This window comes from Camelus ferus, chromosome 21, assembly GCF_009834535.1.
Source record: "Camelus ferus isolate YT-003-E chromosome 21, BCGSAC_Cfer_1.0, whole genome shotgun sequence".
Classification (NCBI taxonomy): domain Eukaryota; kingdom Metazoa; phylum Chordata; class Mammalia; order Artiodactyla; family Camelidae; genus Camelus; species Camelus ferus.
Window position 1 is genome coordinate 14,858,262 of NC_045716.1, and position 63,708 is coordinate 14,921,969.

The 63,708-nt window shown below is 44.7% G+C and overlaps 1 long non-coding RNA gene across 1 annotated transcript; it reads left to right on the forward strand.

The window, feature by feature from the left end:
- The first annotated feature begins 40,223 nt into the window (after positions 1–40,223).
- Positions 40,224–58,243, forward strand: LOC116658807. The gene is made up of 3 exons (XR_004314115.1): positions 40,224–40,368; positions 55,092–55,095; positions 58,233–58,243. It is a non-coding gene; the product is annotated as an uncharacterized LOC116658807 (long non-coding RNA).
- Positions 58,244–63,708: the final 5,465 nt, after the last annotated feature.

Consider the following 63,708-nt stretch of genomic DNA (forward strand, 5'->3'; position numbering starts at 1 on the left):
GTGATGACTTCAGAAGATTCCATGAAGCTCATTTCTAGGTAAATAATGGCATCTTATTCTCTTTGTGATGCTAATAAGGAGGAACAAAGGCGCTGCTGTTTTGGGGTTTAACGCACAGAGAGTCCTCTCAAGGGGAACAAAATAGTTGCTGGAAAGGTTGATAAGCCACTACTCAGTGTTCCTTCTCTAGAATTCTACCAAAACCAGCTCCATGAATGCAATCAACTGAGGCATGACCCTGTCCTCTTTGCATGGACTAAGTGTGGGAGACAATAAGGACATTGATGACTATTAGACAGTGTGGTAAATATTGTGATAGCAGTATATATAGGGGACTATAGGAGCCCAGAAAAAGGGCATTAAAATGAGTCTGGGTTAGGTGGTCAGGGAAGACTTCCTGGAGGAGGCAGTGCTTGATCTGAACTTAGACACCCAAGAGAAGGAGGAAGAGATTTTGTTGACCATCACAGCCCGAGTCAGGAAAGGGTGTTTGGGGAAATTTAAAAGAGAACTTTTCTAAGATAAAGTTATTTTACAAAGAAGCATTGGGAAATCAGGGGATTTAATTACAACTGCCTCACAAGCCAGATTTGAAAAGGAGTGGGAGGCTCATGGAAACCTTAATTGCTGAGAAAAGTTAAGAGGAGAAATATGACAGAAGTAATGGGTCTATATGTATGTCATGTCTGATTTGTCATTTTTCTAGACAGGCACTCAACCTCCTCTCTTCATCTCAGTTAGAAAAAAAGAAAAAAAAGAAAAAAAAAACCAGATCCTACAGCTGGTAAGGTAGAGATATCATTTAAGATGCAGAAATGGGACCTGGGATATTCCTTATTTCTTTTAGGGAAGAAAAGGTCCATCTCAGTCAGGTTACCTGATTGTTAAGAAGAATAATCAGTATTTGTTCAGTGATAGTAATGTGTGAGGGGCCTGAAAGAGGCCTGAATCAGGCTGAATAATTCCTTCCTTTAGAAAATAAAAAAGCAGCTTGCTTGGTTTCTCTTCCAGTTTATTCTTGTGGCTTTCTGTTCCTTTGGAAACCCAGGAGGATGCTTATATTATGAGCTTTTGTAGACTAGCCCTTGTATATTCAGAGAGGGTGTCCTTGGGTGCATTGAGCTGGGTCTTTAAGATTAATGCAACGTGCAGGAAAATGTGCTAAGTGATATGCGTTAGCTGCTTCTAGTTTATAAAGTGGCCGCATGGTTGAAGCATGATCAGAGCATAAGCGACAGATGCCAAGGCAGAGAAATGGTGGATTGAGAAGGATGGAACTGTACTCAGCCTCCTGGCTCGTCCATGCAGGGATTGCTAGAGAGAGGGCCGGCTTTAGGGATGAAGTTTTTAACCCTGTTAGAGCATACAGGTGCTAGAAGGAACAAATCTGTTGATAAGAACAAAAGAGAATCAATGTCGCTGAGAAAAGAAGAAGCTTCATACACAGGTAGAGTGTAGGTTAGACTGTTTCCAAAGTTCTCTCCAACTCCAGCTTTGATCCCATGATTCTCTGAATTGGGACTCTAATGAGAGTTTTTCACAGACATCTCACACCTCATAGACCAAGGGAGTCCTTGGGGAGATATATATATATATAGCCCTCTAAGCTTTTATAATTTTCATTTGTACAGTACTTTACAGACTGTGGGAGCCTAATTTCACACTCTGTTGGTTATCTGTTGCCACAATGATGCTGTGTAACAAACAGCCATGAAATCCCAGTGACGTACAACAATGTGTCTACCGCTTACATGTCTGGCGGTTAGCTAGGTGGCTCTCCTAATCTTGGCTTGCTCACAGAGCTGGAGGTCAGCTAGCTGTCAGCTGATCTAGGATGGCCTCAGCTGAGATGACTTGAACAATTCAGCTCTGATCCATGCATATCTCTCATTTTCCTTCAAGCTAACCCAGGAGTGTTCCCATGGTGATGGAAGAGGTGATGGTCGAGGCATGAGAGCAAGCAGAAACATGCGAGGCCTCCTGTACTGGCCAAAGGAAGTCACGTGGCTGAACTCAGTGTCCAGGTGTGGGGAAATGTATGCTAGTCCCTTTGATGGAGGAATTGTAAAGTCATCTGGCAAAGGGTGTAGATACAGGGAAGGGAAAAGCATTGGTGAGATTGCAGCAGTCCATGTAGACATTGCCTTAATCCTCACAGTGTAATCCTCTACCCTTGAAGATTGATACTATCATCCCTCCCTTTACGGATAAAAACATGGACACCAAGAGGTAAAAAAAAACTTTTCTGAGGCTACATGGCCGATTGGTAGCATCTTAGAAGCTGGAACACTGGTCTTCATGTTACAAATGCAAGGACAAATGCATGTACTATCCCATGCGTGATCAAGAGCACGAATCCCAGGACTTTTGTCAGGGGCTCCCTAGATGTAGACTGGTAAAGTAACACATGTGGCCCTCAGTGTTGTATGATCTGAAGAATACACAAATTTTACTTATTTATTCTTATGGTTCCTACTTCTGAAATTCCCATTGGTTGTTATAAAATATAACATTTTAACATAATAATATTTGAAAACAAGGAATTCACTAGTTATCTAAAAATCAGTTTACTTGTAACTAGGTAGTTACTTAGTGCATTTGCCTTCAGTGGGCTCATCAATAGACTTTAAACAGCCAAGGAAAGAATAAGTGAATTTAAAGATAGGTCAGTAGAAACTACACAAACTGAAACCAGAAAGAAAAAAAGAGTGAATTAAAAAAACCCAACCAGAATAGACCACCCGAGAACTGTGGGACAATACAGTCTAATATGTACGTAATTGGAATCCCAGAAGGAGAATAGAAAGCAAAACAGAAAAATATTTGAAGAAATAATGTATTTACCTTCATTATTCCATTTTTGTGCCCTTTATTTCTTTGTGTAGTGATCCAAGACTCTGTCTGATATCATTTTTATTTGCCTAAAGAACTTCCTTTCACATTTCTTGTAGTTCCAGGTCTACTGGAAGTAAGTTCTTTCAGTTTTTATTTGTCTTATAAGATTCTTATTTCTCCTTCAGTTTTGAAAAATGCTTTTCCTGGGTATGGAATTCTGGACTGACAATTTTTTTCTTTCAACACTTTGACACTGCTACTCCATTGTCTTCGGGCTTGAATAGTTTCTGACAAGAGGTCTGCTTTAACTGATCTCTTTTTTCCCTCTAAATGCAATGTGTCTTTTCTCTTTAGCTGCCTTCAAGAATAACTCCCATTTTTGGCTTTCAGCAGTTTGAATGATAATGCCTAGATGTATGGTGCTGTATGTTTTGGTATTTATCCTGCTTGGTGTTCTCTGCGTTTCCTGGATCTGTGGTTTGGTGTCAATTTTAGACTGACCTTTGGCTATCATGAAGCTGTCATTTTTAGGCTGGGAACTGAAGAATCAGTAAGTCTCAGAAAAAGAATGAGAATTGTTTTGTAAAAGAGGGTTCTGAACATATGGAAGAAATAACATGGTTAATGGCAAGATGCGAGGAGAGATCCTCACAATTTGGGCAAATAATAAAAGATCGTTGGAGCATTACAGCTAAGCAAAAAGAGTGAGTGGGAAGGTAAGGTTGGACAGATAGGCAGGGGATACATTTTGGAAGACTGTTAATCCATATTATTTACTCTTAGGGTGGACATTGAAGGTTTTTAAGCAGAGGAGTGACATAATCAGATTTAAATTCTTAAATTCATAATCCATAATGATCATCCTGCCTATTGAGTGGACATTATGCCTAATGACTTAGACCCAAGGGTCTATAATTTCACTGGACAGAGTCTCAAGCTCTTCTTTTGCATCTTCCTTTGCCGTATACCTTCTATTACCTAATATATACCTCAGTCTCCTTGCAAAACTTACCTATGCTATGGTCCATTCCTTTGGGTTTTGTTAAATGTTTATCAATATCCTCTTTTCTCCACGGAGCTGAACTATATTTCCCAGCTTTCCTTGCTGTTGGGTGTGGCCATGTGCCTGAGTTCTGGCCAATAAGAGCAAGAAATAAACTTTTACTGTTCTACATCACTAAGATTTAGGAGTACTTAGTTACAATATTTTTGTTTTTCTTGTGCCTTTGTAAAATACCTTGTCATTTTTTGATGAAAGCCAGACATCTTGTGTAGGATAGTAGAGACTGAGTTAAATCGTTGTTGCACCTAGAAATGGGCCTGCCTTTTCTTGTTCTTAGCATTTAATGTGGGGAACTGAGTTGGCCTACTCAAAAGTTGAGTCAGTTTGGGATGTTGTTGCTATGGTTTCCTCCAACACAACAGTTTTCAAATACTTCTGGTATGTCTTGTATTTAGGATGGGTGGGGGCTGGTTTGCTGGAAGGTTTATTTCCCCAGTGTCTGCTCTACCCTCAGCTTTGGGTCTTCCCTTCGCACCGTGCCTCAGTGAGGGTCTCTCTCCATGCTTTTGTACCTCTCTCAGCAGTAGACTACTATCATTTGTTACTAAGTGGTAGGGAACAGCAGGGAGCATTCTCTGCTGTCTGATTAAGTCTCAGTTGTAGGCAGCCATTGCGTTTCTGGGTCTTGGGGGGTGGTGCTTTCTCAGTGGTCGTCCTTTACTTTGGCTGCAAGTCTGGGCCCAGCACCTATTCCTGCTCCTTCCTACGGCTAGGGAATCTGCCCCACTCCCACCCCTTCCTTTCCCCCAGCTACAGTGACTTTTTCACCAGTGCCCTAAGAGTGGCAGGGCTTGTTGTCCTTCGGCCAACATTTTAAAGCTTTGCTCTGTAGGAGAGAGAGGGGATAAGGATTCAGGTGGAGCTTCTTGTATTTCCCACATGGCTGAAGTCCCTTCCTCCCAAGCCTGTAGCACAGGGGAAACTATCTGAAGACTCTTTTTCTGCTTTCATCTTTCTTGGGTGTCCCCAGTGAGGTCTCTGGAGATGAGCCTGTGAGAGTGTGTATAATTCTCCATTGTCTGTGTCTCCAGGGGTTCTCCACTTCTTGCCAGTCTAAACCCAGCCTTTAGCAATTTGTTGAAAGTTTGAGCTAAGTTTTATAAGCCGGGTCTTATATTTGCTCCAGGTTATCAGGTGCTCATATTTGTCTCTCTTTGGAGGTGCTTGTAGTTTCCTTAAATTTTGGGTTAGTTCGTTACCCTCCAGTCCCAGCTCTCTGATGAGTTCAAGAAGAGTTGTGAATTTGCAGATTGTCCAACTTTTGGGGGGCGGGGGAGGGGGAGGGTAGGAGTGATTTTCCCCCCCTAATTTTCTACATCCTAAGTGGGAAGCTAACACTTCTTAAAAACATTATCATTTTTTTTTCCATTTTATGGAAGTGTAGAACATTATTTCTCTTAGTGTCGTTTCCAGACCATCTGTATCAGAATGGTAACTTTATTAAAAATGCTAATTCTGAAGCTGAACTCCAGACTGATAAATCTGAAAATTTAAGGGCTATTCATCTTATCCAGCGCCCCAGGTGATTCTTATGCATCTTAAAGTTTGAGAATTCTTGGATTCAAAGGCAGCAGCAGTCATTAGCACTTATGACGTTCCAGGCACTTTTGTGGACTGTCCTATTTAAATCTCACAGCAAACCTATCATCCTCTTTCCAGAACATGCTCCTGGGTCTCTAAGAGGTAAATTATGTTGTCCAGGGTAACAGCTAGGAGGTGGCAGCAGCCGGGTTCAAGCTCAGATAGCCTGATTCTAAAGCCCAAAATCTTTAAAAAAAATTGAGATAGAATTCACATCTCCATCTTATAAAATGTACATTTATGAGTGGTTTTTATGCACAAGATTGTGCAACCATCATTACTATTAAACTCCACATTTTATTCCCATTACCCCCCCCCCAAACCCCATACTTAGCAGCAGTCATTCCCATTTCCCCCTCCCTTCAGTCCCTGGCAAACACTAATTCACTTCCCGTCTCTATGGATTTGTCTATTCGGGACATTCCATGTAAATGCAATCATACAATATTTGTGCCTTTTGTGTCTGCCTTCTTTCACTTAATAAAGCCAGAGGTCTTAACCACGATGTCAGAAAATCAGAAATGGGTTTGTATCTGCTTAGACAAAAGGGACTAACACCTGTCAGCTCGCTAGTGCTGGGGGAGACAGGATAACCATGAAAACAAAGAATTCCACTGAATTTAATAAAGATTTATGGAAGACTGCTGGTGCACCGTGCCACAGTCTCTACCCTTTGAGGAGGGGTTTCGCGCGGGGAGCGGAGTTTCTGGGCTGTGGTCTACAGTAGGGAGCGGTGGTCCACTGCTGGGTTCCGCTCCGGGGTTCATCCTATTCCTGCCCCAGGTCGGCGAATTCCCGGCGGAGCTCCAGGCTTCCCGGCGGAGGGAGAGGGAGACCGAGGCGGCGTGGTCGCGGCGGCCAAGCAGAGGGAGAAGCGGGCGAGGGACTGGAAGGGATCGGAGGAGACGATGGTCCTTACGGAGCATCACACCAGCGGCCGCGTGTCTGGGCGCCGCGCTGCGCAGAGGAGCCAGAGCTCCCAGAGCTCCGCGCGCGAACGAGCCCCACCAAACCCCGGAGGACCAGCTGCCAGAGGGGGCGCTGCTGCGCCCGGACGGCGGTAGCGCGGAGCCCCGAGCTGAATTCAAGGAGGGCTCCCATGGAATCTTCGGATTCCTGGAACCTCAAGAGGTGATGGAGATGCTGAGGAAGTACTTTGCCTAGGGGAGCTTGGGCAGGAGTTCTCAGGCTAAGCCCTCTATCCCTGATGATTTTGGAGCACCGAAGGTGGAACGCGGCCAGACTTCAGGTTTCTTTCCCTCCAGAAATGACGATCACACACACACACACACCACACACACACACACACCACACACACACACACACACACACACCCACACACCCACCCACCCAAACTTACTGAGTACCTCCTATGAGCAAAGCATAGGGCTGGATGCTCTTTTAGTATCGGTGTATATAAGAATTACCCCTGGAGTGAGAGAAAAATAGATTTCTGGCTTTTATTCCCCGGAGATTCTGATTCCTGGGTATGAACAGGGCCCCCTGTCCTATGTTTCTAATCGGCAGCCTCAGATGAGGATGTTGTAACTGGTCAGGGACAAGCTGGCAAGCACAGCTGGAGGGTAATACTTCTCAACTTTTAATGTGCATGCGAATCACCTGAGGCTCTTGTTAAGATTCAGAATCTAATTCACCCAGCAGGTCTGGGATGGGGCCAGAGAGCCTGCATTTCTAATAATTTCCCAGGTGGTGCTGATTTGCTCTTCTGGGGACCACCTTTCACGTGGCAGGGCTGTAGGGGATACAAGGTCAAGGATAAAAAGCCCTGGTTCCCGCCTAAGGAGCTTACTGTGGAGTGCACAGACCTGCATACAGCTGACTCTAATCACCTCTACAGTCCTCCGCTCTGCCAGCTGAGCTATCAAAGGGCGCCAGCTGACTCTAAGGCGAAGTGGGCTGTCTCAATAAAGACCCAAATATGCTATGGACGGAGAGACCTCCCTTCTGTGCTTCAGGAACATGTTCATAACAAGACATTCAGATAAAATGGTGTATGCAGTATCCGAGAAACTGTTTGGCAAGGTAGGACCGTATATTACATCTCTGACACATCTTTCCATCCCACATGGTTAATATCTTCAGAAAAAATATTGACGCTAAAGAGGTAAGCCCTAATTTTCCCGAAAATTCGCTGATGTGGAAAAACCTCATTTCCTAATAATGCTGGGTAAATCTGTGTTTTGCAGGGGGCTCCATATGTTGTCAGTGCTCATGAATTGTTCAGTTTTATTATCCTCATTAACAGGGATAACGCTTGCTTTTTAACAATCATGATCACCATCTGGAGCCTGGCAAACCAGAGTTTGAGGCTCAGGTAGAAAGAGACTGTCCTGAATGGTTCCCAGCCCAATGATTTCCCCCACTGCCCCAGCTCTGTTTGTGTCCATTTGCTGGGCTGCCAGTCACACAAGTGCCATACAGACAGAGGTGATGTAAGTTCTGGTTCGAGAGAAAAGAGAAACCAAGCAAAACAGAGCAAAACTCAGAGGGTGCAGGGAACATCGGCTCTGACTTCGCTGTTTAATCTCATTCTAATCTTAACAAATATTCATAAAGCAGCTTTCCGCGTGTGTTCCCCTTACAGCCCTGGTGACCCCTAACTTTGCTGTTGTCATTGTGACAGGCAAACTGTTGGGACTGTCACTGCTCTCCCAGCTTTCGGGGTGAATCGGGTTTGAGTGCCTGAGTGTCTTCTCTTTGTGCTTCTTGAAGAGAAGGATTGCCTTCTTAGGAGGAGGTGGATAGACCGCCAAAGAGCCTGGTAACCATAGCAACCACGCATGCCTGCCCTTGTGGGTTCTTTAAGGTGTCTCTCCAAACCTTTTCCAGACCGATCTTTTCAAGCTCTCCCAGCCTATAAAATAACAGCATTCTTAGACCCTCTTAGCCCTAAGATGTAGGGGCACTTCAGGAGTATTGAGCTGCCTGCTTTTTCCTGGTACCTAAACAATTGGCAGCTCATGGGGTAAGAGGAGCTGAAAGAATGGAGAAAGCAATGAGGGCAACTTGAGCAAAAGCTCACTAAGGAAATAAAAGACCTACTTTAATCACTAAAGTCAGGAGACCATAAAATGCTCACGTTCAAGAATCACTCAACTCGCTGCCAGGAATTACGCCTAAAAGTTTGTGGCAGGGATGGCAGGTAGGCCGTTTAATCAGAGACAGTTTTCTAGAGAAGGCAAGTTTCCAGGAGGATTCTGAGGGTGGAAAGGGGCAAAGCTTGATGGCAGCAAAAAAGGGGATATTAGTAGTTCCTTTGGGGGGTTATGTATTTTTCAGGGGCACAGATTTGGGGAGGGTACTGTGAGGCAGAGTGAATGGAACAGGGCACTGGGGGCCATATGGCTGAGGTTTGCAGCCCTAATCCATCACCAGAAACTCAGCCAATTCCAGAATAAGCAGATAAGACAGAAATCAGGCTTCCCCAGGTTCTCTGAACCTTCCAGCCTTTCTCCCCACCCCGCATCCCCCCTTACCTCCCTGGCAGCCTCTTCCTTGCATGTAACTTCTAAACCACCAGTGCCTTCCCATCAATTAGTGCCAGATTGAAAAGAGGCTGAGACCAGATGTTGATTTTGCATCGATGTTTAAGACGCTATTGGGGGTCAGCCAAATCAACTGTTTGTGGTTTCTTGACCATTTCTCTGCTGACATGTAAACACAGTGAGTGTTTACACTAAAGAAGTGGGAGGACGTGCATTCTAGCTGACCTTCCCTTCACCTCGCCCGTCATCTGCACCCGCCGGTTTGGTGTAGGAGATGGAGCAGACTGATGTATAAGGAATATTTTACCACAGAGGGGGTAAACAGCGATGTTTCCAGTACCTGTTACTATAAGATGGAAAGAGTAGAAACACGCAGTCTGATTGGCACTATTTGTTCTTTGGCGGATGCATACATCATATTAGACGCAGCTCATGTTGCATTTGGTCCTGACTTGGGTGAGGTCCCGATCTCGTCATCCTCAGGACTGTGATACTTTCTCATGGATCCTACGTAAGTGTTCTGTAACTTACTGGGTGACCTTGAACGCTTCACTTAGCATCTCTAGGCCCTGATTTCCTCAGCTCTGAAATGAGAGGAGTAGGGCTGGAGGGAATTGGACTAGATGGTAATTATCCCTTCTAGTTCTAACCTGCGCTTTCCTGGGTGATGGGCAAGGATCACGTTCTAATCACAGAAATGCTCGCGAGCCCTTTCAGTCACAGACATTAGCTCCATCCTCTGTGACTCTGCGTAAAAGTGATGTAAATTCTTGGTAGGGGACCATGGGCACATGTCCGGTTGTCCCTGGGATGTGCAAAGCCCCAGAGTACCCAGAACATAGCATGAGAGTCAGTAAAGGAGTTCTCAGAGCAAGGATGATTTATATCAGACAGAGATTAAGGGTAGCTCTGTTATAGAAAATCAAAAATAACTGTCTGCAAGCGGTGGTTCCCCAGTGTTTCTGGACCAGCAGTCAGCATCACTTGGGAGCCTATTAGAAATGCAGACTCTTAGGTCTCACCATAACTGAAGAATCAGAAACCCGGGCCCAACAATCTATGTTCTAACAAGCTCTCCAGATGACTCTGATGCGTGCTGAAGCTTGATAACCCCTGGCCTAAACTCACAAAGCTTATTCTATCATGGAAGGCCACCCTGGGCTGAGAGAATGTCACCAGAAACCCAAACTGATCATCCACCTGCTTTACCAGACTTGACTCTGAATCACGTTGGCTTTTCTCAAAAGATAAATTCCACTCTCAAAGCGAAAAGACCCAATGGCTGTTCTGGGCATTTAATATAATTTGGTTCACCTATTGAAAAGAATTCCCCAATGTGAATTCTAAAAACATTTTGAGCAATAATGTCATCACTGGGCTAAATGCTTCCTAAGGTGAGGTACCACTCACATGGATATATAGTCTTCAGTGTGTTTATTTAAAAATTAGCCTCATTAATTCACAGTCACATGTCTTAACAATACAATAATGTTATAAGGCCATATCCTTTTGTATCCCCCTCATAGCACATTGCTGATCACTGAGTAAGCCTACAATAAACAATGATTAAATTAAACCGATGACTTCATGGAGACTGAGCCAAGACACAGTTTAGGGAAGATGAAATCAAGAATCAGACTCTTATCTGGATAACTAGGTTAGTGTAGACAACAATTCAAGATATTTAGAATCTCAAACATTTGGTTCTCAATGGTAGATTTTTTTTTTTTTTCTTCAATAATAGCTTGGGTTGTGTTGATTTGAGCAATGCACCGAGAGCTGAGACCCAAATTTTAGTCCTGGCTCTGCTTCTAGAATTGGGCAAGTCAGTTAACTCATTTTGCATCTCATTTTTCTTGCCTTATAGTCAATAAATTTTTACCAAGATTGGACAAGAGGAGCTTGTCCATGAATCTATCTCTCTGCCGCTTAGTGAATATGTATGTAGGACTTTCCCTTAGGCGAGAATGGGCATACCAGTAGCACAGTTAAGGCGTATCAGGGACCTACCCTTGACCCCACACTCCAACAGCTGAAACTGCCTTCCATCAGTCTGTGTGAATCTGTGGGTGGGAGAATCATGGGCTTGAGTCTGAGGACAGAGAATGACACAGTGAGTTTTCATCTGTAACCTGAGAAGTCTTGGTGGTTTAGAAAATTGAAATCACTTTCTTTCATTTTCACATATAGCTGTGGTTTCCAAGGGAAGATATCAATATTTTTGACCAATTGCCTAATTCACAAAGACTGGGAAAAGACCCATGTCTATTTGCTTAGCCCCTGTACTATTGACCAGACTAGAGAAAACCTGTCAATGCGAGTAGAAGGCAAAGCCCTTCTAGATCAGACCTCCTGGCTGCCGACAAGCAGATTAAATCAACAGCCTTTAATGAGCTCTTCCAAGGGACAGCGCAAGGCACTCGGGACGATACAAGGTTGGCGTGGTTGACCCAGTATTCATTCCCTCTTCTTCCCAATCAACAGAAACATATCACTGCAGGCAGCAATGTGCCCAGTTAAAAGCTTCATTTCCTACCTTCCCTTGCACCTATGTGTAGCCTTATGACCAAGTTCTAGTCGTTGAAATCCAACTGCAACCTTTGTATGGGTCTCTGCAAGGGCTATTGAAAGATCGCTGATTCAGCTGGGAAGTGTGCCCATGTTGCCCTTCTTCCCTTTCTCCTCCTGCTGGCTGGAACTTGAATCTGGTATCTAGAGCTGCAGTGGTCATCCTGGACCATAAGTGTGGAAGCTATGCACTGAGGATGATGGTGCAGGATGTTGGAAGGAATCTTAGTTCCTGTTGCTTTCATATCAGGCATAGACTGCCTTCTTCACAGACCTCCTTTTATGTGGGAGAATAACTCCTTTGTGTTTAAGCCTCAGTTATTTGGGGGCTTTCCATTATATGCTGCTGCATCTAATCCCAGGTTAATACAGGTGGTCCCTGTTCTCAGGAAATTTCATACCTCTGGGTGCCTTACAGCCTGGCATATTCAGGTACATGCATGTGGTCCCTACTGTAGAGTTTATCACTCTCCAGTCAGAGTCACAGAGGACTGGAGCTGGTGCCTGGAACTGAAAGGATCAGAAGGTATTTTGATGATTAGGATTTGAGGCTTCTCTAGCACCCATGAGAGGGTCACAGGATGTTAATGGTGACCTTGTTTCGTTCTTCCCATCCCACCTGCCCCTCTATATTTTCAGCCCAAGTTCAGTATCTGGTACGTGTGAAATGGAGAATTCAGAATAAGCCCCGAGGGTCACTAGGACATGGAAGGAAACCTTGAACCACTGAATGAACAACTCGGCTCTAAGCATGAAGTGGAAACAGGACTACGTGGGTGATAATCCCTCCGAAGTGATTTTGTACTCGTCTGGATTTCAGCTGCAGGATGCAACCCAAGGAACTTGGTTCAGACTTGGCTCTTTGGGTCTGAGTGTTCTCAGGAAGTTTTAATTAGCCGCACCAGACTCACCTGAAGTTGACCATGGATCCCAGCTTATGATTTCAACGAAGTACATAGCAGTTTGTTCCTTTAAGTTATATGCACTGACGTTTACTTTTTGGAGTATAGTTCCAAAGTTCTATGGATTGTAACACATGTGTAGAGTCTTATAATGACCACCATAAATAGGATATAGGACAACTCCAATATCTCAGTGAAATCCCTCAGGCTACATGGTAGTCTTTTAAAAAACAGCTTTATTGAGATATATCACATACTACACATTAAAAGAGTGCCATTTAATGGTTTTTCACAAATTTGTGCAACCATCACCAGTCAATTTCACAACATTTTCATCACCACAAAGATGATATCCTTTAGCTGTCATCCACTCATCCTTCCATCCTCTCCCAGCCCAAAGCAACCACAAATCTACCTTCTATCTCTATAGATTTGCTTGTTGTAGACACTTCATATAAATGGAATCATATGACATGTGGTTTTTCATGACTGGCTTCTGTCTCTTAGCATACTGTTTTCAAGGCTTGTCCATGCTGCAGCATGTACTTCACTCCTTTTTATGGCCAAATAATATTCCACTGTATGGACATACCACATTTTGTATATCCATTCATTCACTGATTAATGGACATTTGCATTGTTTCCACCTTTTGGCAATTGTGAATAGTGCTGCTATAGACATTTGTGCATGAGTTTTTGCTTGAACACAAATTTTCAAAGCTTTGGGTTAAGTGAGTAGGACTAGACTCATTATGTTTTTATATTTAATTTTTTGAGGAATCACCAAGTTGTTTCCCACAGTGGCTGAGCCATTTTACATTCCCACCAGTAACATATGAGGATACTAATTTGTCCACATCCTCGTCAGCACTTGTTATTTTCAGTTTTTCACTTACAGCCATTCTAGTGGGGATAAAGTTACATGGCAGTTTTTTGGGCTACAGTTTCCTCACAGTCTAGGTGAAAAATGTGGGGATTTTTGTTGAGAGTTCAAGATTTGCAGATGCTAACTACTATGTATAAAACAGATAAATAACAAATTTCTTCTGTATAGCACAGGGAACTATATTCAATATCTTGTAGGTATCTATAATGGAAAAGAATATGAAAATGAATATATGTATGTATATGTTTGACTGAAACATTATGCTGTGCAACAAAAGTCGATGTAACATTGTAAACGGACTATACCTCAGTAAGATTTAGAAGTTAAAAAAAAAAAAAAGAAATTCACATCCAATAATAAGGGACACTAGAAGTATTTTGGGGAAAAAAACCAACCTGGAATATTTGGTAAATATCCTCTGGATGGCCTATATTTCATAGGCCTTTAGGCTACAATCTTGATTACAGTCTGATTTATTTTATTTTCTAATCTGCAATTGGTGGGTATAATTCTTTCTTGAAAAAAAATAAATCATAGCTAAGACTTTTGTAAATACTGCTAGCTTTTGATTATTGGTACTAATTAAAGGGGAACATATAATTCAGGATGGCAACAATCTAAACAGAGTTTATATCAACCTAAGAATATGTTTTTCTTGTTGATTCCCAGATGTTTCTGCGTCGGATGTTCTCAGATCGCACACATCCAACTAAATCATGAAGCCCTAGGAAATGGGATCTGCAGTCTTGCAGGATGCTGTGTTGGCCTAAGCAGAACACTTTTCTTTTGAAAGTGCTTTTGGTTTACACCTTTCCTGTGGTGAGACAGAATTGTTTGGGTTTTAGGTTTTCTGTCTCCCGATTTTCGCTGAACAGGAAGAATAATTCTGAAATCTTTTGATCTATTTTCACAGGTGGCCAAAACTCTCAGAGTCACCTACGTTTTCCATTCTCTCTTGGTACCATAAATTTTTTTACCAAATTCTTGGGAGCAAAGTATACTCTTTTAATAAAATCAATTCTTTTTGATGAGATTCTGTGGCTTTTAAAATCAGCACAAATAACTTATTAATTCATGATCCCCAGTAGCCTAGATATCATCATGAAATATATACAAACATATCATAGACCAGATTTTAGATGACTTGTTTCTGAGGGGCCATCAATGGGGAACAGACTCTAATCCCAGATAAAATATTACCAATTGGTCAAAGTAGGAAACAGACTCATATAAATACAATAAAACTTGAAACTCTTTTGGGATGCTTATGGGGAATTAGAAACAAGTCTTTATTGAATTCTTTAAAAGTTTTGAAAAATAAAGATTCTTGAGTATCTGGTTGGAATGAATGATAAAAAGTATTTGTAATTAGCACATCAGTTATACATTTGTTGTCTACTGTGACATGGCAAATTATCCCCAAACTCAGTGGCTTAAAATAGCAATAAACATTTATTATCTTACACAGTTTCTGGAAATGGATTAGCTGAGTGGGACTCTTATGAGACTGCAGTCAAGATGTCAGCTGAGTCTGCAGGCATCTGAAGGCTTGAGTGGGGCTGGGAGAATCTATGTCCAAGATGACACACTCCCATGGCTGGAAAGTTGGTGTCTCCATCCTTTTCCCAGTGGAACTCTCCCTGGATCTGTTTGAGTGTCCTCATAGCATGACAACTAGCTTCTCCCAGAAAAAGGGATCCATGAGGCCGAGGCAGCAGCAGCACTGTCTTTTATGACCTAGTGCAAGGAGTCACATCAATTATGCCTTATTTTATTGGCCATACTGACCAACCCTGATCCAGTGTAGGAAAGGGCTACACTAGGGTGTGCACACCACGATGTGTGGATCACCGGGAGGTCATCTTGGAGGCTGGCTACCACATGTTAATAATAACATGCATCGCAAATGGATCATTTAAAAAGAAAGAATTGGATTAAATACCCGTCTATTCTAGAATCAACATCTGATTGCTACTGTTATTTAAAAAGTTAAGAATTTGAACTCTTTTAAGGAGGAAGATTTATGACCACCATCAAGATGGCTCTTTCGCCCAGGGTTAGGGAAGACCTTCTAATAATCAGCTTGATTCTACTGTTTGCCATTGTGAGCATAGAGCTCTTGGGTCTTGGTACTGTCCCCAGATTCTCTGAAATACCAGCCTTTAGCAGCTACTCCATCCTGGCTTGCATGTTATCTTCATAAGGCTACTGAGCTCACTTGGCTTGAGCAGTGGTTTCCAACCATCCCCCCAATGACTAATGGTGTTCCCTAATGTCATATGCTGCACTCTTGCGGGTCATCCTCAGACCCCTGGCTGTTAACCCATTCCCCCTTTTTAATTCAAGAAACACACTGGAATACCAGTGCGTGAGAGAGGAGCTATTGTAGGGAAAAACTCAACTTTTTTCTGATGTATATAAAAAGGTAAAGCCTGCATATAAATGTGTAAAGCCTTTTCAAACTTTAGCACATCAGCTATTACTAGTAACAAATACCTTGCAAAACGCTAGCATCTCAGCACCTGAGATGGAGGGCTTCATGAGGGAGGCTAGCTTGGTGTGTCCAAGTTTGAAACCGGGGCTGGCCAATTAGTTCTTCCCTGTTTCATGGCAAGCTTGCAAGCACATGCCACTAATTGTAAGAGAAACCAGGTGAGAGTATTTCTGTGATTGGCTCGCATCCTTCTAAACAGCCCTGGCTGTTCCTGACGAGTATGTGTGAAGTCTTGAAAGTCCAGCTGTGGGTATTGGCTTTCCATCTCCAGAATTCTTTTCCAGTTATCTCCTCTTCTCCCATTTCAAGTCCCTGTCTTTCTTCTTATGTCTCTTGTTCTCCATCCAACCCTGTTTTTTGGCACTTTGGCTCTGAGATGCAACAGGCCTCCGTGCTCCAGAGATGCTGTAGATGTGTTTGTTGAATTCACCCTCCGGACCTGAGCAGCCTTGGCTGGGCTCTGCTGAAGCACTGCTATCCACCCACCACCCCTCAGTGTGACCCTGTCCCTGCAGCCCAGGGCCACAGGTAGGGATCAGACAGCTGTTATTCTGCACAAATGCATCTCTGCCCCTGGAGGAAAACAACTCAATGACCATTAGGTAGGATCTTTATTATAATTTTAATTCATAATTATAAGAGTTAACATTTGTTCCTTAAGGTTTTTTTAATTCCTTTCTTAATAACTCAGAGTATTTATGTGATGAGTTTTCTTTTCTCTCATTTAACAAATGAGAAAACCAAGGCTGAGAGAAGGAAGGCCACACAGTCACTAAGCTCTGGGGACAGGACTAGAATGTCAGCCTTCTGACACTTGGTCTGAGTGGTTTTCCTTATGCTAAAAATGGTACTGAAAAACGTCAGAGTGGAGAGTGTAGAGACCAAGATTAATTAGTGGATTATTTGATGAGAATGCTTAATGATAAATCTTTTAAGAAAAACTGGACTTACACTTTTTTTTTTAAAGAAAATATGCAATGATTTTTACCATAATGATCTAATAACAACCTTCAAGCATTAGAAAATTAAATGCAACTTAGCGAGTTAAGTTGGATGGAGGGGCAATAGCAAAGGTAACAGAATTACAGAGTATTCAGAAAGAAGTGCAATTATATATATATACATATAATTTCAAAGTATAGATAGTGAAGAGGTAAACAACTAAGGGTGTTTTTATTCTTTATTCATTGCAAACCGACCATGGGCGAGGCATTTGCCTTGACATGTGAGACCCTGTAGTGTCCGTATTTTGTAAAATAGCAAAGCCTGAAACATCCTTTGCAGACTTCCTGAAGAAATGCCCTGGGAAACAGCTTTGCATTTAACGTGGAGAACGTGGTGGGCCACATCATGCTGCATTCCCTTTCAAGACAGAAATAACTCCTGGATCTCAGTGTGCTGAAGAGCTTCTCGGAATCTGTAAATCTCACAGCCCGTTGTGGTTCCTTCTTTGAGTTTGTCTTATAGTTTGTGTTTCTGTGTATGGTCTTTACCCCAGAAAGGAAAAGACTCTTTTATCTTACAGAATAGGATGAAAGTGCGGTAGAAGTACGATCCTGCATCTTAACAGAATGACTCAGTTTTTATTTCACTTCTGCTTTGATTCTCCCCATGTATACATGTGTATTCCATGGTTGCACATTTTCCTGAAATGCCTCTGAACTGAAGAGAATGCACTTATAAATTAACTCGGGGATATATAATAACTTTTTGAACACCTACAAAGGGAGTTACAACAAATGGATGAGATTTATTTTTTGTTTAGCAATACTCATTTGCTTAGAGATAATGTGTTATCAATAAAAGAGTGGGTAAAAACAGAACAAAAGAAGGGGGTCCAGGCCTGGCTGGTAATTCCCCACAGGCTACATCTCCAGCCAGCAGCCTGGAGAGGCTCCACTGAGGGGGCTGTGATTCTGCTCCTGGAAGCCCATCACGTGCCAAGAAATTGTCCAGGCCTCCTGAAACACTGGCTAATGGATTGACCTCATGAGATTACTCAGTGTAACCGATGCTTTTTCATTGAGCCCTGTTTCCGGATTGGAGGAAGTGTGTAGGGAAGAAGAGAAGGTCCTACCAAGAGTTTTCTCTGGAGGCTGAATAGCGTGGACCAGTTTCTCAATGTGTGGTCCGGCACCATCATCATCATCTGGGAATGTGCTAGAACTTTAAGTCCTCTGGCCCCACACAGAACTACTTAATCAGAAACTCTGGGAGTGTGGCCCGGCAGTCTGTGTTTTCACAGGACCTCCAGCTGATTCTTCATGCTCAGGTTTGAGAGTTTCTGGTTTGTGGAGGGAAAGAGCATGAACTCTGGAGTCAGACTTCTTTGGCTAGAATCCTGGCACTACCACTTATTCACTGTGTGGTTTTGGGCAAGTTGCTTGACCTCTCTGTGCTTTGGTTTCCCCAACTGTAAAATGGAGATAATTATAGTGCCACCTTCAGAAAGTTGTTGTAAGGTTTAAGTTGGTGACTATACTTAGAAGAGTACCTAGCACATAATAAAAGTTCGATAAATGTTAGCCATTATTATCAGAAGACATGTCATGGAAGAATGAGAGGGAGATCTCTCTCTGTCTAGCCCCTCTTTCCCTGAGAATGCCCTGAATCTCCCTGGTACAGTCTTCTCCGAGGAGCAGCGCCAGGCTGGAGTTGCTGGGATAGTGTAGAACAGAGGATATGTTCAAAGCCCTATTTACACATATCATATATGTTGTCCTAGAGATAGCCCCAGATTATGGAAAATATAGTTCTTCTTAGCATTGTTAAGGTCAGTCCCTGACCTATGGGGTAGAGAGTTGATCCTCAGTTGGTTTTTGGAGAAACTCTAAGTGTCTAAGGGAACACAAAGATATTCTGAAACTTACACAACAATCTCAAAATAAAATAATCTACTATTAACTTTAAATATTTGAAAAGCAATTTTAGCTTCATTGGATCCTCTAAAATTATGCATTTGTGGGAAGAGTCTAGACAGAACCAAATGGCTGTTTGATGCGAACTGTCTCTCCCTCCCCCGCCAAGTTTGGGGACAACTGCTGCAACATGTATTCTTGCCCCCGAGGTTGCTACAGACACACTCATCAACAGAGCCTCAAGACCCAGTTTCCAGTGGAGGCAGGCAACATCGAGATTCCCCTTCTTCCAAGGTCTGAAACTTTCCCAAGATGAAATGCAGCTTGACTGAATTAAACTGTTGTCAATAAGATGAAAAACACCAGATCAAATGGGGGTTTCTCTTTTGGCAGCCCCCAACAGCCAAGCTGGCTCCTCTGTATGGATGATTCACTCAATCATGCAAAAGTCGTTGCTGATATGAGCAGAAAAAAGTGATTTGTTGGGGGAAAAGGGTTGGAACTGGAGCGAGCTGGGATTAAGCTCAGGAGCCCCACGGTTCCATGCTACACCTTAGCAGCCTCAGGCTTCATGCAGCTTCTCTTCCCATTCCGAGTGGGGAGAATAGATGGAGACCAGGCTGGATCAAGGGCTTTGAGCCAATCTGTATCTTTATATGAATGTGGAGAGGTAGTCTGCCATGTGCCAACTGGTGTGGAGACCAACCTGAGATTCTAGCATTCCCCTCTCCTTCTGTTCCAAGCCTGAGAACCTTTAGAGGCCAAAGGGAAAGAGTTCTAAAGCTCAGTCCTGGGTCCAACAGCCCGAGTGAGAGCATGTGCCGTGGAGATACAGCCCAGCGTTCATCAGTGTGTTCCGGGAGGACGCAGTGCTTTTCTTACCTCGGTACATTTTTCTCCCAGCCCATCGCTCCCACCGCACCCTCTCTCCTCCTCAAACTTCCCAGTGAGTTAGCTTGTTGCTTTGACAACAAGTGGAGGAGAGGGGAGGAGAGGGTGAAGCGGAGGACTGGAAAATACCACATCACTCTGGGTCAGAACGGCTGCCGAGACCCAGGAAAAGGGGCACAGCCAGAAAGAGGTGCTAAGTTGAGGACTGCAAACAGCAACGGAGGAGGGCGTGCCCTGGGGCTTTTCTTACCCCTTCACCTGCCCCTTGTAAGCCTACAGGACTCAGCAAGTAACAGATTTATCTCAGGGGATAGAGCTGGTGTTGCGCCAAGAGAAAAGCATACCAATGGCAACAGGTTGAAGCCTCGAGGCATGGCAAAATTTATGATGGGGGTTTATCAGCCCGAAAGAGGCGGAACGGGGGAGGCCGGGGCGGTGTCTCTCCCCACTGGAATGTTCTGCTTGATCCTTTTGCTACATGAAAAATGAAGTGTGGTGGACTAGTGGGGAGACCTTGTTATGCTTGGATGATCACACAGATTTAGATACGGAGCCTGGTTTTGGAGCCTAATACCCTGGCAGTATCAGTTAAAGGGCGTAGAGAGAAATAATGGGCAACTCCCATAAAAAGGTCAAACATCTGATTTCAAATAACATGTGTCCTTTCTGAGCTGAATTGCCCAGAGTTGAATGAGGGTCAAATTTGCATTCACTTATCTCTCCTTGGCCCAGCTCATAACTTCCCCTGCCCTTTCTCCCCGGCGTGTATTAAAAACAGAGCTGGTTCGCATGAATGTGATGGTTCCCATTCAGATCTCTGTCATGACTGTCTTTTCTCTATCATCTCGAAGGGAAAAATATCTCCCACAGTTTCAAGGTCAGTGGCGAGCTATTTGGGTTTGGAAACAAAATGAAAACCCTCGGAAAGCTTCTCCCTCTCTTCTTTCATGTTTTGCTGTTTAGTAAGACTCAGTCATTCTCCAGCCTGGGGTCAGAGGTCCAGGCAGCCATAAACCTGCACAGGGAATTTCATGAGGGCAGAATGACTTTTTCTTTTTCTTACGCTATGGAAGGAAATGATTGGGAAAAACAAAGTCGTTTGCTTTTGCTCTGTGTTTTGTTTTGGTGGCTCGTTGGAGCTAGGCTTCTGGCCTGGGGGAGCACTTGGAAATGAATGTGAAGGTAGCAAAGACCTGTGTTCCCACCCCACCCCACCCACCCCCTTGCCCTGCTCCTTTAATTTTCAGACTCGGCAGCTGGAGTCCCTAACTCCCCAGAGGCAAGGCTAGCCTTACCTTGGGCTTTGAGGTTGATTTTATTCCTGGCTGAGGGTTGTAAGGAGACCAAGTTCGGGGCAGGCTGACTTGGAGTCCAGTTTCCTTTGCTGCTGTCTGATCACGTTCTGACCCATGCTCTCCGTCCCAAACTGGGCCCCGGTCCTAATGATCTGGTTCAGCCCTCTTCCTGTTTGTCTTCTCTGCAGCACTGGCCCTACTGGCCATCGCCTGTTCCTCCCTTGGTTTCCAGGCAACCATTTGTTTCCTGGTTCTCTTCCCACCTCTCCTCGAGTCTTCACAGCCTCCTTGGCAGGCTCTCCTCTGCTCTTCCCTGAAACATTACCAGTTCCTAGGGATCTGTCATTTGTCTTGTTCTCTTCTCTGGATAATCTCATTGATAACCTGTGTCCTTAATCACCAAGTCTAGGCGACAGGCTCCCAACCATTGCCACCAAGCTCCAGATGTGTTTCCAGGACTTTCTGGCCATATCTCCTTGTCTGCTCCCTGGGAACTGAAACAACTCATTCCTAAAGGAACTCATTATGTTCTTCTTCAAAGTAGACGTTGTAAGTCTTACTTTTGATTGGTGGATTACCATCCATCCAGTTACTCAGGGAAAAGAAATCTCAGTCATCTCCAACTATTTGTTTTCCCACATTCACCATGTGCAATCAATCCCACGTTCTGATGTTTTTACTGTAGACATTTTTCTTGAATCCTACCTCTCATTTCCATTTTCCACGTTCACTGTCACTACTTTGGTCTAAACTCTCATCTTCCTTCACCTGTAAAAATGTTAGAATTCTTGAACAAGCATAAGCTCAACAAATATTAGTTGAAAAAGAAAAAATGAATAAATAACCTATCTAGACCCAGACAGACTACAGTTAATGTTAGGGTTAAACAAGATACTTTCTGGAAAGCATACTTGGCACAATGATTGGCACGTAGTAGGAACTCAGTAAATACGCGTACTTATAGGAAATATTTGAAAGCATGGACTTTGGACCCAGGCAACCTGGACTCCAATCCCAGTTCCACGTTATACACTTCTTATGTGTCTCCATGTCATTTCTGTGCCTCCACTTATTCATCTGTAAAATGTGGAGGATGATAATAAGACTATTGTGAGAATCAAGTGATTTAATTTACGTAAAGCTTTTAGAACAGTGGCTCGCCTGCGGTGAGTGCCCAGTATATGAGTTGTTATTATTATTATTTTTATTAGTTTCCTGCCTCCTGTCTTTCGTAGGTCAACATGTTGGGCTTTATTAAAGGAAATGAGTGTTACATGTGTTCTCATGTATGGCAGCCTAAAATTACATAGAAGAAAAATCATCACCTCATTTTTCACCCAGTAAAAATCATATCTGTTTGCTCTGAGATTCATAAATGCTAAAGCACAGTCTTTTGCATCATGTTATCATAGCTCTGTAGGGTGGCCAACTGTCCTGGTTTGCCTGGGGACTGCGGGGCTTCCCAGGATGCGGACTTTTAGTGCTAAGACTAGATATGTCCTGGGCAAACCAGGACAGTTGGCCATCCTGTTCTTTATCTTGAATTGAGTTCTTTTTCTGAAGCTCAGCTGCCCAACATAATTCCGCAAGCACATTTCAGAAGGGAAAACGAAATGCATAAACCAGGGTGGTGGACTTGAACATGAGGTTGGGAACATGACTGGGGAGCCTTCTCATACCATCTTCTCTTCTTAGCCATCAGAATGTCCACGTCCTGGGCGTTTCTGGGACACACGAACGGTCTTCCTTACTGGTGAAAAGGATGGCTTCTGATTTCTGGCTTTGTTCTTAAATATTACAGCTCTCTTCAGCTTAGTCACTGCACAGAAGAGCAAACTGAAATCCTGCTCCTCACCCCTCAAAGTGTCTCCTCTCCAGGTGGGCTGCATGGCCACGAGGGCCTGGTGGCAGCTGACCAGCTCTGAGCACAGCCGTTGCCCTGAAGGCCCAGTGTGCAGAGAAGTGAATGGGGCTGTTACTCCCCACCAAGTTGTGTATGGCTGTTCCCTGCTCCACTCCACAGGCCCCTCCTCCTGCGGTTTTAAGCTCCAGTTTCTATCTTCCCCCGCTGGCGCCAGATTTATCTTCATAGAAAAGAACATCAATTCACATCATTTCCCCACCCAAATCTGTGGGTTCTGGAGGTCTATAAGAGCAGTTCCAAATCCTTGGCTTGCTCTTTCCAGCCTGCATAGTCCGCACCCCTCCTCCCCCAGCTATCTTTCCAGCCCCTTCTCCTCACCCTGCTTGGGTGACCTTTGCTTCAGTAATCCAGAGCTCACCCACCGTACCTCCAAGACCTCCATGCCTTCTGGATCAGTCTGCTCGAACTGCGGTAACAACATACCATCTACTCGGTGGCTAAACAGCAGACTTTATTTCTCACACTTCTGGAGACTGTAAGTCCAAGGGCGAGATGCAAGCAGGTTCGCTTCCTGGTCAGAGCTTTCTCCCTAGCTCACAGACGGCTGCCTGCTTGCTGTGTCTTCACATGGTAGAGAAAGAGAGTGCTCTGGGACCTCGTCCTCTTCTTAGAAGGCCACTAATCCCATTGTGAGGGCTCCACCCTCACGATCTCCTCTAAACCTGTAAGAGATCACCTCCTCTCTGAAGCCTCCCTTGGCTCCCCTCTGGGTGCCCGTAGCCCTTTGCCCAGATCTTAGAGAAGTTGCCACTTTGTAAGAGAATGCATTTACACGTCCATCTCTCCGTGGAGTCTTTGAGTGTCTTGAAGGATGGGACCTCTAGTGTCTTCTCTGAAGTCACTGTGTCCAGTACAGTTATGGTGGACAGTCCGTTGAATGGCTGACTAGCAGCAGGAACAAAGCCACAGCTACTACAATAGCATTTAACCTTGACTGGGAGCATTTATTCTGTACTGAGGGCTCTGCTAAATGCTTTCCAGGTCTCATCAATCTTCATCCTCATCTTAGTCCTTTAAGAATGTGAGCTTACTATCCCCATTTTGCAAGGAAGATAAGCGTTAATTTGGCCAGGAACTGGAGTTCATCTTTATTTCATCCAGGCAGCAAGGGCTTATGAGACTCAGACATATCAACTGGATTTTTTTTTTAAAGCTTTAAAATACTTGAATATAACCTTCATCAATCTAACCTTAACATGTTGGAGGCTCTTCTGTATTAGGAATGGATGTGCTGATCACAAGTCCAGTATAACTCCCAAGGCAACCTCTAAGAAATCTGATTATGTAACATTTACCTAACCCGGTGTCGCTTTTTGTTTGTCTCTGAAAGCTATAAAACTGTTTGGTTTTCTTTTAAAAGCTTCTCAGGATGTTTAGCAGAGTCACACTGGCCTTGCCTTAGGAAGTGTCAATCAGGCTTAAGTGCCATTCAAGGCTGTGTCTCCTGCTTGTTTCCCAGACAATTTCCATGTTAGCCCTAGTGGATGTCTCTGCTTTGTGCCACACAGCCCGTTTCAGTGTACAAGTTTAGTGTGAAAATCACTTAGTGAAAAGTTAAAGCCAGACTACAAAATCGGGCTCCGAGAAAATTTCTATTAGAGGGAGAGATTCGATTATGGTGGCATTGTTCTGGGTAAATGATAATTTACCCATTGTTCTATAAATGATAATAAAAATAACTATATGGGAATGTAAATTGGTGCAGCCACTATGGAGAACAGTATGGAAGTTCCTTAAAAAACTAAAAATAGGTTTACCATATGATCCAGCAATCCCACTCCTGGGCATATATCCAGAAAAGATGAAAACTCTAATTCGAAAAGATACTTGCATCCCAATGTTCACAGCCGCACTATGTACAAGACATGGAAGCAACCTAAATGTCTATCAGCGGACGACTGGATGAAGAAGATGTGGTGTATATATAGTGAGATATTACTCAGCCACAAAAAAGAATGAAATAATGCCATTTGCAGCAACATGGATGAACCTAGAGATTATTATACTGAGTGAAGTAAATCAGACAGAGAAAGACAAATATCATATGATATCACTTACATGTGGAATCTAAAACAAAATGACACAAATGAACTTATTTACAAAACAGAGACAGACTCACAGACATAGAAAACAAACTTATGGTTACCAAAGGGGGAGAGGGTAGGATAAATTAGGAGTTTGGGGTTAACAGACACACACTACTATATATAAAATAGATAAACAACAAGGACCTTCTATATAACACAGGAACTATATTCAGTGTCATATAATAACCTGCAATGGAAAATAATATGAAAATGAATAGGTATTTTATATATATTCTATATATTTTATATATATTCTATATATATATATAGAACTGAATCACTTTGCTATACACCTAAAACATTGTAAATCAACTAAGCTTCAATTAAAAAAATGTAATTTCTCAAGTACCCCCTGTGTTTTAGCATTCACATTGCCATAATCCTCACAATAATCCTATAAAGTAAGTAGATCTTCCCCATCTTACAGAGGAAGAAACTGAGGATCAGAAAGTTGCATCACCTGCACAAGTGAGAGGGCAGAGGACCTGGGAACTGAACTAAGGTTAGTCTTACATCAAATCCCACGCTCTTCACCAGTGAGCTGCATGGTCAGACAGTGCCAAAAGCACCCAACATGCTAATCTGGTTTGTAAAAATCACCAGCCTGTGTTCCCCAAATGTGACCTCATGCCCATTCCTGGCCTCCATGCTTCTAAGGGGTGTTTCACATCTTGTGTACCTGGGCGGGGGGTGGGGGGGGGTGGGGAGCTGTCCTGGAAGTAATATTTGCTCACTGTTCTGTAGGGTTGGCGATTCCTTCAGACAGTTTCCCTGGGCAGAGGAGGGGTGGGGCCAGGCTAAGGATATAGTGGGTGACAGCTGGCGTCGTAGCTTGATAGCAGGGACACTCACTGACCTGCTTAGAGGGACATATTTAAACTTGTTCCTGACCTTTCCCCAGGCACTCTGCCTCCATCTTATCTTGTTTCTACTTCTGGTACAAAGGATCTAGACCAATTTAATGATGGATAATGACAAAACCCAAGAAATAGTCTTATTAAGTTGAATTTTTATCTTGACAATGAGGCATACATGGGCAAGCAGAAAGTCTAGAAGAGTCCAACTTAAAGACCTGGGTGGCTGTCCTCTTCCACACACATGTACAAAGTCTTGGTGGAAACTGCATTTTTACAAAACTGGAGCAACTGGAAGGCACACAATTCTCTAGGCTATAAAATTTATTCCATCAAAATCAATCTAATCCCTTTAGCCAAAAATCAAGTTGTTTGCCAAGGTGGTTTTCCATTGTCATTTCAGCCTTCAGGTGGGAAAGCAATTTTTTATAAGTTTTAATATCAAGAAGCTATGTCACCATAGCCAAAAGGAGAGGCAGGTCAGAGCCATTAACTGGACAATTCAGTGTACAAACCTGGAGATTCACTGCCCAGAGGGTCTAGACATAACTTCATTTATCCTGGTTTTAATTCTATAGTTTAATCAGTGTCTCCAAAAATTTGATTTCATTCAGAACTTTTATTTAACTACTTGCTTTTTTGAAAACTGGCCTTGAATGAGTGCTCCCTTTATTTTTTCCTTCACTTTGGTTTGTTCTCCACGGCTGGAATCAGGGAGTGGAGAGCGTTGAAATTAAACGCCAGGGCCATCCATCGTGGGCTTCCTGGATGCAGGAGCACAGTGACCCTGGGACGCTGAGATGGCCTTGGTTCTCCTGACATAACATGGCTGGAGAAGCTAAGCTCTGGAATTTTATCAATGTCCTTTCATGCTGGTGGTTCAGCCAGCCCATGGGAAATTGGACTTGGGTCGGGGGCACCTGGCAATAAATCCAAACTGCAACAGAAATCAGCTCTTTAAGGCCAACTGTGAAAATGTATGTGGGTCCACAGCCCAAATGCCTAAAGGACCCTGGGAAGGGTGGAAGTGGAATCAAGGAAACTTTCAGCGGCACACTGAAAACAGCACGTGTGCAATTGGCAGTTCTTTATGGGCACCGAGGCTGCACTGTGGGGAGGACCATTGGACGACTTCTCAGGCCCGTAAAAAATGTCAGAGGCAGGGATCTATTTTGGAAGCTGTTTTGGATTTTTTGCTTGATTGTTAGATATATTCATTTTTTGAAAAGACATGGTGGCCCATGAGGCAACGTAGCTCACTTTGAGTGCGCTTCTGAAATGTATCAATCGCTGATTACTTACCTCTTCTAATAGCTCACACAGTCCCGGAAGCTAAAGTCCGGGGAGCCTGGAGCTAAAAGGGAATCACTGGGATCATCCATCGTGGTGGTTCTCAACTTGGTCCCACACTGGAATCACTAGAGGATCTTATAGAACTACTGATGCCTGGAGCCCACTCCAGACCAATTAAATCAGAATGTCTAGGGGAGCCACCCTGACGTGGGGATGGTTTAACCCCTCCCTGAACTTTCTGCTGTGCAGCCGAGGTTATGAAGCGCCAAGCTAGACAAATTTTACATATGGAATCTGAGGCCCAGAAAGAAGGACTGTCTTGTCCAAATCACTTGCTAGTTTGTGTCAAAACCAGACTTTCATTTAGCCCTCATATATCACATTAAGCTTCTTATCTTTATGGTGGTTTCACCATAAATTAAAAGCACGCTTCACGATACAAGTTTATGAAGTATCTTTAAGGAATGGATTGCATTTTAAGGCAAACAGTAATTGATTCACCAAAGCACTGATGCTTTTCTATGTGATCGTGGGTCCAGTGAGTCAAACACCGGCTCCCTGACTGTTTCTCCATTGCTGGCCCAGCATCTCCTCCGGAAACCCTGAAACTCCTTCAATTCCCTTTGTTAACAGGAAACATTCTCCACAAACCTCTCACAGGGGATACGTATCTACCCAAGAAATATTTTCCACCACACTCACTTCATCTGGGGCCATGTGTCCAAGAGAGCTGTCATTTCTGGCCAAGGGCACATCCAGACACATGTGCCATTGTTACCCTACAAGACATCTGGTTACTGACTAAATGACTTTGCTGGACGTCAGCAGCCAGCCAGGGAAATGTACTATTTTTTTGTCCAGCCCACCCTACTTGCCACATTGCAATGAAATTCATAACCAGGCTTACCAACAATACCATCTAATCACATTTCATAGACAAGGCTTCATGGTGTTCTGGTCTCTATACAAAAAAAAAGTGAATTTCTTCTTGTGTTAAAAAATGGGACAACCTATGAGGAAAATTTCAAAGCATCTAAAGAAATCGCCTTATCTAGACTAATGGTCTTCAGTCCTGGCCACATCAGACTCACCCGGTGGATTAAAAAAAATAATGTCATTTGGGCCCCACCCCAGAGATTCTGATATAATTAGTCTGAGGTGGGGCCAAAGCATGAACATTTTCAAATGCTCCTCAGCTGAGTCTTGTAAACAGCTTGGGCTGAGAACTACAGCGCTTGATTATTAAAGAGGGCTCTGAACTCTGAATTTTTTCACTGTGGCCTTAGTGCTATAGCCATCTCATCTCATTTTATCTACTCAACACATTTTTTTTAATTGAAGTATAGTCAGTTTACAATGTGTCAATTTCTGGTGTACAGCACAATGTTCCAGTCATGCATATACATATATATATTGGTTTTCATATTCTTTTTCATTAAAGGTTATTATAAGATACTGAATATAGTTCCCTGTGCTCTACATAAATTTGCTTTTTTAAAAAAAATCTATTTTTATATATAGTGGTTATCATTTGCAAATCTCAAACTCCCAAATTTATGTCTTCCCATCCATTTTCCCCTGGTAACCATAAGATTGTTTACTATGTCTTCAAGTCGGTTTCTGTTTTGTAGATGAGATCATTAGTGTCCTCTTTTTTCTTTTTTAGATTCCACATATGAGTGATATCATACGGCCTTTTTCTTTCTCTTTCTGGCTTACTTCACTTAGAATGATGATCTCCAGGTCCATCCATGTTGCTGCAAGTGGCATTATTTTATTCTTTTTTTTATCTCTGAGCAGTATTCCACTGTACAAATATACTGAAGATTTTTTTATCCAGTCATCTATCAATGGATATTTAGGTTGCTTCCACATCTTGGCTATGATATAATAGTGTATCTCTTTGAATTAGAGTTCCCTTCAGATATATGCCCAGGAGTGGGATTGCTGGATCAAATGGTAAGTCTATTTTTAGTTTTTTGAGGAATCTCCATACTGTTTTTCATAATGGCTGCACTATTCAACACACTTATGTTTAAGGGAAAATAATTTTGAAATACTTTTGCTGGGTATCTTTTCCTCCAATTGTCCATACACTCTTTTCTTCACCTTTTCAACCTCGTAATGGCTAAAGCAGAGATTTACCACCCCTGTGAAGAAGAAGGTGGGCGCTGCCAAGAACAGTGATTTGCAACCCTAGATGCCCTTTAGAACCACATGGGGAACTTAAAAAAATTGCCGGTGCCTGGGATCCACTCCAGACTAATTAAATCAGAATTTGGGGGGTAGGGAATGGGTCCAGGGAATACTATGAAAGTACTCCAGGTATAATAGTTTTTTTTGTTGTGCAGCCAAGGTTGAGAACGATGGATCTAGTAAGAAAGGGATGATGTGTCTACTTGAGATGAAATTCTTATGTCTTAAAATTTTGCATCTTCTAACATAAACGTTTGCAGTTCAGGGGAGCTTGTCTACTTACCTATAATTGGGAAAGATGGAAGTTAGTTTTATTATTGATGAGATGATTTTATGATTTAACCAATAAATATTTATTGAGCAACTGCTATATGCAAGGAAACTGATTAAACGCACCCTTTTGGGCACTTTTTGTTTGTTCACTTCAGGTCAGAAAGAGTTGGGGGTGGATGTACAGTGTCTGGGTCCCAGCAGGAAAGAGCTGGCACACTCAGACTGGATAACGAAGTAGGACTTCATAAAAGGATAGTTTATCATGACACTGACTGGGTGTAGGGGAAGCAACTCGCGAAGGTGCAGTCTCTTTGGGCTGGCTGGTAACAGGAGAAGCCAGCATCCTTCTTCCCAGGCCTGCAGGGGCTGCTCCCACTAGCTGTACTGGGAGGGCTGCCAGACAGAGGCAGTAAACTCCTCCAGAAGGATGCAGCAAGTCTCACAGTGACCCTTACCATATGAGCTAATTCTGGTGGAGTTCCTGTCTCATGCAGCCAAGAGTCCTCAGTGACACAGAAACTGGGAGTGAGGAGATGCAAGGGACAGAGCCTACATTTTCAGAATGGATCCATGGCGGTGGGAAGTGACGAGGCGCCCCGATTTCCAGCTTGGGAAGCTGGTGCCCCAATAGTTAAGCAAGTGGTGTCTCAGCCTCTTGGAACTCAGCCCGCAGGGCTCACCAGTGCTGGAGCTTCTAGCAGCAGCAACGAAAATTTCGACATTCATTCACTCATACATTTACTCATTCTATTAAATCAAGAAATACTTACTAAATGGTGACCAAGTGCCAGGAGCTGTTCTAGGATATCAGAGGCTGGCCTCTTGCATCAGGGGCCAGAGCAGCCATGGAGAAGCAGTAAAGGATCCTGTGCTCTAGTCAGCTGGCCCCAAACACAGTAAACATTCCGACCTGTCAGAAGGTCACCGAGACAAGCATCAGTGCGCAGGTGTTCAGATCACCGCCTAGAACCCGTTTCTTAAAGGTCCTGTGTAAACTTACGTGTTGAACTATGCTTTTAATTTGTGGTAAAACCACAATAAAGAGAAGCAACTTCCTGTGGGATAACAGCGCTAAATAAGATTTTGGCTTTAGACTCACAGACATAAATAGAGAACAAACTAGTGGTTACCAGTGGGGCAAGGGAAGGGGGGGGGCAATACAGGGGTAGGGGATTGAAAAAGGGTTATTACGGGATTATGTGAAATCGTATGTGTGAAACTTTTGAAAATTGTAAAGCACTATGCAACTTAAGGCATCTTTCAGTCAATAAAATAGTTTAAAAATAAAATAAAATAATCTCACTAACACAAGTCACAAGGCAACTATTCACCATGAGGAAAGGCTGGTAGGCAAAATACATAGAAGGACTATAAAAGTAAAGATAGCATCATATACAAAGATCATAAAATAAAATGTTTATAATTATTAAAGATAAAAAGAATAGAAAGCAAAAGAAAAGAGAGAATTTGGCTTTGGTGTTAACACTAGGTACTATGTGGCTAGGAATTTTGGAAATTTCTGTTTTTATTTTCCTAGATTTAGAGATGTGACTTGGCCATTGGGAGGGGGAAAGGTGACCCTGACGACATTTAGGAGAGGAAAGAGACCTTTTCTCGCAGCTAGGGATGGTCTCCAGAATAAGGGAGAGATTTTAATTCATGCAAATATACATTTATTGGATGCCTATTGTGTGCAGACACAGGCCTAGGTGGCTGGGATCCCCAAATAACTGGGGGTAAAATCCTCGCCCTCAAGGAGACAGAGATTTTGTGGAGATTCAAGTGAGCGAGGAGAGATAAATAAATAGGGACACCATTTACCTGGAGGTTGGGGAGTCAGCCTTTGGAATCTCTTGAAAGTGGTCAGTTGTTTGAAAGAGAAGGAATTGACGACCTGCCAAATTCTAGCCTGAGTATTTGTGACTCGTGTGCTTCTTGTGCGTGCGTGCACGTACGTGCATGCCTGCACACTCCTCCATACAGAAACAATTATCTCCTGAGATTAGGTGGGGAGGAAGGAGAGAGAACCGACAGCTTTTTTTTCTGAGCAGAAATCCCAGGCAGCACAGCCTGCGAAGGAAGGAAAATTCATCAGGTCTAAACTCTCTGCTTACTTCTGGCTTCAAGCTGAGTGACGCCGGCAGGATGTGGGGTTTCAGGACGAGGCCTCGAGTCCAGTGAGATGAATTAAACTTCACGACTCCTTGGAGCAGGTTCCTGTTTTCATGTGAGTTCCCCCCACATCTTTTGGGGGCACTGGAAACAAATGGATTTAGCATCTGGGGTTTCTTGTTAGGTTGGCCTTGTTTTGCTAACATCCAGGATGGGTGCCAAAAATCTTTGAACACCAAAAGTTAACCGAAAGCCCAGGAGGAGGCAAGGGTGGGAGCACACAGGGAAGCCTGAGATGTTAACATGCTCCTCTGACTCTGTCACGATGGACACACTTTTGGTCCTGACTTTCAGTAAGTGACATTTAGCTAAGGTGTCAGGCTCTGTCGTTCTTATGTTTGGCAACTGTGGAGATACATTCTCAACAGAGCAAGAGTACAGTTTCAAAGGGTAGGTTGGTTGGCTAAAGCTAGTTTTAGAAGTGGGGACCAGTATCATGGAAGGTAGCTGTCCCAGGAGTGGGTATCTTACTGTTCAACCTCACTGGGACCCAGAGGGAGGAGCAGGGGCAAGGGACTGAGGTAGCTGTTGACGTTTGCTTAGGGACCTTGGAGAGATGCCTTTTGAAGAGATATATGAAAGACATGGGAACCTTTGTTTGGCGTTATCTCCTTTCCTGTATACACAAGGGTCTCTCATGACTGTGGGTGGGTGCCCCCTAAATACCGCCAGCTTTCTTCCTGGGTGCACCCAGGGTGACTTTGGAGTGTTCATTTGGCCCCCACAGGCAAGGGGAGATGAACAGTGACCCCTCCCTTCAAGGTCATCCGGGCATCTCTAGCCTGACTGTTGTCAAGCCTCTGACCTTGTTCTGCTTCTGAGGTGTCTCCTGAACTTCAGGTGACCTGTATTTAGATTATGTAAAAAGGTTAGGAGGCAAATGGCCTTTGGCGCTAAGGTCAGAGTTCAGCTGTGCTTGGTAATGCCGCTTTGATCTTCAGGACCCTGCCTGCGGAGATCTATGGTGTCTGTCAGCTAACTTCGCCCTGCACTTGACCTTTTGCTTGCCTGGACCTGTGGTTACTGCCAAGATTCTAATCCCTCAGCATGTCACCTCTGGTTAAAAAAAAAAACAAGAAAGAAAAAAACCCCAAAAGCCTGAGATTCAGGCAGTCTAGATTCTGCTCCGGCCCCTTACAAAGGCGTTTAATAGGAAGGCCTTTAAAAAAAAAAAACAACAAAAACCCAGAGGGCAAAGATGGTTTTAAGAGGCTATTTCAAACAAATTGTAAGATCACTGATGCAGGACCTACTAACAGCAGTTTTTTTGGCCAGAGTCTTAGAGAAGGCTCTTGGAATCATCACCGAATTCTAACAGAGCTGGGTGAAACAGAGAGATTATTTGCTGCAGCAGCCTGATTTGGGGCAGGTGACCCTCCAGCGATCAAAGGCAGATGCTTATCTCCTGTCCTCTTGAGAATTTCTCAGCGTGCTTCCTTTTGATTTGCTCATTCCGATAGTTTATCACCCTGGCAGCTAAAAAGTGCTTCCTCGTGTCCAGCTGGAATCGTTGCTACTTCATTTAAAAACCTGTTTTCCATCCCTTGTCAATTTTGGTTACTTCGTGTGGATCCTTTCCAGATGTGCACATAGTTTTCACAACGCGGTAAGCCCACTTGGACACCATGCTCTCAGAAGGGTCTCACTGCTGCACAGGGTGTTGGAACCATTGGACTCAGAGGAAAATCAGGAAGACCTTAGTCCCCTGCCAGCCAAGAACCCATGGTTTGACCTTGGACAAGTCACTTTCCCCAACTGGGCCTTATGTTCCTCATCTCTAAATGGAGGGGATCAGACCACACCATCTCTGGGATTTCTTCCATCTCTGACGACTGTGTTCAGTAATTTTGGTAAAAAAAAACACTATGTCTCAAGCAATGAATCTGTGCTGAGTATGTAATAAATACACAATAAATATTTGTCAAACAGAATTAAGGCATAGGGGTTTCCACTGAAGGCTTCTCTCAGCATTCACTAAACCTTTAAATCACCTGAACGCCCTGTCTCTCCCAGGAGTGACACACTTCTTTTGTAGAAATAGGAACCAGAATGGCTTTCTTCATAATAAGGTGGTGCGGGGACCTGGCACAGGAGTAGCCAGGATTCCCAAGCTCCACACATAACAAGGGGACAACCTGTTTCTAGTCACTTCTCTGCTGTCATAGTCAATCTATTACAATGCCTCTGTGATTCCAGAAAGAAATCAAGTGCCCATGAGGAAGAGGTTACAAATACATCCAATTATAAGTATATCCCATTAAAAATAGATATTGACAAGGAGTTCCAGACAGAGTTGTGCTCAGCAAACTGAGCTGAGGCGGGGGAAAAAGTAGCCTGTTATGCAGAAAGCAATCATGCTTTCTTAAATGATTCCTTAGTTAATATCTTGGGGGTTGTGTATGGCCCTTAGCTACTAAATAGTGCAGGCCAGGGAAGGATTCAGCTTGGAAAATCCGGTAAAAATAGAATTAGGACTTAATATTTTTCTTCTCCACATCACAGGACTTACACAGAAACTCCAGTGAAGGGTTAGGGGTGACTCTGTTCCTGGAAGGACAAAGCTGACTTTCGAAAGAGAGAGTGGGATGCAGTCCCTAACACACCTGGTCTTTAAAATCTTCCCGGGAGCCCCGTGCGGATGTGTCAGGGGGAAGCAAGGACCTGGGACCAAAGGCCCTGGGCTTCCAACCCGGGTCCAGTATGTCCTAACTGAGTGACCTTGGGGAAAGCAGTGAACTTCTTTTGAGCCTCAGGTTTGCAGTAACAATTAAGTGAGGCGATAGATGAGGAAGCTTCTGGTATGTGGGAAAAGCTCAGACATTTGCGTCTTGTAATGACTGTCTGGGGTCAGGACTGACACGGGAAGGAAACGGCAGTGACACACAGGCACGTGCTGGTGCCGACAGCCCTCCAGGACGCCGCACTGGGACGGCGTCATGAGCTCCCTTCCTCCCTGCGTTCACTTGTCAGGGCCGCCGTGATAGAACGTCGCGGACTGGGTGGCTCAAGCAGCAGAAATTAATTTTCTCACAGTTCTGGAGGCTGGAAGGGCTGGCTTCCTCTGAGGCCTCTCTGCTTGGCTTACACACGGCCGCTGCCTCCTCGCAGGATGCTCTCCCTGGGCACGCCCACCCCCGGCGTCTCTCTGTGTCCGCACCTCCTCTGCGTCTAAGGACTTGGGTCGCATTAAACTACAGCCCACCCGAACAGTCTCATTTTAGCTTAACCATCTCTTGAAAGGCCCTATCTCCACAGTCACACTCTGAGGTACTGGGGGTTGGGACGGCAACACAGGAATTTGGAAGGAGGGGAACCCCGATTCAGTCCACAATAGCCAGGAACCCACTGAGCCTGCGGGAGGAGCTCAGATCGCGTGGCCACACGGGTCTTTGCAGTTAGGTCCTAAAGGAGATTCTGTGTTCAAGATCGATTTCCCCTCCTCCCCTCCTTTCCTTCCTTCTTCCCGGGAGGAAAACTCAGTCTGACCATCTCTGTTTTAACCAGTGAATACCTCACCTTTTCGTTGATTCTCTACCTGTGGTTGCTCAGGTTTGTAAGCAAGGATACTGAGGTTCCTGGGTTCTTGGGTGAGGCCCCTGGGCATTTTAGGGGGGGCTCTGAAAACCAGCCCGTACAATGGCTCCTTAGCCCTGAAGGACATGTGCCAGCGGGCCTGTGTGAGGCCGTGAGACAGAACTGCAGAGCCACGCCCCCAGGGGACGGAAGGGGGCTCCCCTCCTCTGTGCGTTCCCCTTTCTTCCCTCAGCACCCCTCCTACATGGTGAGTCATCCCAAACTCCATCCACCCAGCCAGCTGTTGGGAGCACAAGAAATAACCACAGCCAGAGGCATCTTGGGCCCAAACTACCACCCGCCTCCAAACCTTTCTCTTTCATTCTCTCTCTCTCTTTCCATTTCATTGCTCATTTCCCAATAACTCCCACCCCTTTCTCAATCTTTTTCTTTTCAGGGCTTAATTTGGGAAACTGGTCTGGAGACAATGGGTCAATGTCTGACCTATCAAAACATCACTGTTTACCAAACTAACAGTTATATCAAAGTCCTTAAGCCCAATCACTTTCCCTTTTTTTTTTTTTTTTTGGTAATTCTTGTCTAGAGTATCAGCTGCTCATGAATGGGGACCATATTTTACCCTCCATAATGCCTTACACATAGGAAAACTCAAAACACTTGTGAAAGAAAGCAATGAAACCTTTAAGCATAATATTACTATCTGAGAGGTGTAGGCCCACAGCTAGCTTTAAAGAAACCAGCTAAGCCCCTGACAGACTAAACCATGAGTTGGGTGTTTAACTATACAGTATGGGTGGCATTAGTTATTTTGGTGATGCAATGTGAACCACTGAGTTTAGCCGTAGGTGGTGTTTATGTAAAAAACAAACAGACAGACAACAAATATGACTTCTTTTGACACAAAAATATAAAGCAGATGGTCATATAAGATAGTTTCATAGACACGAATGCCTAGGTCAATTTAGCACCTTATTAACAAAATATAATTTTATCATGTTTATGTGTTAAAACAATTTTTTCCCCCCTTTTGGCTTCAAAGTCGGACATTCCCTCTTGGGGGCCTGTGTTGATGCTGGAGTCCCTGAAGTTAACACCCCCAGATGTTCTTAAACAAATGGGGCAGTGGGTTCTGATGCCTGTCCTCGTCTCACTTGCTCTTTTCCCTCCTTCTTTGCCATCAGAGCAAGAGGAGGGCAATGACAAATCAAATGAGTGGATCATGGTCTCCCCCATCTGACCTTTCTTATGCTCCTCCCTACTCAGTAGAGATAAGAAATAAAGATTAGGTACAAGTGCAAAACTTGTGCCCAGTCATTCAGCAAATATTAAGAGCCTACTGTGTGCTAGACATCTGGCCAGGCACAGGCACTGCAGAGATGAGAACGCCCCAATCCCTGTCTGCAGGGAGTGGACAGGGACTGGACCAGTCCCTGGTGATTACCCAGATACCAATAGCCTTAGTCTGCAGATGCTTCCCTAAGGCTGCTTTATTTGTGCCATGAGCCCTGTGACCTTCAGACACATTGTAGATAGTGGCCCATGGGGCAGGCCTGGACAGCTGGGCACCCAGTGCAGGCAGCCCTCCTCTCTGGGCCATCCATTCTGGGGGCTGGACAATGGAAGTGGGTGCTGCCTCTGTGGCCTGGCCTGTATTAGCAAGGATACAGCAGCTGGCTTGAGTGGCTTGCTACCTCAACAGCTCCACCTACTTGGGCATCTAAGGGACAATTAAACTCAACACATCCAGGCCTGAGCGCCTGATCTCCAGCACCCAGCTGCTCCGCCCTCAGTCTTCCCATCTCAGTTATGGCATCGCCACTCTTCCAGATGCTCAGTCAAGCTCAAGTCTTGCAAGTTGCCTTGGACCCTCTCTTCTCACAGCTCCCACCCCTCCCCCATCCAACCCCTCAGGAAATCTTACTGGCTGTACCTTTAGAATACAGCCAGTATCAACTACTTATTACCGCCTTCGTGGAGGCCCAGTTGGAGACTCCATCATCTTTCACCCGGCTTACGGGGCAGCCTAACCAGCCTCTCAGCTTCTGCTCTTGCCACCCCACACCCCCCTCCCACCATCATACAGTTTATCCCCAGTAGGACAGCTGGAGTGAGCCTGCTAACAGTGACATCATTCAGTCTTCTGCTTAAAAATCCTTCAAATGTCCCTCATTTCACTCAGAGTAAAACTGAGGGTCCTTCAAGACTGTTTATGAGCCCTGGACCTGGCTCCCACTCATTCCCTCTCCGACTTCATCTCTTACTGCTCCCCCCGTGCCCTCTGCCCTGGCCACGTGGGCCGCCTCCCTGTTCCCGAGGGCCTTTGCTCTGGCTGTCCCCTCCGCTTGGAAAGCCTTTCCTCCAGATAGCTATATGCTAACTCCCTCGTTCCCTCAAATCCTTGCTCAAATGTCAACTTCTCAACGAAGCTTGTGACAATCCTATTTAAAATAGTAACTACACACCTCCCTGCCTCCCCGCAGCGCGCTCCAGCCCCGTTACCCTGCAGCACTCTGCTCTCACATTAGCACTCGTCACCTATCTTACGTCTTCATTCACTTCTGGATCATGTCCATTTTTGCGTTGCTGTCTCCTTTCACTAGAATATAAGCCAAATGAAGGCAGAGGACTTTGCCAGTTAGGCTCAGTGCTGTGTCTAAGGGCCTAGAACACTTAGGGGTTGCTTCTAAATGTAAGCGTTCATTTCCTGTTCTGGTCCTTAGCTCCTCACCTGGGTGAGCTGACTCCAAATGAATCTTTCACTTTTTGGAGGCTCTCGGGTTGAGAGAGGGTTGGAGTGGGTGTCTGGACAGCAAAGAGGAGGAGCTCCTGTTTGGGGTGGTCGCTTAGGGACCCCCATTGGCCCTACATGGTGAGTCCAGCACACTTGCAGAACATGCCCAGGGTAACTGTCTTTTTTCAGAACTCCCCACCCTTGCCCACCAGTTTTATGAGCCTCACATGATTCAGTAGCTGAGTGGGATGGGGGAAGATTTCAAACATCAGAGCTGAGCTCGTCCATGGATGGGTCTGGACTCTGAACTGAGCACAGTGGGAGGGGAGACTGCCACGGGCAGGGAGTTGGGAGCTCGGGGCCCCCTCACCCCCCTACTTCTCAGCCATGGATTTTCCATCTGTTCAAAGGGAACAGTAAAGCCCGCCTGTCTCCCTTTCAGCGTCTAAGGATCAAGTGAAATACTGTATATGAAAATGTTCCGAAAAGAATAAAGGGCTTTGACAGGATAAAAAAAAAAATTGTTTTTATTCCAAAAGATAAGTCAAGGGTGAAATTTCTAAGAAGTCACTTGTGTGGGTTGTTCTTTTAAATCCTGTTTGTTTGAAAAACAACAATTAATCCGGACCTGCTCTACCAAGGAAGGGTGGCGGTGTGCCGGACAGCTTCACAAATCACCCATCCCTCTGTGCTCAGCCCACCTCTCTCGAAGGAACTTGTTCTCAGGTGGGACTTGCAGCTTGTCTGAGGGCCCTCTGGCTGATGCAACCCCTTGTGTGGCTTGGGATGGGGCTGTTGCCTCGCTGAAAGGAGGGTCAGTGCCCCTGTTTGGAGGGTGAAATCAGTTGCCTCCAGAGCTTCATTGGCACCACTGGGGATAGAGGGAACTTGGGTTAATAACTTGGTTTTTTCAGGATCTGAGTGGGCAGCAGTAGGAAAAAGCGGAAAGAAATTCGAATTTGAAAGACCTCTGCTGTGTCAGGAGCCATCATGACTTTAAGCCTTACAACATACCTACATCTAAGATATTCTTACTTTTATAAGGAGAAAACTGAGGCTCAGAGAGGTTAATAACCTGTCCCAGGTCACACAGCTTACCAGTAACTGGCAGAACTGGCATTGGAACTCAGATCTGCCTGGTTTTGAAACCCATGCCCTTTCCATGACACTACGCTCCCCTGTCCTCAGACAATGGATGGGGCTCTAGTTTTAGCTCCTTCCCTTAGATGTGTGATCTTAGGCAAGTCATTTAAACTCCCATCTGTTTCCTCAACTACAAAAGGCAACGATAACTCTGTTCCTTTTGGTGGTTGTGAGAATCAGCTGACGCAGTGTATGTGGAGTGATCTGAGTACTGCAAACTGTTACATGCAAGCGAGGAATTACTATTCTAAGTTTGGAAGTGTTGCTTTCATCCTGGGACTCCCTTGCTCAAGAACTTTCCAGTGAGTCACTCTTCCCTGACCCAATGAAGAATCCCAAGCTCCATCTCCTGTGTTCTCACCGTCCTCGTCCAGCTAGCCCTTCTTTGGGATCTCGTAAACGGCACACCCATTATCTGAAATGTTCTCCCTGCCACCTCTCTGCCAACCTGGCTCTTTCCCCGCGTTGAAAACATGGTCCGCCTCCTCCAGGAAGGCCTCCCTCACAGCCTCACCATGTGGCTTCCAACATGCTGCTGGGCTGCTCGGGGCAAGTGCCCTTCAGTCGTTTCATAAGCCTGAGTACATCTCTTCAAGGAGGTTTTCGAGTCCTGCAGGGCTGAGATCATGGTTCTATGTTCTTTGAATGTCCTCACAGTAACTCGTGCAGCACTTCGGAACCACCAGCTCTACACTTAGAAACTGTCGACTGATGGGCTGATGCAGGACATTGGACCCAAGCTGCTTCTTTTTTTTTTAACTGAAGTATAGACAGTTTACAACATTGGATCAATTTCTGGTGCACAGCATAGTGATTCAGATACACACACACACACATATATATTTCTTTTCATACTCTTTTTCATTATAGATTACTACAAGACATTGAACACAGTTCCCTGTGGTATCATGTAGGACCTTGTTGTTTATTTTATACGTAGTAGTTTGTGTCTGCTAATCTCAAACCCCTAATTTATCCATCCCCACCCCCTTTACCCCATGGTAACCATAAGTTTGTTTTCCACATCTGTGAGTCTGTTTCTGTTTTATAAATGAGTTCATTTGTCTCATTTTTTTAGATTCCACACATAAATGATATCATATAGTATTTTTCTTTCTCTTTCTGGCTTATTTCACTTAGTATGACAATCTCCAGGTCCGTTCATGTTGCTGCAAATGGCATTATCTTATTCTTTTTTTAGGCTGAGTAGTATTCCATTGTATAAATATACTACAAGTTCTTTATCTAGTCATCTGTCGTTGGGCATTCAGGTTGCTTCCTGGTCTTGATCATGCCCCTACTTTTGCATGTTGTGGCAGGTCATGGGAATGTCTGGCAGCTCTTCCAAGCAGCCTCCCACAGCCCCCAGCTCTCTTCTGGAAGAATTCACAACATATATGCCTTGAAATGTCGCCCACTCCTCTCTGCCTGGCCAGATCATGCTTTCTTTACAGGGAGAATTCACAGCAGAGCTCCTTGCCTGAGAAGTCTGACCTCAGTCATCTTCCCTGCTCTGCACTCCTTTCATAGCCTTATCTGGGTGCTGGATTATGCTCTGGCTTGTCTTCCAAGAGTCTTGAGAGAGCAGCCTTGACCTTCCTCGGGGTGTAGCAAGGTGTATACTTTACCAGGATGGACACTGGTCTCAAAAAAGAGTCAGCTGGAATCTGCATACCTGGATTCCAAAGTTCCCCAGGTGTTTTTAATTATTCGGAAGAAAGGCACAAGTACCCCAAGGAGGGATGGTAACAGAGAAAGTGTGGCTTTGGTATCAAACATGCCACTAGATATGTTACCTTATCTCCCAGAGCCTCAATTTCTTGATGTGTAAATTGCAGATGACAATAACATAGACATTACTAGCTTGTAGTGAGCATGGCTTAAAATTCCATCATGAGTCCTGTCCTCAACCCCATGGTTCAGGTCTCAGCTTAGATGTCCTCTTCTTGGGGAGACCTTCCCATGCCCTAAGCAAGTCCCTGGTGTTGTCATGAACCATCATGCCCAGTTAATTTCCTTCCTGACTCTTCTTACCTTCTACAATGATTTTATTTGTGTACATGCACATTGTCTGTTTCCTTGGTAGAACATAAGCCCCACGAGGGCAGGGAACATGTCAGTCTTATTCACCATGTGTCCCTAACTCATAGAATAATGCCTGAGACTCAGTCAATTTCAGTTCCTTTTCTTTCCCTTTCTCAGTAAATAGCATGTTGTCAGTTTCAGTGTCAGGAAGATAAAGGCTCTTGTTTAACCTCTAAGAAAGCTCTTGCGATGATGTGAAGGTCAGAACATGCACATATCAAGAAGAGGGTCTTACACTATAAACACCTTTCCTTCAGAAAGAGAAAGATCGTTAGATGGCAGGGAGGGACAGGTGCTGGTGACCTTTTCATCTGAAGCAGTGGAACAAATGTTCTACCTAATGAGCTGATTTTGGGGTGTCCTCTGCCCAGGCAGCTGGACACCTGGAATCCCCAGGACATGGGGCAAATCTGGGCTGTACTCACCGACAACCAGGGGACTTGTGGGGCTGTGGGCATTTCTGGGGACAGCAGTCTGGTCTTGCCCTCCCTCCTGTGCCCACTCCTGCCTTCCCAGTGCTTAGTGAGCACCAGACTTTTTCACACCAGGATCTGTCTTGGTTGTGGTCAGCACACTGCCATGTGGCCACTGAGGAAGCTCTGAAAGCTGTGACCTTTCTCACCCAGTGCAGGCACGAGGAAGACGGACATGAGCGTGAGTATGGGGGTGGGACAGAGTGTTCATTAAAAAAGAACTAGGGGAAGTGTAGCTCAGTGGTAGAGTGCATGCTAGTGTGCACGAGGTCCTGGGTTCAATCCCCAGCATCTCCATTAAAAAAAATTTTTTTGAGAGAAGGAAAGTGGGGGAAGATAGAACAAAAAAAGAGGGAAAGGCAAAGACAGAGGGGAGGAGGATGGGGGAAGATGAGGAGGGTGGAGAGAAATGTTGGAACAAAGGACTTAAAAAAAAATATGTGAAAGGTTTGAATTGATAGAAGAGGGCTGGTTGAGAAGGAGAGTTTGAAAATACAGGGACATAGGCTAAGCAAAGGCTATAACTGGAAAAGGGTCCAGGGAGACCACCCTGCCTGGCTTGCCCAGGGTGATGCGGCCTCCCGGGCGGTAGGAAGAGGCGACTTCTCCAGGGACGTCCAGCAGGGCTGGCCAGGCATTGGCAACAGAGTGGCTTTGCTGGAAAGTGAGGATGGGTAACTAAGAGATCGCCATTACATGCGTTCCAAGGCCTTTCGGATGTTGCACCCAGACTCCACTCCCCTCACCTCCACCTCACATCAGCGCATTCTTTGCTGGCCATGTGAAGTTGGACAGTCACCCGACCTTGCGCATTCTCCCCATACGTGAAACAAGGATATTGGGTTGGATGGTACCTGAGGAGCTTTCCAGCCCCTGCTGAGCCTTGCAAGGCAACGGTATAAGTTGCTTACGATGGGTTTAGCTGCCCTGGCTGGGGGCTGCTGGCAGAAGGCTTCCCAGCCTCCAGGGGGAAATCTGCAGGCAGCGCTGCTTCTGGCTGTCATTGGAAGCCTCTCTCCAGTCCTGGTTTGGAGGACCGGGCTTTGGGGCAGTGTGCACGCACATGAATGTCAGTGGATGAGTGAGTGGGCTCGCAGGCTGGTCCTCCCTCTGCCCAAGTGCGGGCTGGGGTAGCCAGGCACCGGTGCGGCAGCCGTAAGACATCCATCTGCGAGGGGCTGTGTGCTTTCATCAGCCGCACCATGTGGCAGGGGCTCGAAGTGACAACAGCAGGAAATGAGGGGGAGGAGGGGGCTGGTGAACTGATCAGATTTCTCAATTATTTCTTTACACTAACCAGTTTGGGCTGAGTGAGCACCTGGGGCTCTTTAGTTTGGGGGAGGGGAGGAGGTCCCGAGAGAGGCTACTGGCCATCCTTCAATTTGGGCAGGTGGGGACCTGAGTGATTAATGCGCAGATAAGAAACAGATCTAACTTTATTCATTTTCTAAGCTGGTGGAGCAGGTCATGCCAATTACATTGTTTTTTTTTTTTCTTTTAAAGAAGCAAAAAGAGGAATAATAAGATGCATGGGTTTGTGGTAGTGTTTGTGTGTGTTGTCTGTTGGGGGAGGTGACTGAGATCCCAAATCGATAAGGTAATTGAGTTATTTCAGTCAAGTGTTTAGGGCTATTACTTTAAGTGGACACAGGGTCGTTGGCTGTGTTTGCTATAATCAGCTTTGGCCTCATTGGCCATATTGATCTCCTCCAGCGCTCTTTGGTGCTCCTGAAACATCAGCGGAAGTCTTCCCCTCCTCGTCCCCTCCTCCTCCCCTCCTCCTCCCCTCCTCCCTCCTCTCCTTCCCAAGGCTTCTGAAAAGCAAAAACACACTTCTCTCTGCTGGCTGGATTGCAAGTTTTCCGCTCCACATCATCATCATTTGTTCTAAAAGCAAAACGCAATTTTCTGAGACTACGCACACGCACACACACACGCACACAGATACACACGCACACACACACACACACAGACACACACACAGACACACACACACACACACACGCGCACACACACACACACAGCCTCTGTGCTCAACAATGTGCTTTTTAATCTAGAAAAGGAGCAAGGACAACAGGTCCACTATAGTCCTGCCATATCCTAGGGCAGGGAAGCCATTCCCAGTCCAGCAAGAGACATTGTCCCCATTGAGGCGTCCCTCCAGCTCTGGGCAGCTCACAATCCCAACCTTTGTGACCACCAGAGAATCGTGGCCTGTACCCGTCCCCTCGGACCCCACCCTTCTGGCCCCCAAAGGTCACTGACAGTGATGTCACGGAAAAGCATGTGGTCAGGGAGTCTGTCTTCGGCAGGAGCCCTGGAAACTGTTGGCCGATCCCTGGAAGCAGCTGGAGTTGCCCCCCTCCGCCCAGCCCCGAGCCCCGAGAATTTCTGCAGCTTGGAGGGAGTGCACTGGGGGAAGGACTCCATCCAGGCCTGAGTGGCCAGAGTGGGAGAGTCTACTGAGAGGGCTGGGCATTGTATCATCTTCTCCACTCTCCGTGTGTGCCCACCTGGGCTGGCGATGGAGGCCCGAGCGAGCTGGACCCAACCCTCCCCCCTCAGACCTCCATCTTCTCATCGACTTTAACCCTCCGCTGAATTTGGTACCACTTCTCCTTTGCATTCATTTGCCTTTTTGATTCCTCTTTCCTTACTTTGTGTCATCAGCAGAACTGACATACACAGATATACCTGTACACACACGCACACACACACACACACACCCTGATCGTCCCCATTAACCCACTCTGTACGTGTCAGCATCATCCAACTCAGGCCAGAGAACCCAAGGAAAGCCCCACTGGAGAGGCACCAAAAGGGCTGTTAACTGGAGTCTGCACACATCTCCCTGAAAGGCTGGGGACACAGGACTCACCAGTGCTCTGGGGGAGTATGGAGGGAACCCCAAAGAAAACAACAAAATGTATATTAAAATTGCATTTACAGGGCTCTATGTGTCGTAAGTGTTACACAGACATCATTTCCTGTGATAGTCTCAGCCACGCCAGGAAGGAGGTGTTTCTGTTGCATTTTAGTGCTGGGGAAGCTGAGGCACGGTGGTGAGGTTGAACATTTACGGGAGATTTGAAACCAGGCCTTGGCCCCAAATCTGAGATCCTCTGTACTATCCTGTGGCTTAGAACTTGTAACAGGTAACTCGGATTATTCACAGCAGAAGGGGAGATGGGTGCAGGTGTATGTAGGGGGTGGCTGGGGTGGGGATGGGGTTGACACTTTAAGGAATTTGGGTCCCTGGTACTCAGTGAGATGGTGATGTGCGTTGCACTCCCCTTTAGCACCATCCTCTCCCTTCTCTTCTTGGGATCAGACAGAGCCTTTCAATTTAACTCTGCCCAAGGGCTCCACTGTGGCTCTCACCACCCAACGACCCCACTGCCACCAGGAAAAAGTCCCAATCCACCTTCCCATCCTGTCCTCTGATGTGTCCTGGCCAGCTCCTCTCTGTGTCCCTGGCCACTCGTGCCACTCTGCTTTACTTACCATGCCTCCAACATCCGTGCACGATGGCTCCTGACCTCTTCATTGGCAGTGCTGTGCCTGGCACATCTTCCTCCACTCTTCTTGGTGACCTCCTGTGATCTTCTGAGTCTCAACCTGTGACACCTTTCCTAACCACCATCTCCACTGTCTTCCCATAACACTTTGCATCCCTCACTTTGCATCCCAAGGATGACTAGAGCTGTGTTTTAGAAAGATCACTGGATTCGTGGCATGGAGGTTGGTTGGATGAGAAACTAAGGGTGGGAGAACATTAGGAGTCTGCTGCAACCTTTCCAGGGAGAGAGGAACTCGGGCAGTGTTGGAAAGAAGGGTTCTGGCTGGGCAGAGGGAGAGGTTCTGGAAGTTGAGACATGGTGCTGTTGGACTCCAGGGTCAGATTAGGGGAGGCCAGTGCCTCCCCAAGACAGGATTCGGGAAAGTTTTGCCTCACGGCAGGGGACTTCCCTAAAAGACCTTTAGGAGACCCCTTCAACTCTTTAACCGATTCCGTTATAGCTGTGGCATCCTTCAGCTTGCTCAGAAGACAGAAGCTCTAAAAATAGAAAGCCTTATTATTACTGATTAAATTTCTTTCCACCTACAGAATTTTCTGAAAGTAATAAGAAGAGGAAGGCTGAGTCTGTGCTGAAGGGTTCACAGAGCAGAGATGTATTGAGAGGTGATGAGAGAAGAGGGTGGGTGGAGAGAATGTGAGGCCAGGCAGGTAAGGAGGGGGGAGGGTAAAGTCACCACCGACTGAACACGCTGATGGGTGAAGGGACCTGTCAGTGTGCACTGGCGTTCCCAGGGAGGTACACGTGCGGTATTAAAACAAAAGAATTTCTACTGAGACCATTGTCTCAGCTGTAGGAGGACAGGGGCTGTGGGGTGCAACGACTTTGAGCCTGCTTCTGCGTTGGGGCAATGCATGAATGTCCCCACAGCTCTGATACCCGTGCAGCTTCTAACCCCTCGCCCTTCTGCTTCCCAATGTCATACTCACAAAAATCCACCTGCAAGGCGGACTGCAGCCTTGGTGACTAAGGCTCTATAAAGTCTAACGCAGAAAGGAGTCCAAAGAAGAGAAGAAATGGAAAATATTATGTTTTTAAATAATATTTTAAATAAAGATGGTCCCCTCAGTTAAATCAGCATTGGGTCCCACAAACTTGGATTCACCTCATAGCTCTGCCTTAGAATAATTCAGAATGAGGCTAATGCCTCTTTCTTTTTTTTTATTTATATTTTTATTGAAGTATAGTTAATTTATAATATTGTGTTAGTTTCTGGCATACAGCAAAGTGATTCAGTTATATGTACGTATATATATTCTTTTTCACATTCTTTTCCATTATGGTTTATTACAGGATATTGAATATGGTTCCCTATGCTCTACAGTAGGACCTTGTTGTTTAACTATTTTATATAAACTTATGGTTACCAAAGGGGGAAAGGGATGGGGGGGAGATAAATTAGGAGTTTGGGATTAGTGGATACAGATTACTATAACTAAAATGCCTCTTTTTTAAGACACGAAAAATTCGAGCCACTTTCCATGTGTTTCCTGTGTCTTCTCTTCTCTAGGACTTAGTCCAGCCCGCCATTGCTCTAGAGTTTCTAGCTTACAGCCACCTTACGTGATTGGTTCCTCTTCTGCTGTGGCCAGCTGAAATCTTTAGGCCTTATTCTCCTGCAACGCTGGGCATCCTCTCTGATTTGCAGGGCGTTTGTGTTGCAGGTGTAATAAAGGCACAGCTGGAGAGGTGCTCGCTTTGGGAGACACCTGGAGGCGGTCCGACGTTGGTAGTGCATTACTCATAAGACATCTCTGTTCAAATGTGCATTCCCTCAGCGCTCTGCACTTGACTCCCTTACCCCAGACGTTCTATTCATTTAATTTTGCATGTTCTTCACCCACTAATTAATTAATACACGCACAGGGTAATAAACACTTGAGCAACAGAGAACAGAAAATGGAAAGTAAAGGTATCCCTTCCCCCTCCCTTGGCTTTTCCTGTGTTTAATTACTTCTCTTTCCAGTTCCTCTGGTGGTTATTTCCAAACTTTAAGTGTGTTTATGTCTTTTTCTTGGTTTTTCAACTTTGAATAGTGTTTACTGATTTTTCACTGTAAGAGAGGAAGACTATAGCTCGTTTGCAGTAACTGTTTTCCTCGCCCTAATTTTGCTATTTGTTGTTCTTTACTTATTTAAATTTAAATAATAAATTTAACTTTATGTTTTTAAAAGATTATAGGTCTTGATATTTCAACTCAGACAGTGCTTCCTGCTTCTGCCCTGTAATGTAAGGAATTTGCCGCCTTCCACGGCTTTTAGCTTCTTTTTGAAAAAATCTTTAAAATTTTATTTTAAAAAACTTTTTGCAGGGGATGTAATTAGGCTTATTTATTTACTTATATTTATTTATTTATTTATATTATTTTTAAATTTTTAATGGAGGTACTGGGGATTGAACCCAGGACCTCGTGCATGCTAAGCACGCACTCGACCACTGAGCTACACCCTCCCCACCATGTTCTAACTTCTGTCAGTTGTTTTCTCACTTTTACATTGCTGCCTTAAGATATTTATATTCTGTTCTGTAATCACCATTAGGTCCTCTGTGTTTTGTTTATATGTTGATTTCGATCAATCAATGATTATTTATTTGCATTATGATTATGTAATTATTTTCTTCAGAACCAAGTAGCATGATTAGACCCATAGATGCAATTCTATTGCTGAAGTAGTTGAACAAGGAGGCATTAGACCGAGGTGACCCTAAGGCTCTGGTAGCCTGCTAAGAACCCTGAAATCCAAGCCACTGCCAGTTCCGGCAAGTGCACTTGTATCTGAGAAGATGAAACTTAAGGCCACCAATCGTGAACAGTCATCTAGGCTTTCCCAAATAAGGCAACTGCTTAAGCCTTAGCCAATCAAATCACCTCCTTGCTTCCCTTCTGTGTCTGCTCTATAAAAGCCTTTCCCATAATTCCTGTCGGCCCTGGGCCCCTACCCATTCTCAGTTTAGCACTGACTGATTCAAAGTGATGTTTGCTCAGACAAACTCCTCAAAATTTTAATGTGCCTCAGTTTATCTTTTTAACATTATGTTGTTAAAACTCCTCCATTCAAAGGAGACTGATCTCAGAATCAATGTCAGATCAGTTCTGTTTTCCTACGTTTTGTCCCTGCTCAGAATCACGTTTTCATTTTTGTGTATTTGGATTGTGACTCTCTTACACAGCTCTTTGCTAATTTTATTTTTCCTGGCATTTCTAACTACCATTTTTGTTCATGAAATAGTGCTTTTTTTTTTTTTTTTTTTAACCTTCTCAATAAGATCATCCAGGTTCTTATTCCAATTACTTGTCACAGGACATTTCCTTGATTCCTAAAGGTGTTCTTGAAGCTCTGTCTTCCTTTTTTAATGTGCTTGGTTTCTTTCTAGGCTCTCAAAGGTACTATCTTTCTAGGATTTCAGCTCATTTAACGTTTAACTTTCACTCTTTCTGGGTCCCACATTCTCTGCTCCCTTACATTTCTGTTTCACATGGCTGGAGTATGCTTTCCGGTCATTGTCACAGAAGGGTGCGCTGGATGCCAGATTTCTGGGTCTTAGTGTGTCTCACTGCCCCTCATCCCTACCTCCTAATTTGTTTGGCTAGAATTCTAGGTTTAAGATGGTTTTTCCCTCTCTACTTTGAACTCTAGTGTATGGTTTTAGCGATGGCAGTCTGATAAATGTTGTTTTGTAGGTAATCAGTTTTGTCTTTTCCTTAAACTATTAAGATCTTTTATTTTACTTATTTATTTACTTATTTATTTTTTGGTCCTTGGAGTTTCTAAACCTTAACTGGGATAAATTTGGGTGGTGGACCTAGTTAGCATTTTTTCTTTTTGTAAGCTCCTCTTTTCTTTTTTCTTTTATTATTTTCTCCCTTTATTTTCTCTTTACTCATGTCTGGAGCTCTCATCAAATGGATGGCTCTTATTGCATTGATCTTCTAAGTCTCTTAACTTTTCTCAGATATTTTCCATCTGTCTTTTTTAATCTATGGTCGGAAGGATTTCTTTGAATTAGTCTTCCATTTACTCTATCGATCTTTCTCTTTAACAATTGTCTTTAACCCCCAATAACTCCTTCTTGCTTTGTGAACACTTTATTTTTATAGCAACTATTTTTGTTTTATGAATGTAATAGCTCCCTGAATTTCTCTGAACACACTAGTTAGAATTGTTTAAAAGTTTTCTTCTATTTTGTTTTCTCTGGGGTTTTTATTCACCAAGTTTCTTTTAGGATGCTGATTTTTTTTCCCCTCAAATATCTAGTGACCCTTAGAAGTCCACTCATAGTTTTTGAATGAAAGAGTAAATTTATTAATTTCTGAAGCCAGCATGAATTCCCTGTGTGGGTGTAGAGCCCTGCTTTCTTACCAGGTCTCTTTCCTAAGCTGAAGACTATTTAGGTCAGAGACAAAGTGCTTGCCCTCATGTCAGTTATAGTCTTAGGGACCCAAACATCGTATATATAGTGGGGTAAATATACATTTTTGAACATACCTGGTGAGAAATAACAGGGCTTTATGAGGGAGTCCAGCTGGGACATCTAATTTAGTTTGAAGTTTTAGGGAGGATGGCTTTTCTAAGGAGGTAATATTCATACTGGGATCTGAAATACAGGTTGGAGCTGCCAGGCAGAGTAAGAGTCTTTCAAGCAGAGGGAATAGCATATTTAAAGGCCCTGGGGACAGGAAAGGGTGTGGCATGTTTTAAGCACTGAAAGGAGTCCTGTGTATCTATGGCAGTGATCAAGGGCAAAGAAGTAGACAGGGGCTGGGTTATGCAGACCTTGAAGTTCAAGTTACAATAAGAGAGGTTATTTTTCAGTGCAATGATAAATCATTGAAAGAGTTTAAGCATGAGAGTAATATGATCACATTTATGTTAAAAAGAGAAATCTTCTGGCTGTTGTGTGGCTAACGGAATGGAGGGGATAAGAGTGGAAGAGGGGAAGGAGTTAGGACATTTTTGTAGTAGTCCAGGCAACAGGAGATGACAGACCAACATGGGTCCATTAGAGATGAGTAGAAAAACCGACAGGATTAGATGGTGGATGCGCTGCAAGGAGCAAGGGGGGAAGCAGTTTCATGGGTGACTCTTAGGTTTCTGGCATGAACAACGTGGTGGACAGAGATGCCATTGGGGGATGGAAGAAAAGCAGATTTGGAGGGAAGATCGTGAGTTTAGTTGGGTTACGCCAGGTGTGAAACGGTGGTGACACATCAAGCGTAGATGTCTCCTGGGCTTCTGAACACTTGGATCTGGAAAGAATTGTGCCAGGGAGGCCAAAGGAGCATGCATCAAGAAGGGCAGAGAAAAGTCAGCAGTGTTTCATGCTGTCAAATAAACAATAGCTGAGACGTATTAATTCAAATCCGAAACAAAGAGATTTTTGAGGACTTTGGACAGAGTGGTCTCGTTGGAGTGGTGGCCAGGCCATGTGGGTTGAGAAGCAAGGGAAGGAGAGTAAATGGACAGGGGTGGGAGTGGCGGAGGGCCGTTTAGACAACACCTTGGGGAAGACTGGCTGTGAAGGGGAAGCGAGGGCAGCAGCTAAAGGAAAGCGCAGCATAACGTGAGTTTCCACAGCAACGTTATCCATTAGACCGTGTGCTCAGGAAGGGCAGGAACTGTTTCTTTTTATACTTCTTTCTGTCCTGCGGCCCAGCACAGTGGTAGAATATGGTAGTTGATCAAACTGTGTTTATCAAATCTACTGGAATATGCAAAGCCTCAGCAAAGAGAACCCTCCTGCTGTTCCACGGCAGGCAGAGCTGGTTCAACGGCTTGCCTCCGGTGCTGCTGCTGAGAATGGTCACAGGTCCACATCACGGCAGACTGTTGACAGCTATGACTTGTGTCAATTGTCTTTGTCAGCCTGGCCTCTTGGGGGTCAAACTGCTGAAGGTTCTGCTTGGGAAAGATTGGGTCCAGTGGGCCTGTTGGGTAAGCCCAGGTACTAGTTTTAAAGCTGAACAGTTCTCTCAAGATAAGAACAGATGCAGACCTTCCTTCTTACTGAGAACCTGCAATACAATGATCACTGCGACATGCATTTTTACGTGTCTTCTCCTCTTCTCACAACTCTCTCATTTTCACAATGATCATCTACGTGTCCTTGGTGAGAGCATGAAGGCCCAGAGGGAGTAAGTGTATTTCCTCAGGTCATATGTGTTGTAAATAGCAGAGTTAGGATTTGAACCCAGACCTTCTGATTTCACAAGATACACAATTTACTCTACGAAGGCAGATGGAAAATCAGTGGGATAGAAGAGGAATGAGATGGGTTTTAATGGCCCAAGAATGTTGATGATGTGTCTTTTCAGAGACTTTCGAAGGACATGAAAAGCAGATGGTAATTAAATGATCGCGGGTGGGAGGGGATGGAAGAGAGAAGAAGGGGAAGGGTAGCTGAAGTGATTGATTCATTAATGGGATGAAATAGTCTAATGTAATTCAGGTGAGGGGGCCCCTGAGGGACTGCACCAAAGGGATGCTCACAAAACCTTGGTTTTCGGCTCCAACCTTATGGCTTTTTCAGGGAGTTAAGGATTCTTGGCTTCTTTCATTTGTTTGTTTCGTTGTTCTGCAGCTACTTGCCTTACGAAATAAAACATACGGAGGAAAGGGGCTGTGATCTGTGATATACCGATGGCAAAAACAAACAATTCTGAAGACTAAGGAATACTTTTGTTCAAAATTTTAAAAATACTTTAATTATTTTTCTCATTGTAAATGTAATAGGTTAATAGGTAAAGGTAACAGAGAACTTGCAAAATATCGAGAGGTTTGCAGAAGAAAATGGAAATCATCTCAAAATTCCATGACCCAGAGTTAATCATTATTCAAATTCTGCTCTATTCCAGGTTTAAGAATATTTTTGTAAAAATCCAAAGCTCCTTTCAATTCACATAAAACATTTAAAGGAATCTTAGGCAGTTCCTTTTTTTCCCTGCAGGCACATTTGATCTTACACTAATGGAGGAAGGGAAAAGTCTAGTTTTTCTTAAAAATCCATAGAAAAAGAGTATTCTTAGCTAGCCCCGGTACTACATTCCAGTGGACCCCACATCCTTTAGAGTCAGGGAGCTCTTCCAGTTTTCCAGTCTAAATCCCTCCTCTTTTATACCCTCCTCCTTTAGTCCTGGCAACAACGCACACATATGTGTATTCAATAAACCCAGAAATAGCAACGCTCAATTTGCCACTGAGGCAGCTAATATCTTACCGAAGTCGCCCAAACCATAAGATGAGATAAAACCAAGGAGGGACTCAGGTCTCTTCATCGTCATGACTGTCTCAGGACCTCAGTCGTAACTTAGGATCCAGCAGAAGATAAAGAGAAAGTAAAGGTTAAACAGAAGACATTTAGGGACAACCAGAAGAGGAAACTTTTTAAATAACAGAATTGTAAAAAATGCCCGTGGACTGATGCTCTGCTCTTTGAGAAAACCCAAAGATCTCACCGCTGGCTGGTGACAAGCTGGGCCCAGACTCCCAGATACCAGACTCCCTTGCAGAAGCTAGTGTGGATAAAGTACCCAGTCCAGCAACAAGAGCATAGATGACTCATTAGGCGTGAATTCCCTTCCTTGACCATCTAGTGTGCTGGAAAATACCGTGCAGCGTGTCCTCGGATGGACAGGTAGCATTTTAGTAGGGCAATCAAGTTTGGTGATGTGGACTTCAGCATCGGCATTGGCCTTCTATTAAAGTGTGCAAGCTTTCTGGTTCTCCATGTTTGTAAGACTCACGGAGACCATCAACAGCCAAGAGGTCGTGCCAAACTGAGTTACAAGAGAACTTCTTAAAGCCATCCATTGGTGAATACAAAGAAACAAAAACCAAAAACCAAAATCTTGTGTTTCTAGTTATCTGGTAAAAATCACCAAAATTTTGTCTGTATCCAGATTTTTGCATGTGCTTATATCTTAAAAAAAAAATGTGGGGGCTGCCAGTTTAAGTACACAGGGGGACCCTAAGTTGCAATAGGAACACAAACTCTGGAGATGCTCAAGGTACCCTCCAGCTGGCAGGGCCCAGACAGGAGAGGCTCCCCTGAGCGGCAGGAATCTCCATGTTTGTTGCCTGTGGTGCCTACTCTGTGTCTGTCTGCGTTTGCATTTTCCTCCACCCCCATCCTGGGTTTGTCCCCACCCCCCTTTCACATCTGTAGGCTCCCTATTCTTATCAAAAGCTGCTCCCCTTCTCCGGATCATGTAATGCCCGTTACCATAGCACCCGGTACTTCGCATTATTAAAACAATCTCTTTATTAGCAAGCCCGTTCCTCCCAGGAAGCCAGGAGCCTCGGAGCCCGTTTGACACACGATGAACCTGTGTCTCAGGAGGCTTGGGGCTTTGTCGGGGGGTGGGCCAGAGAGGCCCAGGAGCTTGGACCTCACGCCCCACTCCTGGGGGTGCACCTCACTGCCTAGAGACTCTCACAATCACGTCTCACTCCGTTGCCTTTTCCCTTTCATCATGCACTCGTGCTAATTATACACGTTATCGCATGTCACATTTCACAAAAGGCTTTCAAACACATGCCTTCTTTCAATCCTCACAATATCGCTGTGAACTAAGAATTTCACGTTCATTTTTAGGGGCTGACGGTACTGGAAACTGCCATTCAGAGGGATCTGACTGTTCAAGGTCACACAGACACTCAGGGGCAAAGCTAGGACTCAAAACCTGACCCTCTGCTGTCTCTACAACTACTTCTCCTACAGTAGACAAACAGATAGACAAGCACACAGGTAGACGGACAAATAATTCTCCTTCTTTTTTGTAGCATGGACGCTCAATAATTATTCGTTGAATTTTCGAACTAATGCGTCTGCTGCTTTTGAATCAAATGTGATGTTACTGACCCATCATCACTTGCTTCTTTTTCTTTTCTCTCCTTCCCTTCCCTTCTTTTCTCCTTTCCCTTCCTCTTTCTTTCTTTTTGGCACATGCTATGAACAAGGCACTGCTGGAAGTGGTGGGGGTGGGGGTGGGGAGAAAGGAAGTCCTGTGTCACCTATATTCTTCGACAGTGCTGGATGGATGAGACGTGTCACACACACAAGCTGTCATCCAGCACAGCGTGTGATAAATGCTGTCCCTCCATTCACCAACTATTTATTGCCTTCCAACTATGTCCCAAGATTCACTGATGAATGAAGAGACATAGGCTTTGCCTTCATGGAGCTTTTGTCTGTGGAGGGAGGCAGGTGTTAAACGAAGTTATACAGTTATTTAATTATAATTGTGATATGTGTTGGAGAGGGAGGAAGGATGGATGTAGGACAAAAGCACAGGAACGGAGGCTCTGACCTTGGCTGGGTGGAAGGATTGGGGGTTGCAACCTGGAAAACTTCCTACAGAAAGGGATTTGATCCCACCTCCCAAGAAGGGGGATGACATGCCTCCTTGCTCCTAGACCCCTGAAGGAGACTGAGGCCCTTGCCTCATCATAACTAGGCCAAGTCTGTGGTGGAGGCTGAGGAGACAGCATGAGTTAAAGAGATGAAAGTAAAGAGCATGTGGGATGGGTTTTCAGTAGCAGCAAGTTCAAGGGTATCAGTCGTGGAAATGCTTCACACTGAGAAAATCCAAAGGTCCCATGGCTGAGCTAGTTGTGGGTCAGAACAGAGAGGTCCTCACTGCTGGGAGGTGGGGCCGGTGGGGGGAGAGTTTCAAGGGCAGGGAGACAGAGAAAGAGATACAGAGAGATGCACAGAGAGAAGAGAGGGAGAGACTAGAAGCTGGGGAGAATCAGGAAGAGGTGCATTTAGAATAAGCTAGGATTCAGCCAAAGCGGATAAGTAGTTGGGACCATGGCATCCCAGAGGGTAAAGCAGCCTGAGCAAAAGCGGGGAATGAGGAAGCATGCAAGATTTGTTGGGGGAAAGAGTATGCTGTGCGCTTTTCTGGAGTCTAGGACATGCTCAGGCAAGCGGAGGCTGGAAGGCTTGGAGGTGTTGGATGGGACCCAGTGCAGATACCTCCATAGGCAAAGGGGAGCCATTAAGAGTATTTGGTCTGAGGAGCCACATCAGCGCTGTGCATTAGGAGGATGAATGTGTCAGGAGTGCGCAGGATGGATGGACAAGGAGGGAGGCAGGTGGTGGCTGCCCCTCCACCTCACTCACGGAGTCTTTCTGGTCTACCACAGGCAAACTGATCAACAAATGGAGGTTTTAAAACAGTCGCCTGCCCTCTGATGGAAAAAGGGTGATTCATTTTTAGCACTCATCATGATTGCTTTTCTTAATTACCAGGCATGACTGAGCCCTCCCTGAAGTGTAGCGAGTATATAACCCTGTCCCTCAAAACAGCTGGGGAAATAATGGATGTTTTAAGAACTACTTGTTGGGTTTATTGAAACTTTCTCCCTTTCTGATATTGCTTTTGGTGGCCTCAAGGCCTTAGGAGCTATTTTTACCTGCCAGGACGTCAAGGGGAAGTCCTTTCTGTCGCCACTGCCTTCTCCATCTCTGATTTCACAGTCCTTCCAATCTTGGCTGGCTGGGGCCGGCGAAGGATCTAGACCGAGTGCATCACCACCGGCCAAGGTGGGAGGGGGCAACAGAGCTCACGCAGAGGTCTCGACTTGGCGTCAGAAAGACTCCAGTCCGTAAATATCTGCGCCCAGCCTGCTGATGCGTCTGAAATTCCACCTTGAGAGTCATTGATGTTTGGGCGATTTCAGAAATAGCGTTGCATCCTTAACAGCTGCTCCTGGGTGAAGTCATAGGCAGCCAGCAAAGCCTTCCTCTCGGCATGCCATTGCATCAGCAAACTGCTCCTGGATCTGCCCCCTCTCCTGCCAGTCCTTCAGTTCCTCTAGCTCAGTCCTCTCGCACTGGAGATCCTCAGGGGCTTCTTTTGCCAGGCGGTGCCTCCTTATTCGGCCCTCCGCATACGAAACGCTTCGAACGATTTCTTGTCTCTTGGCTTACTCTCTCCCAACCAAGTCTTTCCAAGACCTGTAGCTGCAGGCCAGCACCACCTGACTCCCGCCTCACCCCCCTACACTCAACCCATTTTCCAGAACCTTAATCTGACCAGAGGCTGGGCTTCCTGCTTGCCAGGGACAGAAGTTAGGACAGTTCAAGGATTGCATCTCCAAGGTGAGGCGGAGCAGAGCGGAACGAGCACAGAACTTAGAGCCGAAAGAATTAGTTCCCACTGCTTGGCCCCACGACGTACACCGGTGCCTTTAGGAAATCAGTTGGGTTGTAAAAAGGCATTAATGCTGGCCTGCAGAGTAACCAGGAGGCGCCAGTGAAAAAGCTCCCGCTTTGAAAGGTGGCATGGGTGCCCAGCTAAGAGTTGGCCACCTTCTTCAGACACCAACCTGTAAGGCTGTGATTCTTAAATCTCACTGCTCATAGGAATCACCTGTGGACCTTGTTAAAGTGACATGTCCAGGCCTCAGAGATTCTGATTCAGAGGGATCCAGGCAGGGCCCAGAAACCTCTGTGTGTAACGGCCCCCAATGTGAGTCTGATGCCGATTGTGCCTCGCCCCTTTGAGCAACCCCACTGCAGGGGGAGTGTCTCAGACCCTGGCTTTTTCTCTCTTCATACTAGCGAAACTGGTTCTATCCTGTCTAAGGCGAACAGATTCACTAAATACAGCGATTTCTCAAATGCTGTCTGATATTGCTAAACATTCTGACTTTTAAGACCTTCCTTGTGCAGCACTGCAGCACCCTCCCCCGCCTCGCCCCCAATCAACGATTTCTCTGTCTTTAGTTATTTCTATGCAGTTTTGCTACTGGACAGAGTTACCTGAATGCCGGTGGTTAATGCAGCTCTCACTCAATTCCTTCTCCAGCTAAACTCCTTCTGGCCTTTTGGGATCAGCTGCCTGGAAATAGAGGAGTTTATACAATGTTTGGCTTTTGGCAGTAAGAGGACCATGTCTCAGCTGAGCACTAACTCAAAAGGACTCCCCCATTATAGAGAAAAATCATTACAGCAAGATAAATTCTCACATCTAACATCCAGCATTCTTTCTGACTGCAGCCCTCTTGGATTTTGTTTTTAAACAATATTTTGTACCTGTTTATAAATAAGCTACAAAAGCATGTTGTAGACCCTCAGGTGTTGTACACATGGGGGATTTCATTACTATTGCTTGTGTCAGTACCTTCCTAGGATCTAAATGCTGAGAACAGAACGAGGTCAGTGTCACCTAAATTCTCCTTTGCTGCATCTACACGCTTTGCTCAGTGGATCTTTGGAGGGGACAGAACAGTGGTTTTTACTGCCGTGCAAAGCCGATGCCCAGGGGCTGTTAAGTGAAAACCCAGTCAAATATAACAGACACTTGCCCTTATGTAAATATAGCTCTACAAGTGGTAGGGCCTTGGGGCTGGGCTGAGGTTAATGGTGAGTTTCCTGACGTCCCTGTCTGCCCCGCCCTGCTCAGCTGCCAGCAATGATAGTCGGCCTCCAGCAGTCACTGGACGGTATATTTAGAGCCTCTTCCCCAAGAGTGAGTGGGATCTGAAAATAGATTGCTTGGCCTGCGTGCGATTGGGTTGCAGCCTTCAGATCTACACCTGAGTGCATGTAGGCGACAGCCAGCTCAATATGGGTCGGCTCTAACGAATCCGAGTGACAGTGTTCTGCTCCTGGGGGCTGGACTCTCCTGGGGTGTTTCCCTCCCTTGCAGGGACTTGAACAGGCCTTTCTGAAGTCCAGGGCTGACATCTACCTCCTTGGCTGGGACTCCTTGGATCCGGACCCAGTCTGGATTAGAGTGTCCCCTATTTGCATGGCTGGCCTCTCTCTGGAAGGGACCAGATGTTTCCCTCTGGTCTCAGCCCTGTTCTTCTCTCAGCGTGATCACAGTTGTTCTGTATCCTGAGAGCTCCCATGTGCTTTGCAGCTGTGGTTGAGTTGTTTATGACAGAGAAGGATTTTATGATCATCACTTGACTGGGAACCAAGAGATGAAGGCATCTCTGTAACTGTTCCTTCTACCTTGAAATTTTTATGACAATGTTATTTAGTTTGGAATTAAGGGTAATTGTAAGTTACCCTTAAACTCCATGAGAGCAGGGACAAAGCCTGTTCTGTTCATACTTGTGATCTCAGCCTCCATTCAATGAGTATGTATCGGACACATACTGTGTTTCAAGAAAAATGCTGGATTCTTTGATAATGTAAAGGTGAAGAAGAGGTTTTCCCTGCCCTTGGGAGGAAGATTCCAATTTAACAGCTAGTGATGATACAAAGGGAAATTAAACTAGCGCTGTAATAAATATTTAAGCAAGTTTTTTTGGGGAGTGCAGGGGAAGTACTATTTGTGAGGGAAGATTGACAGAGGAAACGGCCTTTAGATAGTGCCTTTAATGAGTAAGATTGTGACAGCAGAGGGGGTGGCGTGTGAGCATGTCAAGCTGAGAACACACTGCCAGCAAACCTCAAGTCAGTATATGCAAGTCTACACAGCAGATGGCCACAGCCACCACATCTCTTGCTAAGTAAGAGCTCCTTGAGTTCGTAAGCCCCAATTGTGTCTACTAGCAGATGGGCAAAGGGGATCTTACTGGTTTCTTGGAATTATCCTTGGAAGCGGCTTCTCATTTTCTGCTGATGGCTCCTTCCTGGCCTCTTGTCGATGGAAGGTTCTCTTTCCTTAAGCCTGTAGTTCCCAAAGTCACCAGCAAGTTAGCATCACCTGGGATTCTTTTAACAACCCCCAAACACAGACCACAGCCCCTGAGCAACTGAATTATCTCTGGAGAGGTAGACCCAGGTATCTGTAATTTTTTAAGCTTCCTGGGTGATTCTCATGCACAGGCAAGTTTGGGAACTGCCCCCTTAAGGCAAACTTAATTCAGTCAGCTGGTTTTACCAGTGACTGGAGTAACTAGCGACGACACACACGTGACTAGTTGCTAAGCCATGGGTGACACATTGTAGATACAGCGAGTGCTTTTGGACGCATTTCAGGCCGTATGGAAATGGCTCAGTGTTTGATGATAGCTGAGACAGTTCGAATATAAAGCTAATCAGCACTCTTTCTGAATTAGGTATCTCATTTCTGTCCTCAGAGGATCTCAGTCACTAAGACTGATGTACTGTACTAATGCTGATGTGGACACTGTCCTCACATGAGTCTGTGATTCCTGGAAAAGGAGCTCATGAAAATGATATTTGGGTCTAAAAACGGTTGGGACCTAGGAACAGTCACCTCCTCTTGTCCAGTGTGTCCTGGAGTTGACATCAGGAGATCTCAGCATAGTCAACAAACTTATTCATTCACTGATCGTGCATTTACTAGATTTCTATTATGTGTTAGATTCTGTTGTAAAGACTGTTGGGGCTACTGAAAAAAATGACTCAGACCAAGCTGACGGTGATTTAAGCTTTGGTGTCTAGTAAGACAGGTTTTCAGTTGCATTCGTGATGATCATAACACAAGGAGTTAATGTTGATTGACATGAGAGTGGTCCCAACCACAGACAACAGGAGTCTAGGAGAGAGAATCATTCAACCAGAGAGCCATCTAAAAGGCCCCATGAGAATGGCCTGGGGGAATGGGCAGTATTTGGACAGAGAGCAGAAAGAGGGGAAGGCTATTCTGAGCAGTATGAAGATGGATTTCTGGGATGGTGCCATGGGAAAATGGCAAGTCATCTGAATTTGACCAGCGTGTGAAGGAGAGACAAAGCCAGGAAAGGAGGCTTTGCAGCAGCACACAGTTGACATGGCAAGGTGAACATCGAATCATGGGTGAGACAATGGAACCATGGAACTCTTGAAGGCCAGGTCATCTAAAGGGGAAGAGAGACCTGAACATTTTTATTCCTCAGCTTGTTGGATGCACAAAGCTCACTCCCTCCACAGGGCTCTTAGCCCCTGTCTTCCCTCTGCCTCATACACCCTCCCCCAACTTCTCTTTTCTCCCCTCAGCTGAATCCTACTCATCCTTTAGATCTGAGTGTAATTGTCATTTTCCCAAGGAAACCTGCACTGACCTTTCAACTGAAATTAGATTCCCCTGCTATAGTCTCTCATCTCATCCAATTATTTTTTTCTTCCTTGTACTTATCACGGGTTATAATGACATCTTTATGTCTATGACTGTCTGTTTGACATCCATCTCTCCCATCAGACTGCATAAGCTCCATGAGGTCAGGGACTTTATCTGTTTTGTCCCTTAGTGTATCCTTGGCGACTGAGGTCTCAGTAAGTGTCGGCTGAATGATAAGTGAATGAATGAATGACAGCAAAGAGGAAAAAACACAATACCCTACCCCGCCCACACACACATAAAATAGAAACATGTTAATAATAGGAGGGTCATGGTCTGGTGCAAGACACGTTGGCTAAGAGTCAGAGTTGGGGGCCTGGTTCTTATACTCATTTCTGTCACTGCCTAATTGTGAGACCACATTCAAAATCCAACTTGTGAGTGTAGCTATTTTCCCCTTTCTGCTGTCACAGTCTTGGTCTCAAAGTCCTCATTTAAAAATTGAGATAATACAGCCTGCCGAATTTCTCTTCAATATTGGGGAAAACACTTGAAACTTAATATGTTCTCAAGTAAGTAAAGTACCACCCAAATATAATAATATTAATTCATAGCATCAGTGGGGAGATATTTCCATCTACATTTTATATCTAATGTCTACTGGCAATTGTGAAATAAGTGACTTTGGTTTTTCATTTGTGTTTGCTGCAAAATCACATTTTCTATCACAATTGGTCAAAAACAAAACACAAAAAAAGAATTAAGATCAGTGGTAAAGCCATATCCTTTCGTTACCAGGATGAATATAAGATATTATGCCGTCTGTGTTGAACTTACTACTGAAAACACATGCCCTTTTCATTTACTCAGAGGCACTAATGGCTTTCATAAAAGCAGAATGTATCATTTAAGAGAAGTAAATAATTAGCCTTGACATGAAGTAAGCTCAGAATTCTCATGAATGAGTTAGCTGATTCCCACCATGGACGTAGAGCATTTGGTTTTTAATTTGACATCCTAATGAAAATTCAGGACCAGCTGGAGACACTGGAGTGACAGAGACACAAGACTGTCTGGGAAGGGCTTAGGTTAGGATAAGGCTGTGATACCAACAATAGTCTTAAACAAGGCACAGTGGTGCCAAGCAAAAAAAAAAAAATGTGGATTAGAAAGAAAAGCCACGTTCATATTTCTTGTACTTTAGGCGAAGTTTATGGCTTGTTATGGAATGTTAAGCCAGATGGAAGGTATCACACAAGGACAGCAGGCTGGGATGTTTTGAATCTAAGTGTATCAAGCATTTTTTTTAATGCAAAAATATTTATTGAGCACCTATTGTGTGTTCTATCATTTACGTGGGGAAAATTTACGTGGAGAAACCGTTGGGAGAAGTAAACAGGCGTGAACAATGAACCAGAAGTTGGAATGAACGCAGCGTGCTCCCACAGTTAGCAACAGGGTCAGAGCAGGAGGAACCATCAGAGAAAGGGAAGAAAGAAAAACAAGAGCGCATTACTTCCTTGTATTTGTATAGAACAATACAGTGTGAAACAAACAAACCCTCCAAACCAAACCAAACTAAAACACATACACCGCTCTCATCACATTTGATCCACAAAACAAAACCCAAACTCAGGAACCTCAGTGTTGTCGGTGATGTGGCTGTTACCCCCAGGGTAAGTGAGCTTGCTCAAGGCCACACAGCTGGACGGTGTGGGGGTGGGGGGCTCACAATACTGTCCCAGGATACTTTCCTCTAAGAACTCGAAAGGTAGGATGGGACAGGATGGTGAGGACTTTCCATGCCAGGCTAAGGAATTTGGTTTTTATTCTAGGAGGAAAGGAAGTAGACAGTGTAGCTAACTTAGCACAAGGGGAAGAAATTGAGTCTCCCACAAACCAGCAACAGATTATCTTGACATCGACCTTGGACAAAGTGCTACAGAGAGCTTTTTAAAGGACGGTTCTTGAGTGCTTGGAAGAACTCTTGCTGGTGCCAGCTCACCAAAAAGCCAATTGAGTTGGAACAACTCATTCTCTTCACTGACAGGCGTACCATAGAATATTTAGCTTGTACTTCAGTAAGACTCTTGCTTCAGATACTTCTCTGGAGAAAATGGACAATTACGGGATGGGTGGTGGATTACTTTGCATTGAATTTGACAACTGAAGGGGATTTTAGAACTCATCTAACCCTGCTCATCATTTTACAAATGAGAAAAAGGGAACTCGAGGTAAAGTGACTTGCTTTAAGTTATATCATCTTCATCATCATCAAAATAGCTTACATATATGGAACATTTACAATGTATCTGGTACATTCTAAGTGATTAACATGTGTTGGCTCATTGAATCCTCACAACAAAGGTAGGTGGTAACAGAGGCTCAGGGAGATTCAGTAACCTGCCAATATCGTCAGGTTATAAGCAATGGACCTGAGATTTGTACCTGCAAGGCTGGCTTCTGAGTTAATGCCTTCTTTTTAGATAAAGCCTCTCCAGACCATAAAACTAGCAAGAGGCAGAGCAGTGGCAGTGGCACTAATGAATGGACTTCTTGGCAGTATGCTGTAAGACGTTGTCCTGGCTAGGTCCTTTTCAACGTTTTTACCCATGAGTTGGATAAAATATGGAAAGCAGTTCATCAGCTCCCCAGAAGTCATGATATGGGGAGAGGGATAAAAAAATAACACTGGACAAAAGAAGCAGAGTCTGAAAAGATCTGCGATGATGAATGAATCTAAACGTTTTCATTTCAGAGGAATATAGGAAGATACTGCATGTTGATTCCCAAACCAGTTGCCCCAAAATAGGACGAAGAATGTGTATAAAAGAGAATGCAACTTGGGGTGGGGGCTGGGATTTATTAAGTTAGTCCAACATGAGTTAGCATGTGGGGCTGTCCAGAAGCTAATGCAAGTAAGCAAATGGTATTCCGTGTGTATTCTGCACTGGTCGTGTCCACATTGGTTCTCAACTGATGCTCTGAGACCAGTGACCAGCCAAGGGGGCTCCAGGCTCAAAGACTCCCTACAGTGATGGCCTGATCCTTCCTCATTCCTGACCTGCTTTTATTCTGTTTTGATCTCCAATTTGGCCCCCTCCTCCCTTGTCATCCTGACTTTGTTCCTGCCTCTGGCCCTTTATTCTTAGTTTTTGTCCTGGGTTCTCCTACCATGTGAATCAGTTATTTCCCTGTGGAGCCTCCTATTAATTGACTGCCTCTCTGGCTGTCTAGGGGCTATGCTGTATCCGGAGGAAACGTCTCAGCCTTGTTTCAGCCCCTCAAAGCTCAGCTCATGACTCTGACCCCTGGTGGGTGTGCTGATGGCACCCGTATTGCTCTGCCAATAGATACACCATGAGGAGAAGATTTGGACCATATCAGGAGTATTGTATCCAAGTCTGGTCAGGCCCCTTCCCTACCATGAGGGTATCTCTGTAAATTGAAGGACATTCATAGAATGGTGAATAGACTTGAACACTTAGTGATCCATGAAATAAAGGAAGCAATAGTGT